Source organism: Salvia splendens, chromosome 6, assembly GCF_004379255.2.
Source record: "Salvia splendens isolate huo1 chromosome 6, SspV2, whole genome shotgun sequence".
Taxonomy (NCBI): Eukaryota; Viridiplantae; Streptophyta; class Magnoliopsida; order Lamiales; family Lamiaceae; genus Salvia; species Salvia splendens.
The window spans coordinates 14,734,493-14,806,581 of record NC_056037.1 but is presented as its reverse complement, the minus strand read 5'-3'; the positions used below and the strand labels follow the sequence as shown (position 1 = coordinate 14,806,581).

The following is a 72,089-nucleotide window of genomic DNA, read 5'->3' as shown; positions in this document are numbered from 1 at the left end:
CTTTTGATTCCAACTGGGTGACGCTTCAATTGTATCGACAAACTGGACTTCAGCTGGTGGTTCTGACTGCGCACCCTCATGGTACCCGTCTCCATCTCCGTGTAGTGCATCTAGTTCTACTTCAACCGGATCCACTCCCATTTCCCCTCGAACATAATTATGCAGGAGGAAGCAACACATAATCAGACGGGTTTGAGTTTCGATTGGGTAGAAACTAGCGTTGCGCAATATACCCCATCGCATCTTCAGAATTGCAAACGCACGCTCGATGACATTACGGGCCATTGTATGTCGCATGTTGAACACTTCCTTGGGTGAGGCTGGTCTCTGATTGTTAGGGCCCCATTCCTTGAGATGGTAGCGCACGCCTTTAAAAGGTGTTAGGAAACCTTCGCTGTTGGCATACCCATTGTCACACAAATAGTACGAACCTTATGCAAAATGCAAGTTAGCTACAATCTGAGGTATATAAAACAATCGAAGCCACTTAAATCCAATTAAAATGTAATCAAGTTCAATCCAATCGATGCCAGTCAAAGTTTATACCTTTAGGAACTTTGAGACCATTGGGTCGAGTAACAGCATCCCTCAGAACCCTTGAATCTGCAACGGACCCCTCCCATCCCGATAGAATGTACACAAACCGAAGAAACCTGTCGCACACGGCTAGTGTGTTCGTTGCGATTTCATCCTTCCTAGACCTATACCGAGAAGCATCTGTTGTACTAACACGGACATTAATGTACGTCCCGTCTAGTGCACCTAGGCAGCCCTGTGAAACGTACAAGTTAATAAGCATAAACATGCCAACGAAGTCATGTGTTTGGATAACGATTTGTTTACCTTAAACCATTTCCATCTTGGATCGTCACAACTGTCATCGACCGGAGACGGTTGCACGAATAGGGTTCGGTGCAGATGAATAACCCCGCGCATAACCTCATGGATGTAGCGACTCACAGTATGTTTTGACCGAAGAAATTGGAACCCAACCACACGATTTTTTGTGTGATGAGCCAGAGTGCTAAGGAACATTGCAACCTGCTCATCCACGCGAACATACCTTTGATCAACTAATCCACACCTATCACGAAGAATGCGACATAGGCGCCCAAATGCATTGCGGTCCATACGCAGATTGTTGATGCAGTCCACGTCAGTCACCCCAGTAAGCCGGTTCATATGTGAGACTTGAGCTGGAATTTTTTCTGACATGCTGTAAGACCCACGTGTTTCCTCATCTCGGGCTTTGTTCGAATTGTATAACAAGCTGCTAACCATATTTAAAATGGTCAAGTAGTTCTGTTGATGGTCACGGATAATGTCCTCAATCATGACTATCGCGGCCTCCACCTCCTTTCGCTTTCTCTGCCTTGGGTCTTCCATTCTGAAAATTGACAATCAGGAGTTAATATCCAAGGGTTTATACCATGCAATCAGGAGCATGCTCGACTACAACAAGAACCAAATAAAGAGAGCTCTATCACAAAGAGACTAGGTTGCTGGAACGAGGGACGTTAGTATAGATGTAATCTTAAATAACCGAATAACAACCACTGGAATCAATCCAGAAATAGTCCATTCACACCTCCAAATTCGAACTAGTTGGTTACTTAGGAACAACAACATAGAAACACAAATAAATTAGAGTAGGTGCACAAGATCTCCTCTCATTTGAGTGACATTTTTTAAGGCTGTACCAAATCAATTATTCAAGACAAAGTAAAAAACATATGCAATTTTACAAACTTTGCTCAAAGAACAGAAGCAAGGAAATACGGCAATAACATATTCCAAATCTTAAACAACCAGACCGATAACATATTCTAATCTTAATCAAACAGATCGCAATCCACAAAAGCTCAAATTTGAACTAATACGGCAGCACGAAACGACAACTTAGAAGCACGTCCTAGCTTTTCGTAGATGCTCAAAAAGCTATCCTAAAAAATGATTCAATTAATGGAGGATGCAGGACGAAATAAACTCTGCAACCCAGACTGATCGAAGACAAATTCGCAAAATTGGCACAAATCCATAAAGAATGCAACATCACAACCAGACACAAGTTGCATATTCAAAACATAAACCTACAGATCGACCTTGAAAACAATGCAGTTCTACCGTTTGGTAGTTTTATAGCTACAGATGCAGAGACAAATTTGTTCAAATCAAACCCAAATTCAAACATCAACACCAAATTCATATTCACTGCCAACAGATCGAACCCCAAAACTCGATAAATCGATATACCCAGACAAAGGTAATGCGAACGAACCGGAATTGAAAAGAGTCCGACACCGGCGAATGTCGATTCGCACACCGACGACCAAATTTCAGCTGCGAACGGTGCACAAAACAAAAGGAATTAACGACTTCAAAGGGCAAATTGGTACAAATGTAAACTTTTCAGCCTAATCGACGGAAGTCGAAAACTAATACCACACCCTCACCTTGATAGAGTTGACACAAATGCGCCGATAGTAGTATGTGAAAGCCTGAAACCCGGCTGCTGTTTTCCGGGTCGGCCGATTGGTGTGAGGCGTACCAAATGGTGGATTAGGCGTGATGGAAGTTGGGTTTCACAGCAAATGAGGGCTACCAGACGAGCCCTAATACCCCCATCATTAATTCCACCTCCATCCACTACACCGACTCCCTCCAATCCCCAAGCATCTAGAAACACAAAATCAATATCTTAAAATCGGCGGCCGGTGAGATTTCACATCTGTGGATGAGTCAAAAATCTTGGGTTGTACATACTCTCATCGGAAATCTTGGTGGACATAGTCCACCAGCGTTTTGTGGGTTGTAGAATCGAAGTGAAGATCCGGTCGCCTTTGCCGTTGTGTGGAAGTTGAATCCAATTGCACCTGCACCGTCGACCGCATAGAACCCATGGCTGAGCAATCGCACCTGCACCTAATCCCCCACAATCGCGTTTCGATTACCTGTCGGATTTAACTTCAGGCAAAGATCTTCCTTTGATTTGCTTTCGTCCGGTGCGCAGGTTGCAGCGTCTTCACAAGGGGGTAAATTTGGGGATGAAGTATGTATTTGTGGAGAAGTTGAAATTGGGGGCGCGAACGAAATTTGGTTTCAGCGCCAAATAGGGTTTACGAGGACATTTCGGGAATTATGAAAAAATTATGAGGCTATTTTTGTCAATAGAATTTTGTATCTACCGTTTTGATGTGTCAAACCAAATAGATGTATGGCAAACATACGATACGTATATTGACAAACAAACGGCTGAAGGATATTAGTAGGCAAAAATGAAAACATAAAAATAGTGTTGAATATATGCTAACATATGTTAGACCACCCTAGCAAACAAACGTGCCCTTGGATGAAATGGTATCATACAAATGAAATACATTTTCCGACCATCTCGTAGTCTAAAACATAAAAAGGAGTAGACAAATAACCCAAATCATTTTTGCAAATTTTGTGAATAAAAATGAATAGACAAATCTTTTTTAAGTTTAAATTTAAATAATTGAAGATTATTCGACACGTATATCATTTACAATAATATGAATATGAATATGACATTGACTTTGACATTGACATTGACATTAATAAATAGAGATTAGTACACAAATTTCAATTATATGTATAGAATGAATGTTGTAAAGTATAAATGTAAAGTATAAATGAAAGTATTCTCTTCTTTTTAAAATTCTCACGAAAGTCCAAATAATTTAGATTCTTTTTGAGGAATTACAGAAAAATTACTAGAATAAATAATACTAGAACTAGTTATGAAATTGTGTCATTTATACAAATTTTGCAGATAACGAATTTAATGTACTATACATAATTTTGTGTTTATCCCAGTATATTGCAATCCTCGCATTAATTTTTGAAGTGTAACTGATTGTCGTAGATATAAAGTACTATCCCGTCTACGAACATAGTCTCATTTTTCTATTTTGTTCCGTATATAAATAAGAGTCTCAATTCATAATTACCTTAATGGTAAAAAAAACTTCATATTCGACTAACTCATTCCAATCACATATAATAATATCATTGGAAACTAATACTCCCTCCGTCCCACTTTAGGAGTCCTGGTTAAGTCGGGCACATGTTTTAAGAAAGTGTTTGAGTGTGTAATAAATAAATGTTGTATTGGATGTTGGAACCCACTTTTAATTGAGTGTGTAATAAATAAATGTTGTAATGGATGTTGGGACCCACTTTTAACACTTTTTTACTTACTTTGTAGACATTTTTTATTAGTTTATTTCAACCGGGACTCATAAAGCGGGAGGGAGTATAAACTTTCTCGTTCATTTTCCTTTTTAGTACTCCCTCCGTCCCACAAAAGATGTCGTACTTGCAGGACGACACATGAGTTTATGAGGTTTTGTTTGGTGAGTTAAGTAGAGAGAGAAAATATAATATTTATATAAATGTGAGAGAGAACTTTGTCCAAAAAATTAAATATACTCCCTGTTAGGATTGGTATACTGAAAAGCATATTTCGAGCATGTTGCACGAATAGAATTGCTTGTATACAGTAAACTCTACAATCCACTTTTAACCCAAAGCGAGAAGAAGAAATTTTATCGCATTGGTGTTTGCTTATACATTTATAAGATGTTTCTCAAATATTTAAATGTATAAGAAACAAACAAGTCTAATTCTTAGCATGATAGACTGGTCGTGAACGACGTTCACAGAAGATGACGCAGTCGGTCCTTTGTAGAAGAGAAATAGAATTTCACAACCTAGATAGGCTTTGGCTACCTATCGTGAAAGGTTGCAGTGTCAGTCCGCATGTTTCCTTATCTTAGGAAATAAACGACAGTGGTGTGGTATAGCACTGAAAGATCTAACAGTTGAGATAAGTCTTTCTTGCTATTTACTGAAAGACGAGGTCTCGGTGATTGTTATTTCTTAATCATTGTTGACATAGCATTGAGCCTACGATATTGATTATGCACTACTTTGATTTATCAAATGGTGCGGATTTTTCGCAATCCAAGAATTCTGATATCACTACTAGAAAAATAGGCTATCCTTACATTTATCTTATCACACTTTGTAAAAGATGACATCACAGATAATTTATCACTACACCATCCTTTGGTCATTCAATACTAATACTACATAACTAAATAAATGTCAGAATAAGACTTCTTTACTTACACTGTCAACTTTCTTACTATTCTATTATTAAAAAAAATTTCATGCGTAATTCTTAAAACTAATCTAATTAAAAAATTATGCGAGTAAGATAAATTTGGTATTTGAACATAAAATATAATTAACTTCAAAAATAATATTTACGGAAACGGCATTGGACATTGGTACCTTTTATTTATAACTTTATTTAAAACAAATGATCATTCTCATATAATTATACAACAAGAGAATTTATTTCTATATCATAGAAATAACTCAGTAATGATAAAATATATTCTTAGAAAAATTTGAATAACTTAAGAAAATCATCAGAAATTATTTTTTTAAAATAATTGTTAATTTTTATAAAATATATATGTATGAGTAATAAACTAATGATATCTTTACAATTAAGTTAAATTTTAATAACTCTTGCTTTAGAAATTGAAAAATAAACGACAAATGAATAAAGAAACTAGCTCCAAACCTAATTGAAATAAAACTGCCGCCCACTCCTCTACAGCTATCGGCAAATTCAATTCTAATTCTCTTACCCTAGAAACCTCCGTTCACAAGTCAAGAAGGAAAAGAAATTTTGACAGAAGTCCTCAGATTGCTCACAAGTCGTCATTCAACATCCTCTAATTTAATTCGATTACAAGGTGAACGTTCCTTATGAAATTTGGACAGAGAAATATTTGCAGTTGTAATTTTTATATACATTTTGGAATTGTAGCGTAACTGAACCTAGCCCCCAAATCTTCTTCCTTGCAAATGTATGAATATGCAGTGCCAATTTTGATCACTGATTATATCTTCCCTGCTTTGCCAAATGCCAATATTTACAGAGAATCAACGGCTTCACGGCTATCAAATTAAAGGGATTTCCTTATTATTTACCGTTAATCTTGTGATAATCTAATTTATTAGTATTGATTTGGTATTGTTTCATTTTTGGACTTCTTTTAGATTTATGGCATAGATATTCTTACATATGATGGTCGAGGTAGGGGTGGAGCTTGAGGAATAGCTGCTGGAAACAAAAGGTTAGTCTTTAGTTCTTAGTACTACGGAGTACTATTTTTTTTTCGTTTTTACTTAAGGTTTAATGAACTTAATATATTTCTCTAGCCATGTGTATGGTCACTAGTCATCTGCATACAGTTTAGAATTCTTAGTGATTGAAGCTATCAAAAGCCTTGATAGTACCTAAAACTACCACTTTAATTGAAGCTTGTAGTTGGATAGATACCAATAGGTGATGCTTTGTTTCTAACTTATTAAATAGTATATGATTTTGTGGAAGATTGTTGGAAGACATACATGCAACTGCAAGCTAGTTTTAGTTTCTTTACATGTCCTCGTATTGCTTGTTCTCATTTTTTTTTATCTTGGTTATGACATTCTCTATATTTTAACTTTCGGATATAACTATGAAAGTCATTGGTCATTGTCTAAATCTTGAGGAAACTTATTTACTATATAAAGCTATGAGAATCATGTGTACTTTTTCTTATTATTATATAGTTGAAGCCTTGCCAAAAGTGGTCAAGTCACTTTCATCCTAAACTTTATGACTGAACATAGAATCAATTTGGCGATTACTTTTTTATTAGAATCTAAATTGATTTAGCTTCAGCATAAATATTTTCAATAGGAAATTTTATACTTTACCATCAATTGAAAAAGGAGAGGTGATTGCTCTACTTGACATCAAAAAATGTTTGTATGAGGCTATGCTCATTTGGAGAGGGCAGCTCAGAAGGGAAAGGTGATTGCACTATGAACTTCGATAGTGAATATTTATACCTTTCATGTCCACCATAATCTTTGACAACTCAAATTAGGTAATATCTTCACTTGGCAATTACTTATTTTTTTCCATTGCATAATCTTGACCATAGCAAGATATTATAGACCAAAATGTTATTGATTTTTGAGGGTTATGACTTCTTGACCAAATATTTTATGGTAATGATACAAAAAGATTGATTGTAGCAGTTCTCGATTTGCTTTACATAACTCATGTTGCCATAGATAGACACAAAAGGTCAATCTGAACCGTGCACTCATAAGTTAATTAGATATTAAATTTCTAATATGTGTGTTTCTTTCTTGTTTTCTACATAATAGCATAAGATATTCTATAAATTTCAGTTGTTATTTACTTTATTTTTTCCAGTTTTATTCTGTGGTAGTTGATGACTTGATGACTTTTCTGGTTTATCTTTCTTCTTATTTATAGCAGGAGTAGACACGAAGGCGAGACCGCAGAGTTCAGTTTCGTGAACGGCGGAATCAAATTCCATATTCATTATGTTGACATAATGATTACGGACTGATTTTTGATGTCTTATGTGAATATGATTTGAATTAACAATTTTATTCTGGTTGATGATATCAAATTTGATGGAGCCGTGGAGAATAATTTGCATATACCTGAATTTGGATTCCTCTTTTTTTGTGCGATCCAAATATGACCGCAAATTTCGTTGCGTCAGTTGCAATAATTTCGCGTGAACATGTAATCAATTCGCGTCGTGGAGAATTGCACCGCGATGTTCACGGGGACGGCCTTAACAGCCAGGGGAGGTGCAACTGTGAATTGGAGCAAGCTGTAGCGGTGCGGGGAAGGTTGCTACAGCAGCAGCATTCCGATCAGCGACGTTGAACTCTCCAATGTGAAGTAACTGGCAGCAGCAGCCTCCAAGCAGCCAAGCCCGACAGATTGGGCAGTTCGACGGTGCAGCGGCAAAGGGCTGGCTGCAAGACGTTGAGCAGCTCACGACAGGTGGCTGGGCGACCTCGTGCAGCAGCGTACGCAGCTCAACGGCGGTGTGCCTGCGGCAGAAACGGGGCAGCAGCGGCTGTAGTCCGAGAGGGAGCTCGTTGGTGGCGTTTCCGAGCTCGTCTGGAAGCGCAACTTTCCAAATTAGTTAGGGTTTCCCAAATCCTAGGAACTAATTTGGAGAAAATTTTGAAATTAGTTAGGTTTCCTACACCCCACGACCTAATTTTGGATAGATTCAAGATTAATTGGGAATAAGAATTGAGTATATCTAAAATTTAATCTTAATAAAATAATAGATTAATTGGATATTTATTCTTATTTTATCGATTTAGATTCTATGTAAATAAATCCTAATAGACTAGATAAATTAATTAAGTTTGGATTATATCCTTATTTTATGGATTTGGATAGATTTGATTCTATCTAGATAAATCCTAGATAAATTTGGATAATAATTAATTTTATTTTATCTTATGGATTTATATAGGTTTAATTCTATGTAAATAAATCCTAGATGGATAAGATAAATATTTAATTAAGTTTATCCATATCTTGTAGATATTGATAGATTTATATCTATCTAGAAAAAATATCTTAGTAGATTTGGATAATTAAATCCATGTTTATCTTTTGGATATTTATAGATTTAATTCTATTTAGAAAGTATCCTAGTAGATTTAGATAATTAATTTTATCTCTATCTTATAGATATTAATAAATTTATATCTATCTATAATATATCTTACAAGATTTAGATAATTATTAATCCAATATTGTAATTATCTTTTGGATTTAAGATAGATTTTTCTATCCAGTTAAATTCTAGTTGAATTAGTTAATATTAATTCTAGATTATCCTAATTTTATGGATATAAATAGATTTATTTCTATTTAGAAAATATTCTAGATAAATTTGGATAAAGATAATAAAAGATAATCCTTATCTAATTGGATTTTGATAAAATTAATTTTATCTAGGATAAATCCTAATAGATATGATATATTCTAGTTACTAATTCTAAATAATCTAAGATTTGTTTAAATCTTGGAATAATTAGATTTTATCGTATCTTATGGATTTGGATAGATATGTCTCCATCCTGAAATATCATGGTTTGATTTAGATAATGATAATCCAAGGTTATTTTTATCTTGAATATTAGGATTTGATTTGATTTATATAAAATCTAGAATATCCTAATTGGATTTCGATAGATTAAATTCTACCTAGGTAAATCCTAAATTAATTTGGATAACCATTATCCAAGATAAACTTATCAAATATGAAATTTCTATAAAGAATTAGTTATTTAATTAAATCTCCATAGATTTATTAAATAATTTCAATAATTATCCAGTGTGATTAATCACCATGAATTAACTGGATTTATCTGTTTATTTGGTGTTAATCTGTTTTAAGTGGATTATCTGCCTTATCTGCTTATGTGATAATTAAGCAAAAACCATGTTTAAAATGACTAAGCGATAATTACAACAGTGCGTTGTATATGGTCTCCATAAATTGATCTATATATGAAGTAGTTTCTAACATTATCTCGAGTACGAAATAGAAAGTTCATAAGATTAGACTTCTTAATAGTAAATTATTTAAACAAGAAGCATGTTTATAATATTATCGCGACCCACCCTAGTGGGAGCCATAATCCTGTGAAATTGCATGTTCATATGTTTAAACATGTTTATAAGATAGCTATGGAATTTTGTTAGTGGCATACGACCTTCCCTAGGAGTATCAAAACAGAAACGAAATCCCTTGTAACACCCCTTACCGGGTAGGTAAACCCACCGAATAAGTGATGTCACGTTTCAGTATCGAAAACTCGTACTGAAGTTTTCCTTTTTCTTTTTCGCTTAAAAGAACAATTAAAATCTATTACATTTAAAAAAACTTAATATTTATCCAGCAGAAAATTAAAGATTTAACTATTACACAACATGCCACGACTACTAAACCAAGTTGACCACCAGTGACCCGTCAAAGAAGTGCAAAGCTGCTCAACACCTCTGACTTAATATCAACTCTAACCCGCAGGGGAAAAAGGAGGGGGGGTGAGCTCGAAAGCCCAGTAGCAATATCCAAACTACAGAATCCAACCCTCTCAGCTAAGACAATAGTAACTATAATAACTATATTATTTCATTTTTAATCTTTTACTTGTTTTTATTTCAATTTCACAGATTTCCAAAATTTCTTACAATCTCATTATATCAAACTTATCTGTACTTTCGTCATACAACTTTTTCATATTTCTTACTTATATATATATATATATAGAGTTGTGATCAATGTCGAACCAATTTTAAAGATCGAACTAGAGACCAAATCTGGGCCATTAGATCTAGTTTTTTTGATGAGATGTGCTGCTGTGTAAATTTTTCGGTCTTCATTACAAGCCCATTTTACTTCATTGTATAGGTTTATTACTTCATTCCGTACGTAATACCTTGAAACTACAACATGTTTTTACTTTCTTCTAGTAGGTTTTGAAATGATTCAACATATGTTTCATTTGAATTCATTGACCTGAGTTTTTGCTTTATTTACATTAAAAATGAAATTTATTGAAGTGCGTTTATTACTTCATTTAGAAACGTTATTACTTCATTGGATAAGGTTTTTACTTCATTCCAGTAGGACTTCAAATGCTTCTACACATACTTCATTCCAATAATTTATTACATCATTACATGTGTTTATTACACCATATCAGCATTGTGGCAGTGGTGATAGATATTGTAGAGAGAAAGAACGGCACGCGACGGCGAAACCGTATTTACGTACTGGAATGAAGTAATAATCTACTCGAATGAAGTAAAAACCTACTGGAATGAAGTTAAATCTTCGTAACATGTTAGTATGACTTATTTACCTTCGGATGAATTAAAATAGGCTCGTGATGAAGGTGAAAATAATTGATAAATTTGTGCCTCTCATCCATAAAAAACTAGATCTAAAAACCCTAATTTGGTATGGTTCGGTGGTTCGGTCTTTAAGAGTGGATTTGTGAATAATGAGACTCTCTCTCTGTCTCTATATATATATATATATATATATATTCTAAATTCCCATAATTTTCACGCCAGAACATACTTGTTCAGATACCCACACATATTCATCATATCTTTCTTGTCATATTTGTCTTATGGTCTCCTGATAACAGACTCACTTATTTCTTCCTACACTACCACATTTTCATTGTATCTTATAGTTCTGGTTTACTCAAGATTTCGCATATCATCATATATCATTTTTCACTAATCACATGTCACAGATCGTAGATCATTATTCACAATTCGTCAGATATTATTTTATATATCTCATATCACCGATCCTTATTCCTAAGTCATCAGATACTATTATATATATATATATATATATATATATATAGGGATGTATTCATTTCCTTTTCCTATATTTCCTCCTTTTTCCTTCTTAATATCAGCCATTAGATTAGAGAAATGGACGGTCAAGATCAACATTGGGTAATTAATCCCGTGTTGCATTATTTGTCCTATTTTGTGCATTATGAGGGTACAATAGTAATCTAATAATGGCTGGAAACCGCTACGAATAATGCACCACATGGTCACGAGTAATGCATATAATTGCCTATATAATGCACAATATGTGAACTGCAATGCATACGAACAAGATGTGTTGTGTTATGATGTTTGACACACGTTTCTTGTTTCCCCTAAGGGTTTAATAAGCTTAGGGGCTAGGGTATAGTACGTAGACACGTATGTAATCTTCACATGGTAACGAGTAATGGATATAATTGACTATATAATGCACAATTTGTGAACTGCAATGCATACGAACAAGATGTGCTGTGTTATGATGTTTGACACACGTTTCTTGTTTCCCCTAAGGGTTTAATAAGCTTAGGGGCTAGGGTATAGTACGTACGCATTAATAACAAATTATAAAACGATACGAATAATTCACCAAATTGTCACGAGTAATGGATGTTATTAACTATATAATGCACAGTATGTGAACTGCAATGCATACGAATAAGATGTACCATGTTATGATGTTTGACACACGTTTCTTGTTTCCCCTAAGGGTTTAATAAGCTTAGGGGCTAGGGTATAGTACGTAGACATTACTAAATGCACGTATGTAATCTTCAATCCGTTGATTAACCCATATACACAATACCTCTAATAATGCATAATATACTGAGATAATGACAATTAACAGCTACATATTGCACTACCTAAACCAAATAATGCACATACGTATATTCCAATAACAACAATTTGTTAGTAATGTCTACGTACTATACCCTAGCCCCTAAGCTTATTAAACTTTTAGGGGAAACAAGAAACGTGTGTCAAACATCATAACATGGTACATCTTATTCGTATGCATTGCAGTTCACATATTGTGCATTATATAGTTAATAACATCCATTACTCGTGACAATTTGGTAAATTATTCGTATCGTTTTATAATTTGTTATTAATGCGTACGTACTATACCCTAGCCCCTAAGCTTATTAAACCCTTAGGAGAAACAAGAAACGTGTGTCAAACATCATAACACAGCACATCTTGTTCGTATGCATTGCAGTTCACAAATTGTGCATTATATAGTCAATTATATCCATTACCCGTTACCATGTGAAGATTACATACGTGTCTACGTACTATACCCTAGCCCCTAAGCTTATTAAACCATTAGGGGAAACAAGAAACGTGTGTCCAAACATCATAACATGGTACATCTTATTCGTATGCATTGCAGTTCACATATTGTGCATTATATAGTCAATTATATGCATTACTCGTGACCATGTGGTGCATTATTCGCAGATACCAAAATGTGGCAGTTACTTTTCCGTCAAATGTCAATAATAACCCTGTAATGCATACAACCACCTTCTATAATGCAACACGGAACCAGTTTTATAGAATCAATCTGATCCGTTGATGCCTTAGATCTAACGCGTAATATTAAGAAGGAAAAAGGATCTAAGATGTGAAAAGGAGAATAACGCTCCCCTATATATATATATATATATATATATATAATAACCAAATAACTAGAGAACAAATAATAGCCACAAGATCAAAAAAATCAATGGCTAATATTAGTTTCCTCTCTCACAAATTTACTCCACAATAACCAAGCGGGGTATAATGGTCATTGACAATCCTCTTCCTCTCTTCTCCTCTTCCCTCTTCTCCAAAAGCAATTAGTATCGCACAAAATGGTGGTGAATTGCTGCTGCAGCTCTTCCTTCGCCGCCGCCACCACCGCCATTTACGCCGCTGCCGGAGCTGGAGCTCCATCTTTCTGTCTCTTACGACGGCGATCTGTTGGTTTTTGTGGAGGAGGAGAGTATTTTCAGTTATACGGACTGTTGAAACAGAATCTTGTATAACAATGGCAAACATTTCACCTACACAGAGCAATTAGTTTCAAGAATATGGATTACAAGAAAGAATTACTATTATCTAAAAGGAGGTCATTGATTTCACAAACAATCATTCCGCGTGAAACATTAAATGCAGTTTAATTACGAAATGTGTTTCAATAATGGAGTATCGTAATTCATTAGTAGCCCTTAACCTCCAAAAAGAAAAAAAAATCGGCACATATTTATCCCACACGTACTTGAAATTAAATTGAAACTTTTTTAGATTTCACCTGATGAGGATCAAGGTATTACCTTAAATGACAAAGCTAAGGTAACCAAAGATCTGTAATTATTTTCATTTTAGAATTTTAGTGATTAAAACAACTTATAACCAAAGTAATGATTAAGCTGTCCCTGAGATGAAAAATCAAAATAAGAGTGATGTGTTTTGTGAACAAGAGTGAAGTAAAATCAGAATAAGAGTGATGTGTTTTGTGAACAAGAGTGAAGTAAAATCTGAATAAGAGTGATGTGTTTTGTGAACAAGAGTGAAGTAAAATCAGAATAAGAGTGATGTGTTTTGTGAACAAGAGTGAAGTAAAATCATGTTAAGAGTGATTTGTTTTGTAAACAACAGTGGAGTAAAATCATGTTAAGAGTGATTTGTTTTGTAAACAACAGTGAAGTAAAATCATAATAAGAGTGATGTGTTTTGTAAATCAATAAAAAAATATAATAAAATAAAGGAAAAATCTGCCATCAACATCATTGATCTCAGAAAGTCCGATTTTCATGAAATTACAAGGAAATTTCCTACTCGAATAATATAAAGCCACCAATTTTGTCTTGTAACATGATTCATAATAATTTCAATAATAAACATAGTCTGTATATATTAGTGTTGTGTGTACAAGCATTAATTTATAAAGATGGGTTTGGCGGTGGTGGTTCTGCCGCTAACGAAGCTCGGCGGGGCAGCTCTGCTTCTAATGGTGTCTTTGCTTTGGCCATTCGCGGTGAAGTTTGGCTTCAGCTACGGGCCGCTCCGGGAGATCTGCTGGGACATGGCCGACGCACTGCGGCTGTTGATGTTTCAGGTGAGACCGGCTATATGTTACCCCGCCGTCATCGCCGTGAACTGCCCGGCGGAGGACACCTTCAGGTGAAGAACTGGCGCATGTGCGGCGGCGGCGGAGAGGCCGGCCATGGCGGTGGCTGGAGACAATTCAGATTCAGATTGTACAAATTGCGGAGAAGACAATTCACATTGATACATTTGAGATTTTGAATTCCAAAAATGCCCTTTGACTATTATTTTTTATAAAAATCTGCAAGATTATTTAAGCCATAAGATTAATTTGGAGTATTAAAATGTGTGGATGAGATTTGTTCTCTAGTTATACACTTAAAATTAGTTATATCTTGATCACTAACATATATATATATATATATTGTCCCATTATTCACAAATCCACTCTTAAAGACCGAACCACCGAACCATACCAAATTAGGGTTTTTAGATCTAGTTTTTTATGGATGAGAGACACAAATTTATCAATTATTTTCGCCTTCATCACGAGCCTATTTTAATTCATCCGAAGGTAAATAAGTCATACTAACATGTTACGAAGATTTAACTTCATTCCAGTAGGTTTTTACTTCATTCCAGTAGGATTATTATTTCATTCCAGTACGTAAATGTGGTTTCGCCGTCGCGTGCTTTTCTTTCTCTCTACAATATCTATCACCACCGCCACAATGCTGATATGGTGTAATAAACACATGGAATGATGTAATAAATTATTGGAATGAAGTATGTGTAGAAGCATTTGAAGTCCTACTGGAATGGAGTAAAAATCTTATCCAATGAAGTAATAACGTTTCTGAATGAAGTAATAAACGCACTTGAATAAATTACATTTTTTAATGTAAATAAAGTAAAAACTCAGGTCAATGAATTCAAATGAAACATATGTTGAATCATTTCAAAACCTACTAGAAAAAAGTAAAAACATGTTGTAGTTTCAAGGTATTACGTACGGAATGAAGTAATAAACCTATACAATGAAGTAAAATGGGCTTGTAATGAAGACCGAAAAATTTACACAGCAGCACATCTCATCAAAAAAACTAGATCTAAGGGCACAGATTTGGTCTCTAGTTCGGTCTTTAAAATTGGTTCGACATTGATCACAACTCTATATATATATATATATATATATATATATATATATATATATATATATATATATATATATATATATATATATATCAGATATTATTTTATCTCATCTTATCATATAGCACAGATCACAGATTACAGATTCTTTATTCAGAAGTCATCAGATATTATTTTATCTCATCTTATCATATAGCCCCAATATCTGCTTGGTTTCAGGCAGGGTACACGGACTAGATCAGAAACAGAATCAGATGCAGACGCGGATTTTGTCCTCGAGAGGACTCCGCACAGACCACCCATATGGTGCATATCAGATAATCAGACCACCCATGAGGGTGCATATCAGACAGATTAGATAGGGGCCCATCAGATAACAGACGATCCTCGCTTCGGTTATCCAGAAGACGAGTGATCACAGATAATGCAGCGCTGCTGTCCTATGGCATGCCAATTGTACCCAACACATATGACCAAGCAAACGGGACGTTTTATTTCATATTCTTCTTTCAAATCTCCTTTTCACATTTATTCCATTTCCAAATATCACTTCAGATAATCATTCTTATCGAATTCACGAACATTCTTTTAGTATATACTTTTATAACCTTTACATATTATTCTCTTGTGTTCATTTTATTCAGGCTCTACCTATCAGATCACTTCTTTTTCATATACATTCTGATATCTTTTCATAATCCATTCAGACATATTTCACATTATTTAGATCTTCATAATTTATTACATTTCATTGCATATCATATCCATTGTCTTTTATTCATATTCGTACCATTATTTCTGCAGATCATTCATATTAAAATTATTAAGTATCATAACAATCCACATATTAAATTATAAGCATATTTAGGTACATTATTTAATTAACATCGCACAAATAATCACATTATACCACACATCATCTCAACCATAGGAATCGAAAACCATATAGAGGATACGCTACCTCGCAGGCTTATGAACATAAGCCTATTTCACCTTTCGACCCTTAGCTATCTTCTAGGTCCCTTCATTTTTGCACGACTCGTGTTACAAGCTTCTATGCCTTATACTATAAATATCGTAAATATTAGTAACATATACTTATTTTCATCAACTTCAGCTCATTAAGTCTTCCAAATAAAATCACTATGTATTCTGTCACTATTCACGGAATACTATTCATAGAAAGTATATAATCATATAATTAATGTATTAAAATTGCCAACCTCAATTAGAAAGTTTCCAAAATTTACATTAACACTCATATTCATTCTAAATCACAATTTCATGATCAAACATCTTAAATGAATTCATTTGCTCTATTATCTTAATATCCCACTTATACATTAACTTTCTAATATAACAACTGCACTGGACTGATTCGTCATAAAACTTCTATATTCATTCGGAAGGATTTAGAGGTTTGACCTAATATTTTTAAATACCCAGAGACGTCCAGTTTATAATCCAACAAGATTTATTCAAAAATTCCTAATGGTTTAAGAGATATCACCATTTCTCCACAGACTATCAAAATCAGACAATTTCTGGCAGTATTTCCTAAACAATTTTTATAAATGGTGTTTGTACTCTTTAATTTATCATAAACTTCCCAGAACACCTGGACACTATATAGATAATATAAACATTATTTATTCGATTTTAACTCTAGTTACAGTACCCAGAATAATTCAAATAAAACATAAAAAAATAAGGCAGTTTACCAGAATTTCGACAGTTTATAGTCATATGGTTCAAACAATTTATACACATAGTAAACGAACTCCTACATTCTCCATAAAAATCAGGGATCCTCTAGACTCATCATAGTTATTATAGAAATTGTTAAACCAAAGTTTTCACCATTCTACTCATGCCAAACAATTCGGAACTGGTCACTGAAAAACAGGGGATTAAACCTTGTTGATCAAATTCTATTTCAATTCATGTTAAATCAACTCTTTAATCATTTATTTCATCTATCATGAACATCTAACCACCAAACCATAACCCTAAAGTATGTTTTCAGTCTCAACATCAAGCTCATACCATGGAAATTTAACTTTAAAATTACCCATCAAAACGTGGCATACGACGTCCATACACTACGTATTCAACAATTAATCGAACATAAAACCATATATTTCATAAAGTTTACTCGATTGGATCAATATTTCGACTAAAAATCGAAACATAGGATTGCCATGAGAACTCACGGTTCTCTCTTCTCCCATGGCTTCTGATTTTCATCCTCTTTACCCCAATAAAAAAGAAGTCAAGCTTAATAGATAATAATAGGTGACAACTTTTCTAGAAATTTCTTTTAATTTCTAGTTATTTAATTAGTTAAATTAATTTCATTTCCTGTGCTAATTTATTTCCATATCATATGATTCCACATTTACGAATTCTATATACCTTCTGGTAGCACATTAATTCTAGTTTAATCTAAAATTACTCCCGTCCGAAACCTCAAATGTTTCGACGATCGATTTTGTGAAAAACCGAAATAATCGGCAATAAAAATTCCAATTACCCTCAAATGGCCCAAAATAATTCCTCACATTATTTACAATTATTCTAGGACATGATTTATAATTTATAAAATTATTATCCCTTAGCTTCGATTTATAATTTTACACGGACAAAAGAAATTGCCGAAAATTGACTAATCGGCATTTCGTATCAAATTTATACCTTACGGTTTAACTTAACTACTATTCCTCACCACATATCCAAACCTTTCATCGAGCCCTATAATTCGGGATGTTACATCCCTAGTTGCTAATATTATGGTAAAAGCTTAGGCAATATTTGGCGGTCATGCCACCTTAGTGGTTTCTGGACTATTCGTCGGTATTGTGACCAGGAAATTGTTGGAATCCGAATGTGTATGACCTCCCTAGAGGCGTACTTATTTTGGTTTTGACAGTTGCGAGATACATAAATTGTTTGGTGGTTGTTTGCGATTATGTGTCAAGCATAGTATGTGATAAATATTTTTATTTCTTCTCAGCCAAATTCTTAATAATGTCTGCAAACCCTAATGAAATCAACCTCGAAGGCCAAAATTATGTAGACTGGAAATGTTAAATGGATAAGATTCTCATTGCTGAAAACTTAAAGTTTGTACTCACCGAATCATGTCCTCCATTTCCTCAACAAGATTCAACAAAGAAAGTTTGAGAATGCATTTTATGCATGTACTTGACAAGTTCTTTGAGGAAGAAGGCCAAACTACTTTTTTTTAAGTAGTAAGACAAGTCTTGGTTTATAACGATGATAAATGGATATCCAATGAGGACCTTGTCCAGATTCTATTGGAACATCCAAAAGAGATAGATTATTTTGAGGAATCTTTAGATTCAGTTACTCAAATAGGTTCTACACTCAGTTCATCGTCAAATGTGATAGGAAGTTATTATATGAAGGTTGTTACTAAAAAGTTGGAAACCTTCTGCATTATATTCGCTTAATTACTATTGGAGGAAGATAACATGATAGTTGACGAATTCATTAAGGCTGCATCTTTCCTATGTATTAGTTTAATCGAATAGAAGACTAGCAATGGAAAGAGGGAATAGCTGAATTGTCATTAATGCCTGCTGAAAGCAAGAAAGACAAGAAAAATTTGATGAAAAAGCAAAGAGAAGATGCATTATAAGTCGGATTGACCTTTTCAATAGAAGGATAATAGCTTAGATAACAATGCAACTTCTAAAAGAGAGATCTAGATCCAGTTGGGTTATGCGAATCAAATTGTACATTTTTATTTCCCTAACTTTACATGATTTATATAGATTGATGCTTGCAAAAGTATGTTTTATAGTGTAGGAAGAGGGATGAATGGTCAAACGAAACAAGGAATGAAGCTCGGATGGTGAAAAAGTTGTGCTAAATTCCTCGGACTGCCCAGAAAGCTCTCAAAATGAGGCACTCGGTCTGGTGTGTTTTTGGCCTACTAATTCCACCCGGCCGGGTGACTTTTTTAACGAAGGCGGAGTCCAGAGCAAATCACCCGACCGGGTGAAAACTTTAAAGCATAAAGAGTCCAGAGGCATTCACCCGATCGGGTGATATTTTCAGTTGCAAATATCCACTCGGCCAGGTGGATCAATTTAAACTGCAATTTTGCAGTTTCGTGACGGTTTTGGGGGAAATTAGAGGTGAATATTGCGAGGAAAAAGGGGGAAATTAGAGGAGATTACGGGACAGATACGAAATTGGGGAGAAAAATCAGAGGAAAAGAAGGAAGAAGAAGAAGGGAGGAGGACCCCGGAATCCAATCTTCATCACCTCGGAGACGGACTACCATCGACTACCGGAGAACACCATTAATCTTTCAGTTTTTCTTCTTTAGCATGAGTGGCTAGTTTGTCTTCATTGCTCCTAACACTAGTAGGATGAATTGATTGTAGAGATTCTATATTTAATCATTCGCTTTGGTTTTCGTCTATGGTTCGGATTTTATTTATGCTATGTTTTGATGCATCAAATGTAGTATATTAATTGCCTCTTTCCAATGTCTCTTTAACTTGGAAATTGGATGAAAACTTAGATGAAAAACTTGTTAATTTTATCTTGTTCAGAGATAAATGTACAAGTGAATATTGATGTAAAAAAGTCTTCAAAGTTGAATTAATACTTACTATGCATCCGTAGGAGTTTAGTTTGATGAGAAGATGTTTATGTGTTAAGTGTTCAGCTAACCATAATATTTGTTAGTCTTGAGAAGTTAGTCTGGTATTTACCGCGCTTCCGCAGGAATATTAGTCTAATGAGTATGTACTTTTGGCTATGTGTTCAGCTAGCACTAGTACTATAATTCTTAAAATATGTTTAGTACTTTTTAGAGTGTAAAATTGATACATCGTTCTCAATGGCTTATAAACTTGAATATAGAATCAATACAATAGTGATTCATCTGAATGTTGTTAGGAGCAATCGTTCTTTATCTCTTGAGTAACTCTATTTTCGTACTTTAGTTTTTAAATTTAGTTTATTAATCTTGTCAACTCAAATTAAATAACCTACGCCTCCTTGTGGTTCGACACTCGAAGTACTACATTCGACGCTGTATTCTTGCAGTATCGTTGTAATATTAGAGTTATTTTTATTAAACTTGTGTGATCTTGCACTTGATATTTGAACTCGAAAAATACACATCGCAGTTGTTGCAGTGAAAAGAAACATTCTCCTACGGCAGAACGGAAGGCATACAAATGAAGTTCATATTCTATTAACTTTCTTCCACCTACTGTTTTTAATATTTTTTAAAATACATGCCGAAAAGAAATCAGACTTCTTATGCGGATATATGTCTTTTTGATAGAGGCAAACCCAAAATATAAAAAGAGCAACAGGTATCAGATAATTGGAAAAAGCCCACATTTATAAAGGGCCATAAAAAAGATAAAACTCAGATAAATGAAACAAAAAGCCCACTATAGAAAGACATAAAACGCAGGAAACCCTAAAACATTAAGCGGCGCTTGCTTCTTCTTCTTCTTCCTCTCCTCTTCTTGTTTCATGTTGTGGACAGCAGTGGCTCAGAAGAAAGAATGAGGGTTTGGACGGAGAAACTGGGAATTTGTTCCAAGGGTGGTTGCCCTTCTCCGTGAACCCGATGATTTCTGTCAAAAATAAACCCCAACCGCCCTTGTTGATCGGAAATGAGAGCATGTACTACTATTATTATTATTATTATTATTACTCCCTCCATCCCACTAAGTAAAACGCACTCTGCTATGTTGCCAATAATCTATCTATCTATCTCTCTCTCACATATGCTATCGTAGCCGAAGCAATATTAAAGAGGCGGTGATGATTCTGGATTCTTCTGAGCTTGTGAATCGGGCAAGGGGCGACCCGTATCTTGGCGAGGCGACCCGGAAGGTATCTGTTCAATCAGATGCAACCGATGGTTCTGCAGCCATGGCGGTGCTCTCCTCTTCTGCCCGATCTCTGCAACTACACAGATCTGAGCCTACAATTTAATAAACCATCTCATTTTCATCAATTTCTTCAACTTAATTTCAACTATTTGCCAATTCATTTGGCCAATTGTTTTGGATTCTGTATCATTTTTTAACATGGTGATCGACAATCGACTTGTACTAATTTTATAAATTATTCGTTTGGAAACAATCCGGATAGGTAAATTGAATGTAATCAATTGAAAATGAATAAATTTATATTTGTAAATTATTTGCAATCGCACCACAAAATAATTAACCTTTTTAATTTTAGCTGGAGAAAGCAAGTCATTATTATTTTTTATATAAATAAATCTACAAGAAGATGCAAATAAGTATACTCCTACTAGTGGAACTGAACATTTGGCTTGTGATGAAATGTGGATCCGTAAGCTCACATCTACTGAAAAAGTATAAATTCATATATTCCGAAATTGAACTAGAAAAAATTGTTTCATTATTGTTATAGTGTATTTATCGAGCAAATAAAATTGTTTGCTTTCAGAAAATCAGAATGAATGAATGAATGCACTAAATTGCAAAGTTGGTTCAGTTCCCGGGGACTGGGCGTAAGAGCATCTCCAATGGCGGTGAGCGGACAGACTAGTCGATTCCCGGCGTTGGCCGGTCCGCTCGCCGAACATTGGAACCGGCGAGCGCCATTTTGGCAAAAAAATCGGCGGCACGACGCCGATTTTCGGGCGCTGGCCGATGCGCTCGCCGGTCGGCTGGCCGCCATTGCAGGCTCCCGATCGGCGAGCGATCGGCCAGCTCAATTTTTTTTAATTTTTCGAAACATTATGTATACGCGATTTGCACGTCATTTTCATTCGCACCGCTTGTTTTAACTAGTTTTCTCTCTCACTTAATTTCTGTACAAGAGCAATAAAGCAAAATGGAGAACAACAACAAGTCTTCTCCAGTGACGAGCGGGTCTCAAACTCCCACGGTACCCATGGGAGGTGGATGGGGTTCGATGGCTGGGTACTACAACATGTACCCTTGGCAGCAGATGATGCCCGGGATGGCAGCCGGGGGTAGTATGCCGGGATGGCAGGGGATGCAGGGCGGGCAGGGGGTACTTGGGATGCAACCCGGGATGCAGATGATGTCGGGGTAGCAGCCGGGGATGCAACCCGGGATGCAGGGGACGCCCGGGGGGGGGGACAATGTCTATCGCCCCAGTCTTGATTTTTTTACTACTTCTTCGCACACATCGACCCCATCAGAGATGCAGTTCACTGGGTGTTATACTTTCTCCTTAGAGGAGTTGAGGATAGATCTCGAGGATGCGGACACTCCCGTTCAAATGGGGGGAGTAGGGCAGGGTCGGGGCGCACCAAAGAAGAAGAAGGGCAAGGGGAAGGGCAAAAGAGTGGTCAGCGAGTCGTTGCAGCCAGCTGATGACGACAGCCCGGCACGGAGGAAGTGGACGGGTGAGGATAACGTCGCGCTGTCCAAAGCTTGGGTGAGTGTTTGCGATGATCCCCTCCATTCGAACAATCAGAGGATCGTCAACTTGTGGGCTAAAATATCAGCAGCCTACAAGGCATTTTGCCCGGAGGGGAGGCCACACAGCGGGGAGGAGTGCCGAAAGGAGTGGGACCGAATCAGGGCTGCGGTCTCCCGATTTTCGGGCTTGTACACCAACGCCCTCCGCATGCAGACAAGTGGCCAAACTGACGAGGACTGTAGGAGGATAGCGGAGAAAGCTTTCCCCGTGCCCGGGCTTTATAAGGAGTTCACCTACTGGAACTGCTATGAGGTGCTGATGGACTCCGAGAAGTTTCTGGCAGGTGTCGATGCTGGCTAGCCGAAGAAGCAGCGACTGAACTATGTCGATGATTACAGCGGCAGCAGCGGCGGTTCCCACGACCTCCCCGAGGATGTTCAGGAGTTCCCATCCCCTTCATCGTTTACTCGCCGCACTCGCCCGATTGGTCAAAGGCGGGCGCAACGGGTAGTGGGGGTGTCGCCCAGGGGTCCCAGGAGGTCCAGTCGACATCCCCCTATTGGCACGTCGCCAACCGAGCTCTCCTTCTTCGCACATCAACAAACGCGGACTCAGATGCACAAGATCTTAGCTGAATGGAGGGCGGCAACTGACCCCGTGGAGAAGATATTTTTTCACTTAATGCTCTAGAGTATGCGGGTCGATTTGGATGCCGCCTCGGCACAGTTGGGGGCTCAGACGCGGGCTCAAATGCCGCAGATTTGGGGGTCCCGGATAGCGGCGACAACGGCGGCGACGACGGCGACGGCCACGAGGAGTGAGGCGGAGGTGGGGGCTCGTGTGTGGAAGAAGGTTTTTTTTTTAATTTATGTAATTTTTTTTAATTAATGTACTTTTTTTAAATTTAAATATTATTATTGAATTTTCTCGTATCTGTGTTGTAAATTTAATTTCGTATTTTGTGTGATTGTTAATTGTTTATTTTTTATAATTTTATTTATTGTGGCTAGCCTATTGCTTGTCCTGGTGATGTGGCAGGAAGAGTTTTTAGTGCTGATGATGTGGCTGGAGGAGTTTATGGCTAGGCTATGGCTAGCCTAAACCATTGGAGATGCTCAACGGACAAAACCGGGGGCAAAAAAAGGATAAAAATTGTATATTTGAGGGCGATACGGAACCAGATTCATAGAGAGAGAGAAGAATGAAGAGAGGTTATTGAAATGGGAATTCTAAAGGGTGGTTGCTCCTCCGTCTAACTTCTCCTAAGATTTCTTCCATACCCTACCTAGCTTTATATCAGAATTATATTAGGATTATATCCGAGAAAGCTACTCACACTCATGCAAGACCATGCAAGCTCCCATACAGTCGACCATACGCGAACATCTTCTCATGCAGCTGGAGTTAGTTAGTTGGTTTAGTTGGTTGTGACAGCTGGAGTTAGTTACTTTCGGTTATGTAGTTAGTTGAGTAGTTAGTCGGCTAGTTTAGTATATAAGATGTACTTTGTATGCTTTCATAATCAATCAATAAGATCCAATCTTTTCTCTCCAAAATATCTTTCTTCTCTCATTCATTTCAATCGAGTCAGCTTTATCCTCTTGTTATGGTATCAGTGACAAAAATGCTTCCGTCTCCTTTCCTTCATATCTTCAAATCTTCATATCTTCAAATCTTCAAATTTCCGATCCTTTTCTTCTCTGATCTACTCAATCTCATATCTCTCTCTGGTTTTTTCAATGACTAATCGAAATCGTGTAGCTCAACTTCCAACCGAGGACACATCCAGTCCTTACTTCATTCATCCGAGTGACAATCCTGGAATTAATCTCGTTCCTCAACAGCTCACTGGATCAAACTATGCTACGTGGAGCAGATCGTTCACCACTGTTTTCCTTGCTAAATACAAGCTCGTTTTTGTTGATGGATCCATCCTTCGTCCTGCTCGTGATGATCTCCTATATCAACCATGGATTCGATGCAATAGTATGGTGATCTCATGGCTACACAACTCGTTATCTCCACAAATTTCTTCGAGCATCATGTATCTGGACGATGCATATGCTATCTGGTTCGATTTGAAGGAACGATTCTCCATAGGAGATTCAGCTCGAATCTACCATCTCAAACAACAACTCATGTCTCTATCTCAAGGATCATCGGATGTCAATACATACTTCACCAATCTACGAATAGTTTGGGATGAATTCAAGAGCTCGCAACCGATTTCAAGGTGTACCTGCACCCGATGCACCTGTGATAGTGCTTCGAAGTGGAATCAGTTTCAGGAGAACGATTGCACAATGCAGTTTCTCATTGGACTGAATCCTTCATTCTCTCAGATAAGATCTCATATACTCTCAATGATTCCTCTTCCTTCATTATCAAAAGCGTTTTCTCTGGTAATTCAGGAAGAAAGATAGAGACTCATTAATGGAAATACTCTATCTACTAACTCTTCTCCAATTCCAACCGCTAGTGAATTACCTTATGCTAATGCAGCCTCTTCATTTGGCAGAGGATTGAACAAATTCTTATGTTTTCACTGTGGAAAAACAAATCATCCGGTTGAAAAATGCTTTATTCTCCATGGCTTTCCACCAGGTTTTGGCCGATGCAGAGGCAAACCTCCACAACTTGCTGGTTTTCCTTCACATGCTTCTGGTTTTGCTAGAAATCCAAACTCTCATCAGCAGAGGTCTATTAATCATGTTGAAGACACTGCTAATTTGCCAAGTTTTGATCATTATCAACAGCTTATCAGTCTCTTGCAAAGTTAGAAACTCCACAATCTCTCCACACCAGCAAATACCTCAGCCAATGACCTCTCTGCTCAACCCTTACCTCTAGCTTCATCATCCAGCAACTTCTCTAGTACTGTTTCCTTTACTCCTTTCATAAATTCTATCCCTTCTTCATGTTCCAGTTCACATACTTGGATTCTAGATACAGGTGCTACTCACCATGTATGCTATGATCAATCTCTCTTCACTTCTGCCGCACCTATTTCAAATGCTTCAGTCAATCTCCCAAATGGTAATACTGCTCTAGTTACCCATCTAGGTACTATACAACTCACTCCTCTCATTACTCTCACTTCAGTTCTTCATGTAAGTGCTCTCACTCAAACATCAACTTGCACTGTCATCTTTACTGCTAAAGCCTTCCAAATTCAGGAAGCTTCACTGGGGACAGTGATTGGGAGGGGTAATCGAGTTGGGAACCTATACATCTTTGATATTTCAAAAGCATCTCAGCCTTGTTCAAGTTCAAATGTAACACATTCTTTCAATTCTGCTTCTGTACATTCAGCTGTAAGCCTTGACCTATGGCATCAACGTTTAGGTCATCCCTCATTCAATAAATTGAAACTTTTATCCACCATACTGTCTCCCTCAAACTCTCAGTTCACTACTTGTCAAATATGCCCAATTGCCAAACAAAAGAAGCTTCAATTTCCTGCCTCGACATACACTTCTTCTGAAATTTTTGATATGATCCACTGTAATATATGGGGCCCCTTTTCCACACCTACACATGATGGTTTTAAGTATTTCTTAACCATAGTGGATGACTTCTCACGATTTGTTTGGACCTTTCTTCTCATCCACAAATCTGAAGTACAATCAGTTCTCACTCATTTTTTTGCCACTGTCAATACTCAATTTTTCAAGAAAATAAAAGTCATGAGGAGTGACAATGCCCCTGAATTCATTCTCCATTCTCTCCTCTCATCATATGGGACTATTGCTCAGCATTCTTGTGTGGAAACTCCACAACAAAATGCACGGGTTGAAAGGAAACATCAACATCTCCTTAATGTAGCCCGCAGCCTTCTCTTTCAATCCCACTTATCTATTTCATTTTGGGGGGAATGCAGCATCTTTTCTTATCAACAGAACACCATCTTCTGTCCTTCCAGAAAACACAACCCCTTTCCAAGCTTTATTCAAGAAAGCTCCATCCTACTCAAATCTGAAAACCTTTGGATGTCTTTGTTTTGCATCCACCTTGGATAAGAGCAAAAACAAGTTCTCTCCTAGAGCCATCAAGTGCATCTTTATTAGATATCCATCAGGCTATAAAGGATATAAAGTCATGGACCTAGATACTCATGAAATTTTTATCAGCAGAAATGTATCTTTCCATGAGACTGAATTTCCTTTCTCTTCTCAATCTCAGTCTGTTTTCCCATCTTCACTCCATACTCCCACTGACTCTATCATTTCTCAGATTCCTTCACCTCCTGACACTTCTTCTGATCCTCTCATACCTCAGCAAGCTCTCATGTCTACTACTTCAAAATCTGGCAGACACCTTAAACCTCCATCCCATCTTGCTGATTACATCTGTAATTCAGTCACCATATCTTCCAAATACCCCATCTCATCTTATTTCTCCCTATCAAAATTATCTCAGCCTTACCAAAAATTCATCATTCTACTCTCCACACTCTCTGAGCCTTCATCATATAAGAAAGCCTCTCGAAGCCAAGAGTGGATTTCGGCTATGCAAGAAGAGCTGCAAGCTTTGATCAGAAATAACACTTGGCTTATCACTTATCTACCCCCGGGTAAAGTCCCCATCTCTTGCAAGTGGGTATATAACATCAAATTTAAGGCCGGTGCCACTGTGGAGAGGTTTAAAGCACGTTTGGTTGCCAAAGGATTCACTCAACAAGCTGGTGTTGATTATCATGATACTTTTTCACCGGTTGCTAAGCCCACAACAGTTAAATTGATGCTATCTCTTGCTGCTATAAATGGTTGGACTTTAGCTCATTTGGATATCAACAATGCATTCTTATATGGAGATTTAGAAGAAGAAATTTACATGACATTGCCTCCTGGTTTGCTCATCACTGACCCCCCCTCCCGGCTCTGGACAGCTTGTTTGCAGACTGAAAAAGTCCCTTTACGGCCTCAAGCAAGCCTCCAGACAATGGTACTTGAAGTTCTCTCAAGTTCTCTCTGCCTTCGGCTTAACTCAGTCAGCTTCAGACCATTCTCTATTCTACAAGTATTCATCATCTGGTAGCTACTTTGGTGTTGTCATTTACGTAGATGACATACTTGTGGCTAGTAGTGATGACAACATGATCTCTGAGTTTAAGATTTCTTGCTGAGCACTTCAAATTCAAGGACTTGGGCTATCCAAAATATTTCCTTGGCATTGAAATTGCTATCAGCACAAATATGCATTAGATCTGGTCTCTGATGTTGGATTACTCGGTTGCAAGCCTGCCTCTACTCCTATGGATTCTATCAAGCAATTACAAGTTGATGCAGGACCTCCACTCGAAGACCCAACAATTTATAGAAGACTAGTTGGAAGACTTGCATATCTCTGCATCACACGCCCAGACATCACATTTGTTGTTAACAAGCTAAGCCAATTTCTCTCTAAACCTTGCTCAGATCACCTTGTTGCTGCTGAGAGAGTTCTCAAATATCTCAAAGGCACAGTAGGGCATGGCCTATTCTACTCAGCCCAAGCTGATCTCTCACTGAGCATCTTTTCTGATGCAGATTGGGCTGGATGCCCGGACACCAGACGCTCTATATCTGGTTTCTGCCTATTTCTTGGTACTTCACTGCTCTCTTGGAGATCCAAGAAGCAGCACACAGTATCTAGATCCTCTGCTGAAGCTGAGTACAGATCTTTGGCACTTGCTTGTTGTGCAGTAGTGTGGATCATTGCCTTGCTGAAAGATTTTGGAATAAAGATAAAGAAACCGGTCCCTTTGTATTGTGATAGCCAAGCTGCGGTTTACATCAGCTCTAACCCTGTTTTTCATGAGCGTACAAAACACATTGAAATCGATTGCCACACGGTTCGTGATAAGATGCTTGAAGGAGTGATCACAACAGTCCATGTACACAACAATATTCAACTAGCCGACATCTTCACCAAGTCTTTGGCCGCAGCCCCTTTTTCACAATTTACTTATCAAGATGGACTTCAAGAGTCTATATAGTCCATCTTGAGGGGGCTATCAGAATTATATCAGGATTATATCCGAGAAAGCTACTCACACTCATGCAAGACCATGCAAGCTCCCATACAGTCGACCATAAGCGAACATCTTCTCATGCAGCTGGAGTTAATTAGTTGGTTTAGTTGGTTGTAACAGCTGGAGTTAGTTACTTTCGGTTATGTAGTTAGTTGAGTAGTTAGTCGGCTAACTTAGTATATAACATGTACTTTGTATGCTTTCATAATCAATCAATAAGATCCAATCTTTTCTCTCCAAAATATCTTTCTTCTCTCATTCATTTCAATCGAGTTAGCTTTATCCTCTTGTTACTTTACACACCCAATTTGATTTACCCATCAGCTGTTAACATGAATATCCATACAATTGGAGGATAATTCTTCCATTTCTCTCGGGTAAATACACATTCCCACCCGTATCTTGGCCTCCGATTTTGGGAGGAACACTATTTCTTCCAATTCGCAGCCATGGCTTGACGCCTGTCTATTTGGCTTTTACCAACTAACAGATCTGAGCCTCAATTTTTTTTCTTTTTACTTTTATTTTCCTTTTTCTTTGTTGTCTCTTCATTTGATTCTTTTCTCAACATACTAATTCACACTTCAATTGCCCAACTATTTTAACAATTAACCTTGGATTATTAATGTTTGAATTTATTCGAATAAAAAAGCTTACATATAAAACTGAATACAGCTAAAAACACGAAAGAGATGAATCAAAACTTTTGCAAGTGAAGTAGGAGCATTTAATGGTGAAATTGCAAATGAATGGGGAGAAGCCTTGATTTGGTGATGTGAATTTAGTTGTGATTAATTTTTTCTTGTAAGCACAAGTCTTGGGAAAAATTGTATAATGAAATATTCCTATATTGTGCAAATTAAAGGTTCACATCAGCACCATATGAAAGTGAATGAAGGAGATATGAGACAGCATGGTAGGTCTGGGTCTGGGTCTGGGTCTGGGTCTGGGTCTGGGCCTGGGTCTGGGCCTGGGCCTGGCCCTGGCCCATGGCAGAACTCAGCCAAACTGCGCCTGCCCATTTGACAACACTATTCAGGCCCAAAGTGGTGTAACTTTCATCTATTAGCTCTCACATACATAGAATGTAAATAAATCAACATAAGTACGCTGATTAGAGCTATAAAAAAGAACACCAGTGTCGCAATGTAATATAACCACTGCCAATCTGCCAACATGATGCAACCTTTCCCAATGTGGTAACAGAGAAATAGGAGGAACAACAAAAAAAGATTTCAACCTCACAACACTACACAAGTATATAAACACTGCCAAACTTCACATTCATCAATTCATCAACACAATTTAGCTTTATGAGCATTTACAATACAGTACAGCATTGATTGGTCTTCTTCGCCTGCTTGTAAAACATCTGTTTCAGAAAATCCCAGAAGAAGTTACATCAGAATGATCAGACAAGCACTCAGGAATCAACTGCAGTGATCAATAATTAGTAGAAGAAATGAACTTCTAACTAAATTAAGCATATCATGAAGGAAACCCACAATTGTCAGTTCTACTTAAACATCTACAGCATGTATATAACTCAACTGATTACAAAATCCAAATTTTGGAAAAAAAAAGACTCAGTTGACTAATTAAGTTAGACTGAAATTTATAACTGCTGCAAAATTAAAGCCAGAGGAGCAAAATGAGCTTAATTTCATTTGGGCTTTTAAACAGTATCATGCTTTCTGTTCATCACCAGTAACCATGATGAAACCATCTTGGAAACAATTCAACCACTGCTAAACTCATTCGAGATTTGACACAGTGCAACCAATAGAATTTTAAATTTCATTTGAGACCAAAGAGCCAGGTAGGGATGGCAATAAGGGCATATTAAAAACAAAACCCTGAGAAAAGGCCCAACTAGAGGCAGCAGGTCACAAGTGTCAACCCAGTCAGATAGGTCCCTAGATGGGTATGAACTACTGTTACAAAAGGCCCAACCATCAATGCAGGCAAATTTATTTCTTGATTTCTAATTATATTTGTTTACTGCATTCTTGTAAAAGCACATCTGCAAGTTCTGTAATCAAACTTGAATTTGGCATGCAAGGAAGAACCATATTTAAAATATTTGAAAAACTAAAGGACACGATAAACCAGGGGTGGGGCAGGCTAGACATGATGGGTTATCATGGCAGGGCAGAGACAGACAGGAGCTGACAAGTTGGCGCACATATTTCTTTGGCTGGGGGATCGTGGGGCAACCCAATCCCTTCCCGGACCTCCCCATTGCCATCAGTACAGCCAGGATACAGTGATAGATCGTGCAATCATTCATTAATAAAATAGAAGTATATTCTATAGATATCGATTTTGGTCAACCTGAAAGACAAATGTCTCTACTTTTTTCATCTTATTATAACATTTATAAAGAAATCATATAAGGATGAGAGGGTGCTCAGTATGATTGTGTTGAAACATAGAACAAACATAATAGGTTTATGGTTCCTAATTCAAGTTATGTCAGGGAAATATGAGACGATCCAACAAGAAACAAACCTGAGAAGCTGCACTGAGATCTGAACTCTTCTCTACCAAGCTATCAGGCTTCTCACCTCGTTCTAGCACACTGTCAATAGTTTTGTGCTGAGACAAAAGCCAAATACAATTATATAATTATAACAAGGTTAAAAGAAAGGACCAGGTGACGAATATATTGCAATGGGATTAGTGTATTAACTTCGATGCACAAGTAATTCAACAGCATCTAGCATCACGTAAATTCTAAGCACATTGTTTACAGCAATTCTTTTAGTCACATGCTAGGGTAGCCCGTGCAATGTACTCCCCACACAGATTTTCAGTAACCACATACAATCTAAGAGTCAATATAACACACGAAATGTGGAATATGAATGATGTGGAGCATAGTTAACAAATCAAGTGAAAGAAAAAACATACGCACATAGTAAGAATTTTGAAAAGTTAATAAACTTAAAAGTGATTGATGAAGAAGCACAACTCGGTTGGTAAGACACTTCCCCTCCAACTAGTGAGTGTGTGGTTCGATTTACTTAGTGAGCATGAGTGTGTTGTGTGTGAGTTGTAACTCAAAATAAAAAGTTAAAAAAGATTACTTACAAGAATAATTTTAGTTTCATCCAACTCCCGCTGGATTCGTAACTGCTTGTCAGCCTCAGCAGGATCCTGAACAGTTACAGGGTAGTATATTAGTAAACTAGTACAGTACAATACATAGAGAGAAAAAGTAACAATGCTCACTGCGAAAAATTTAACACTGTTTATTTCCATCAAAGACTAGCACACCTGAAATTTGGCAAGTGCCTCACTAAGATAAGGCCATTGTTGGCTGTTATCAGCTTGAGCAGTTTTCCATGAATCGCCAAAGTTCTTTAGACCTGCCAAATTATCAAAAGTTCATTCGACTTCAAACTACTCAAAAGGTCTTTTGCCATGAAATTTCAAAACATTTCACTATAGCATGAGCTAAGTAGAGCCTGCATAACTGGTTGAGCAGTGAAAATGCACTTCGGACAGGATAATGATCATCCATGAACCCCAATATACACAAGCCATTTCGATTATAGGAATGAACCTTGTACTCTGATAAATAACAACCAACAAAGATGTTATATTTTCTTGGCTATTAAGTATACATAGACCACCTTTCAGTTGAACAAACAAGCAACTAAATGTTATGCACACTGCATATTCATCAAACTAATTTATCAGTAATGAAAAATAAACATAGGCAAAAAACATAAAGTAGCCAAAGCACAATCCCCAATACATAAAGAGATCCATCTCCGGAAATTCTTTCCAGATCACCCCTCCCCTATATCAACAACAGTTAACATGTCACTTGCCTCAAATTCCTTCTCCCTCTCCCCCTCTATTTATATTTGGAATCTCAATTTCAAGGGAGATAAACCAAAAATTCTATCTTCCTAACCTTTCCAAATATGAAATAGATCAACGAGTCATCATCGAAGCTAATATTTTACAACAGCAGAGCAACTCTTAAAAGTTACTCCTATTAGAGGAACAGATAGAAAAAAGAACAAAATTCACAATTCGGACAAAAACCAATAATAAAACCAGCGGAAATAATACACACCAAAGCCCTAAAAGATATAAATCGAAACACAACACACAAAGCACCTCATATCACCGAAATCCGCACAATCCCTAGACTACCCAAACCAAAAAATAATCAAGCCAACCAATTGATGAGAAAAGGTGAAAGAATCGGATGAGACGAACCTTCATGCTGCACCGATTGGCGTTTAGCTACGGTCCGACCGACAAAAAGAATGAACTCCTTAACGCTGGGAAAAATCCGAAGCTGCTTAGATCCGTGGCGTTCACCAAATCACCGGATCCGCACCCTCCGGGATGCATTTCAGTACCATCAGCGCCGTGATCTTCACCATATTCTCTCTCTGTGCGACAAACAAGGAGAATTTTCAAAATTCAATCTCTGCGTTAATCGTTAAAGAAGGCGAGAAACCACATTTTTCCGGTTTGAAATGGGTACGTGCTGATGATGGATCTGAACGCGGTGCCGTCGCCGTTCCTATGCCGTTCCGGAGGAACGGTTTCGCGGCGGCACGCGTTGCAGCGAGCGTTCCGTCGCCATTCCGTGCCGCCACCGTTCCCATGCCGTGCCGCGTTTCGTTCCTCCGGAACGCGGAACGAAACGTTCCGCCACGCGCCGAGGCGACGTGGCGGACTCCCATTCGACGCGTGAAGCCCACTCGCTGCCCCGCGAGTGGGCTTCGTCCCGATGACGCAATAATTCATTTTTTTTAAAAAAAATTTCGAATTTAATAAAAAAAAAATAAAAATTTTTTTTATTAACGGTAATGAGACGGTTAATTTTATAGCCGTTTGGTTTTTTTTTTAATTATTTATTTATTTACTCTATAAATACTCCTATTTCATACTCATTTCAATCACAAACACACATCTATTTCTCTCTATTTCCACCCCAATTTTCATCTCAAATCAACTCTATTTTCCTTCTCCCAAATTTAATCAAACTAATGGATCCTTATGTACAAATGCGTCAAATATTGGAACAATCACTTGAAGAAGATCGACGACGGGAGGCGGAAGAAGCCGCTCCGCCCCAACGTCGCTCCCGTACGTACATCCATCGTAACCGGGAGGAAGCCGCCGCAAGGTTAGTACGCGACTACTTCTGCGATAACCCGGTTTGGGGAGATACGTACTTCCGTCGCCGTTTCCGCATGGGGAAACCGTTATTTCTCCACATCGCGAATACTTTGGCAGCCCGGGAAGAGTTCTTCCAGGAAGGGTTCGACGCGGTCGGACGTCCCAGCCACACGACGCTGCAGAAATGTACTGCAGCAATCCGCCAGCTTGCGACTGGACAAACGGCCGACATGTTCGACGAATACCTCCACATCGGAGATAGCACTGGGCGAATGTGCTTGCTCAAATTCTGCAAAGGCGTCCGGGCAGCCTTCACCGACGAATTTCTCCGGAGGCCAAGCACGGCCGATTGTCAGTTCCTTCTCGACCTTCACGAAACAGTGCACGGATTCCCAGGGATGCTCGGCAGCGTCGATTGCATGCACTGGCAATGGAAGAATTGCCCGGTGGCGTGGAAGGGGTCCTACACGAGCGGCCACAAAGGTACCCACCCAACCTTATACTCGAGGCCGTTGCCGACTACCGCCTTTGGATCTGGCACGCGTACTTCGGGGTCCCCGGGTCGAACAACGACGTAAACGTGCTCAACCAGTCCGACCTCTTGACCGAAGTTTTGGATGGTAAAGCGCCGGCCATCAACTTCGTCGCCAACAATCGGCTTTATAAAATGGGGTACTATCTCGCCGATGGCATCTACCCGAAGTGGCCTACCTTCGTGAAGACGTGCAGTGGGTCTGCGAACCCAAAGCAGGCTCTTTTTGCGCAGAAGCAGGAGGCTGCTCGCAAGGATGTGGAGAGGGCGTTCGGGGTTCTCCAAGCGCGCTTCAACATCATCAAAGCCCCGGCTCGTACGTGGTTCATGGAGAACATGGTCGACATCATGTATACGTGCATAATCTTGCACAACATGATTGTCCAAGACGAAGGACCCGAGGCGGGAAATTGGTTCGACCCCGAATCCCCCGGAAGCTCAACCGCAAGTAGTCCGCCTCGAAGTGGAGCGCATCCGTCTATACAAGAACGGTTATCTATTCGTGCAAGGACACGCGACTCTAGCGCCCACACCCAACTCCAACATGATCTAATTGAGCACATTTGGGCAAACTTTGGCGGATGAAATTATTAAAATTGTGTACTTTTATTTTTTTATGATTTTAATTGTGTGCTTTTTATTTTTTTAAGTTTAAGTTGTAACTTTGTTTTAATGTTGTGTGTTTTTTAATAAAATGTGTTTGTTTTTTTAATTGAATTGAGTTGAAATTAAAAAAAAATGAAAGTGAATGAATAGTAATTTAAGGAACGGTTAAGGAACGGTTAAGGAACGAGGGTTGCAGGTTCCGTTCCTTAGTTAAGGAATGGAGTAAAAAAGTACAGTGGGGCCCTCAAATAGTGGTTTAAGGAACGGTTTAGGAACGGTATAGGAACAGCGTTGTGGATGGCCTTACCTCTACATTCATCCATATCGTTTCTACTTATATACTCCTAATATTTTACATTTAAATTTTAATCATGCCAATTTTTAAAAACTGGAGTGGCAAACCTCTGCATTGTATGGTTTGGTTTGTTTGATCAATTTATTTATCAGTTTGATTTTTAAAATCCATGAAAATTATAAATAAACTAAATTTTGATAGACATAACAAAAGATAAAATTATATAATTTCTGGAATTAAAATAACATTCTACTACCCATGATTTGATTTTGGTAGAATTATGCTGAATGATGTATGAATAATTAACGACATTCCTATGTGTCGTAGTAGGTCGAAGGGGTTGGATTCTTTTTGGGAAACTCAAAGACGAATAAAACTGGGGTTAATTGGTCGTACCATATTTGACTATTTGTATATTTGGTATATTAGACTATCTCTAAGAGCATCCACAACCGTGCTCTTGCCAGCGGCACGGTTATGGGCCCGGACGGTACTATTCATGTCTGCTCTCTGGCAAGAGCACAACACCCACAACTGTGCTCTTCCGCAAGGACGAGCACAATTAATTTAATATTCAATTAAACATAAACATTTCCATAATACTAAAATTCATTAAAAAATCACAATAAATATTACAAAATACAAATAAAATAAAAAAGACATAATTAAAATCCTAAAAATTAAAAATTACATAATTAAAATACTAAAAATTAAAAATTACATAATTAAACTCCTAAAAATAAAAAATTACATAATTAAACTCCTAAAATTTGAGATTGAGAGAGTTGTTTGGTATAGTGTCATTTTTTTGTGTTTGAAATGAGAGTATTTATAGATGAAAGTATGAATTTTGGGGTAAAAATAATGAAAAAAAATAAATTAAAAGTGTGGAAAAAATGGATATATTTTATTAGGAAGTGGGAAAATATTTTTTTTTATTAATTTTGAATTTTTCAGATTTTTTCAAATTTTTAAAAAAAATAATAAAAAATGATAAATCAACTGGCCAATCAGAGCATGCCACGTCGAAGCCTCGTGCTCTTGCCGCTGGCACGGACATGCTCTATGCATAGAGCAGCGCCCTGCCAGCGGCAAGAGCGCAATGGTGGCGGAGCTCGTCCTTGCCAGCGGCAAGGACGGACGGAGAGCTGTTGCTCACCGTTGAGAATGCTCTAAGAGCATCCACAATAGCGCCTAGCGCACCGCCTAGCCGAGCGCCGGCGCTAGGCGATCTATTGCAACCGCCTAGCGGATTTCGCGACAAAATACCGCCTAGCGCTCGGCGGTTCCGCGGCGCTAGGCGGTGCGCTAGGCGATCCGTTAGGCGCTATTGCAGCGTCCGGATCGCCTAGCGCACCGCCTAGCGCGAATTTTTATTTTTATTTATTTTTATTCCGAAACACTATATATACCCGACTTGCCTGTCATTTTCATTCGCACCACTTGTATTAACGAGTACTCTCTCTATCTAAATTTCTGTACAAGATCAACAACGGTAAATGGATCTCAACAACGAGCCTACTTCAGGGAGTAGCGGATCTCAAACTCCCCCAATCCCCGTGGGAGGTGGATGGAGTCAGATGCACCCGAGTCAGATGCACCCATACTACAACATGAACCTGTGGCAGCAGATGATGCCCGGGATACCAGCGGGGGGGAGTCCGCCGGGGGCGTTTCCGGCGATGTCGGGGTGGGCACCCAGTGTCCAGATGCCGGGGTGGGCACCCGGAATGCAGATGATGCCCGGGGGGGTACCGGCGACGCAGGGGACGCCGGGGGACGTCTATCGCCCCAGTGTTGATTTTTCGACTGGTTCGTCGCACACATCGACGCCAACGGAGGCAGCGCCTCCGACCCAGTTTGACACTTTCTCCTTCGATGACTTGGGGATAGATCTTTCCAGTATTCCGGATACTCCCGTTCAAACGGGGGGCGCAGGGCGGGGTCGGGGCGCCCCAAAGAAGAAAGGCAAGGGGAAAAGGGTCGGCGAGTCCTCGCAGCCGGGTGAGGACGACAATGCGGTACAGAGGAGGTGGACGGACGCGGAGAACGTCGCGCTGTCCAAGGCGTGGGTGAGTGTTTGCAACGATCCTCTCGTTTCGAACAACCAGAGGATCGTCAACTTGTGGGGCAAGATAGCAGCAGCCTACCAGAGGTTTTGCCCGGAGGGGAGTCCACGCAATGGGGAGGATTGCCAGAAGGCGTGGGACCGAATCAGGGTTGCAGTCTCCCGATTTTCTGGCTTGTACACCAACGCCCTCTGCATGATGAGCAGTGGGCAAACTGAGGACGACTGCAGGAGGATAGCGGAGAAAGTCTTCCCCCTGAAGGGGGTGTACAAGGACTTCACCTACTGGAACTGCTATCTTGTGCTGAACGACTCCGAGAAGTTCCGAGTAGGTGTCGACTCTGGCTGGTCGAAGAAGCAACGGCTGAACTATTCCGGTGATTTCAGCGGCAGTAGCGGTGGTTCCCACGACCTCCCTGAGACGGCCCAGGAGGTCCCGACCCCTCGTTCGTTTGCTCGCCGTACTCGCCCGGTTGGGCACAGGCGGGCTCAACGGGAGGCGATGGGGGTCGCCGGGGGTTCACAGGAGGTCCAGTCGGCATCCCCCCTTGGCCAATCCACAACGGATCTCAAATTCTTCGCGCGTCAACAAACGCGCGCTCAGATGGTCAAGACAATGGCCGAATGGCGGGCGGCGGTGGACCCCGTGGAGAAGAGCTTGCTTCAAACATTGCTCCTGAGCATGCAGGAGGATTTGGAGGCGGCACGGAGGGAAGCTGCCGGGAGTAGAGGCAGCGGCGACGGAGGCGGAAGCGATGGTGGCGACAGCGACGGAGGAGACGACGACGGCGACGAGGAGTGAATTATTGTACTTTTTAAAAATTATTGTACTTTTTTTATTTATTGTAATATTTTTAAATTATTGTACTTTTTAAATTTTTAATAGTATTATTAATGTTTCCCGTATATGTCTCGTAAATTAAATTCCGTATATTGTGTGATTGTTAATTATTTCATTTTATATAATTGTTATTAGTGATGTGGCTATTGATGTGGCTGGGATATTTATGATGTGGCTAGGCTATGGCTGGGCTATTTATGATGTGGCAGGAGGATTTTTAGTGCTGATGATGTGGCAGTGGCTAGGCTATGGCTGGGCTATTGCTGGGCTATTCCTATTGTGGATGGCCTAATGGGGAAGGACATCCAGTAGCCCTCACATAGCCTTTCCACTGCCACATCATCAGCACTAAAATCATCATGCCACATCATCTGGACATGCAACTAGACATTCAATAGCCCTCACATAGCCTTCCCATAGCCTATCCACATCACTAATAACAATTATATAATTTAATTTACAATCGTAGCAACATACGGAATTTAATTTACGAGACAAATATGGAAAAATTGAATAATACTATTAAAATTTTAAAAAGTACATTAATTTATTAAAAAGTACAAAAAATAAAAAGTACAATAAAAAAATTACATAAAAAATCACTCCTCGCCGCCGTCGTCGCCCAGCCCTTCGTCGTCGTCGCCGCCGCCTCCGTCGCCACCAACGCCGCGGCTACTCCCGCTGGTATCCCTCTGAAACCCCTCCAATTCTTCACGCATGCTCCGGAGCAATACGCGAAGATAAGCCTTCTCCTCGGGGTCCACCGCCGTCCGGAAGTCGGCTAACGTCTTCACCATTTGAGCGCGCGTTTGTTGACGCGCGAAGAATTTGAGCTCCTCGGTGGACCTGCCGAGGGGGGATTCCGACTGGACCTCCTGGGAACTCGGGGTGCCCCCCTCGCATCCCGTTGCGCCCGCCTTTGGCCAACCGGGCGAGGTCGGCGACCGAACGAACGAGGGGTCGGGACCTCCTGGGCCGTCTCGGAGAGGTCGTGGGAACCACCGCTGCTGCCGCTATACTCACCGGTATAGTTCAGTTTCTGCTTCTTCGGCCAGCCAGCATCGACACCTGCCCAGAACTTCTCCGACTCGTTGAGCACAAGGTAGCAGTTCCAGTAGGTGAACTCAAAGTACTTCCCCTGCGGATCGGGGTAGGCTCTCTCCGCAATCCTCATGCAGTCTTCCTCTGTTTGGCCACTGGTCTGCATGCGGAGGACGTTGGCGTACAAACCCGAAAATCGAGAGACGCCAGACCTGATGCGGTCCCAGCACATCCTGCACTCCTCCCCGGTGCGCGGTCTCCCTTCAGGGCAAAATGCCCTGTAGGCTGCGGCTATCTTGGCCCACAAGTTGACAATCCTCTGGTTGTTCGAAACGAGAGGATCATTGCATACACTCACCCACGCCTTGGCCAGCGCAACGTTCTCCGCGTCCGTCCACTTCCTCCGGACCCGGCTATCCTCATCCGGCTGCGGCGACTCGCCGACCTTCTTGGCCTTGCCCTTCTTCTTAGGGGCGCTCCGACCCCGCCCTACTCCCCGGCTTTGAATGGGAGTTTCCGGAACCTCGTTAATATCAAAACCCAACTCCTCTAAGGAGAAGGTCTGATACTGCGTGTACTGTGCATCCGTTGGGGTCGATGTGTGCGAAGAACCGGTGGAAAAATCAAAAGACGCCCGATAGACGTTTTCCAAACAGGGCGTCCCCTGCGGCGGTTGCATCCCGGGTGCCCACCCCGGCATCATCTGCATAGGGGCTTGCATCGGCGGTACCCCCTGCCAAGCCGGCACACTTCCCCCGGCGGCCATCGGTGGCATCATCTGCTGCCATGGGTACATGTTGTAGTACCCGGTCATAGGAGGCCAACCACCTACCACGGGAGCCGGGGGAGTCTGAGACACTCCCCCGGGAGTCGGGGGAGTCTGAGACCCGGTCGTCACTGGAGTACCTTCGTAGTTGTTCTCCATTTCTCGTTGTTGATCTTGTACAGAAATTAAGATAGAGAGAGTACTCGTTAAAACAAGCGGTGCGAATGAAAATGACGTCCAAAGCGCGTATATATAGTGTTTCGGAAAATTTAAAAAAAAATTAAAAATCTGACCCCGGTCTGACGCCGATCCGGGGCCCACAATGGCGCCGTGAGGATCTGCCTGAGAATCGGCAACAGCCCAAGAATCGGCGTGGGCACGCCGATTTTGACGCCGATTTCGACGACCCCGCTCACAATGGTTCGGCGTCAGCACCGGCGTCCGCAAAAAATCGACGTGCCGGTGCCGACGCCGCCATTGGAGATGCTCTTACTGGAATTGTTTACTTCTAATAATTATTTTAATTAATCAAAACATTATCAATTAATTGCTTCATCTATTCACGGTTAAATATTTTTAACTTTTAAGCCGTTCATTATCAATATTTTAATACTTCGCAAAAATTAGTAAAGTGAGATAAGGTATTGAAAAAAATTATTGAAATGTCTATAACAAACAAAATTCTGAATGCATTTGGTCAGTGGTGGAACATTTATTCATAAATTCTAAACTCAAGAAAATCCAAGTTTCTCAATGCTTAATATAACTGGGGACTTAACAAGAGGAAAACTATGACAGAAGGGCTAAAATCAAGCTTGCTAAAATGGACAAGAGAAACGATAGTAATTGTAAATATAGATAGTCTTGAGTGGAAAGCTTCTATTTCACGCTGGCACTTGATGAAGAAGGCTCGCGTGCTACATACCTGCTCCAAACGAGTAATTCTCAAACGCAAACTCACCATTTTCATCTTGTTCCTACAAATCGACAAAACATGATACGGAGCATATGTTAATAACATATAGTACATATATAATAGTAAATGTGATTAAAAAATATTAAGCAAAATTTTCAAGATAGAGTCGAATGATTGTCTACCCGCTTGATCATAGCATTCACCAGTTCGTCCAGCGAATCATAACCTTGAGGAGCCAATCCTGATGGTAACTTTGGTTGCTCGAAGAGGAAGTCCTCGTTAGACCTTGGTATGGATTCTGTCACAAGTTTTCCATTCTGCTGCACAAGGGCCGAACCACCACTACTCGATCTCCCACCAGTATACATATCCATCTTCTGGTTCACGATTCCGCTACCCTGTCTTTGTTCTGACCAACTTTGGGCCATATTCTGCACATCGCCCATCGGCCCTACCTGGCACTGCATTTCTCTTGAATCTTCGAAAGGTGGTAAGGCCAAGCCAGAAGAAAGATCGATTGGGTTGTTCTGTAAATAAGTTCCGTTTGAAGAGTTATTATCTCTCAAACCGTTAAGAGGCAACTGGCTGTGAAAAGGCTCAGCAGAGAGCAGGGTGTTTGGGTGGATTTTAGATGCATCGACTCTATTCTGCCAGTTCTCATTGGTGGGATCAGAAACACCATTGTTGAAGGATTCTGAGGTAAAGGGAGCCGACTGATTACCAAACCGGCCACCACTAAGAGGTTGTTGTGTGTTTCCATGCAGCAACAGTGGATTACTCATGGGACTATTAAACAAGCTGTTCGAGCTGCCTAGAGCTGCTCCAGCACTGCCAGTTCTGAAAATTCTGGAGTTGTTGATACTAGTAAAATTTGCAGTGCCCTTATTGTGTTGCAACTGATCCATTTCCAGAGACGGCTGAATTCCTTGAAACAAACTTGGAGTTTGATTGGAAGTTGGAAGGACAAGATTCATTTTCCCAAGTGAATTGATGGAGCTGCTCAAGTTTTGAGCTAGAGTCGGCTGAACTAGAGAGGATGGAGTAAGGTTGCGCATATTCACATTACCAGGACTGTTTAGTCGACCAAGCATGACACCCGGGTAAGATGATAATGCAACATTACCTAGTCTTGTTCCACTAAAAGTCCGAAAATCTCCAAACCCATCCAATGAGCCCATATGCATGAAACCGGAATCCTTAACCCCAAGTGCAGCAGCCATGTTTGCTTGCTGGGTTGCAACCGTACTAATTCTTTTCAGGTAAAGCCTATACTTCTGCAGGGCAGCCCAAAAAGAGTAAGAAAAATTGCAAGAATTACTATTAAAAAAGAAGATAATTTTCTTTGCATCCATCAATGCTCATAATTTCTCGAAACTCCAAAATGCTACATGTAGAGCAAATGAATGGTCTTGAATAGGAAGCTATTACATTAGGTCTGTTAACGACATGCTTTGAGTTATATCATTGAAGTCTTATTCACATAGTTGATTTTCACAGGAAATGGAAAAAACATAGGTCGAGAAGGATTATTGCCTGGAGATGGCTCGCCACATTCTCCCGGGTAAGGCCTTCGACGTTCATCATGTCCAGAATTCTCTTAGGAACGGCCTCTGCATGAGAAACATAATAAAAAGAAATTGGACATTAGAAAGTACAATATCAAAACAAAAAACTTGTATGGATATCAAAAGGTAATGAGTTAGAAGATCTCACTTTCAATTCCCAACTGATTAACTGCTTGCACAAACTTCCTGTGAAGCTCGATAGTCCAGACAACCCGGGGTTTCTTCTGTGTACCATTGTCTTCATATTCATTATCGTTATCTTCAGTCTCATCGTCATCTTCCTTCCTCTTTCTATTAAATTTTCCATTCTGGTCAGTATTTCCTGCCAAGGGAGACCCATGACCTTCTCCACTTGCCGGATGAGCTTTGGTTTGATTACTCGATCTATTCTGGTTCTTAGAATCAACCTTTTTTCTCCTTATTACATGCTGCCAAATGTTCCTCAGCTCTTCAATCCGAATAGGTTTCACCAAATAGTCGCAAGCACCATGAGTAACCCCTTTCATTACAAGCTTGGGATCACTGTTCGCTGACAGCACTGCACCAGAATAGCATCAATAGCAGATCAAACGACAGTGTACGCAACAAATTCTTGAAAGAGTAAATTTATACAACCGGGAAACCATTAAAGATTTAGCGTGTGGATTAGTTTGTCCTGGTGAACTTACTGATAACAGGTAGATCCATTTCAAGACCAACAAGCTCCAGAAGCTTAAAGCCATCCATGTCAGGCATGTGCACATCACTAATCACCAAGTCGAATCTGTCTTTCTTTTCCCTAATCATCTTCAACGCAACCCTTGCTTGGTTCGTTGTAGTGACTGTGGAAAACAATAAATGTCTTTCATGAAAACAGTGGATTCAGAAGTTCAAAAAATTTATAAAAGCAGTTCACATGAACCAAATGATTCAAATCCTGGATTCACTTAGAAAATAAAATTATCAGACGTGAATTTTTTTAAACAAGATAAACCAAACTGTACACTAAAATCTTTCAGATTCTATAAAGCAGCAATTTTTCTATTTCCTATGTAGTGATAAATTAAGGAAAAAGATAGCTGGTTTATGAGTATGTAGTGATAAATTAAGGAAAAAGATAGCTGGTTTATGAGTATATGAGAGTCACAATATATAGTCCCTGACAAATCACCTTAACAGAATAAAAAGGCACAATAGTTAGATGATACTACAAATCATTTTATTTCTTTTGTCTACCTATGGAAAATATATCATTGGATATCCAACTGGAGCAAATTGGTCACATAATTGAAAATCTATTATCCGAGCAAAAAGTTCACAACATGCTTATCAAGAAAAAAAAACATAACTCAACATTAATTGAATTGAATAACAGTTCCTAAGAAAAGAAAACAATTTAAAGCGCATATCTTTAGCCAATCAAGAAAATTAAACTCAAAAATCTAAATTTTGAAGAGGAAAACCAAACCATTGTAGTGGCATTTTCTGAGCAAAGTCTCCAATAACTTCAAGCAAGTTGGGTCATCATCAACAGCAAGAACACGCATCCCAACCGGAAAATTCTCAGCATCCCCTCTAATTCCTTCCACAACCATTTTTTCACAACTCAAATATTCAATCCACAGACTATTTCAAGAACCCAAGTCGTCAAAAATCCAACTAACACTGAAACCAGAGGCTAAAAATCAAATCTTTAAAACTCCCACAAAAAACCCAGATGCAAAAAAGAGCTTCTTTTGGTATCCAATATTGAAGCATTGACCGAAGAAGATGGTACGATAGGGAGAGATCAGAAACAGAAACACAAGTAAGAGCGTGTGCGTGTGTAGAAAGAGAGAGAGGGAGAGAGAGGGAAAGAGGGGGTTAATTGAAGTAGATAATAGCTGTAGGAGTGGACAATGATGGAGATGGCCAGTGCACTGTGATTGCTTTCAACCCAACACAAACACCAAATCGTATCTCCCTCTCTCAGCAGTGATTTGTGAGAAAGGGTGTGAATATTTTATAGAATATCGATACAGATGATTGTGTGCGGTGTATGTGAATAATGGAGCTTTGTTTTATAATCTAATCTGCTGCTTTCAACTTTTTCTACCTCTCTCTCTCTCTCTCTAGCACGCAATTTTTATTTGGTGGTGGAGTGGAAGACTTTTTGGATTTAATCGGGTGTTGATCATGCCTACCATCACTTCAGTAGATCGTAGTTAAATTGGGGATCTTGGCCGTTGGATTTGCATCGACCAATAAATTTTGCACGTGTTTTTTTGATATTTAAATTAGGGGAAGTTTGCTGTTTTTGGAAATTTTAAGGTTTTCTACGGTAATGATGTATTTATGGGAGTTCCTTGCCTGTCCCTAAATTTATGACATTGATATGGCATTTGGTTGAGGTTTTTTTTATGTAATTCATCATAAATTACGGTGGTTATATCAAGTCAAGCAGAATCTTTACTTGAATGCTAATGATATTCTCATTTTTCCTTTTGGGGAAATCATTTGCAACTTTGAGCATTGCAAAATTTCCGTATTTTGAAAAGGAAAAGGTTACTACTATGAATGAAATCTATATAACCGAATTCAGTCGCTATCTTCTTCTCTTCATCTTTATAAATATTCTAGTTGGAGCCTGGAGGGGTATGAATCAAGACTCACTAATATTGTTTCTACTAATTGGATTTCATACACATGAAGGTACAAAATCTCTAACATATATATGAATATTGGGATTTTCTTATCACTAAATAAATATCGCTAGCATATGGCCATAATGGTGAAAGGGAGACAATAAAGTCTTGTTTGATAGTATACATTGTGACAATCTATGATTTGGAACTTTCCAATAACTTAATCATCTTTAAAACGCCTGAAAATTAATAAGTATCTTCTACGACTATATTCCAAAACTCGAAATTTCTTTTTTATATACACGATTATCTCTGTTCAAGATTAAGTTAGTCTTTTGGATTTTTTTTTCTTTTTATTCCCAGGCCATTGATATATATAGATGTCATTCGGTTGATATGATTAGTTATCATATTATTCATTTAGAATTAAGTTGTACGATTATTTTAATTAGAGATGGTGGCTATGACCCGTTATCATATAGTTATCTATCTATGATTAAGTTATGAAATGCAATCTCATAAATCAAATATGGAGTAATATATATTCCTTTGAAATAGAACACACCTATAGTTTGCTTCTTTCTATTTGTTTCATATTTTTGGTAGCTTTATGGTTTTCATCATTCATCATGACCCAGAGTTCAGTTGAGGATCTTGGCCGTTGGATTTTAAATCCACCAAAATTTTTTAATCTTAATCAGTTAAACATATTTCTCGGGTGTATGGTTTAAATTACCGTGATAAATTAGAATCTGAGAAATTATTTCCAATTTGAATGCTTTTACTTAATCCTTTTTTTGGAAAATTTTTCTTTGATATACAGATGAAGTGTACAGGATCAATGTAAAATCAGAGGACATTGCATATAGAAACACACGTTTTTATTTATTTTTTTGAGGAAAAATTATGCTAGTAGCTGAGATAAATAGAGGGAAATAAACCAACAAGAATCTCCGCCTGCGAGGAGCATGCAATAATCTCAAAAATCAATCAATAAAGGTTAAAACAGTAAGAGCCAATATGTAGAATAAACAATGAGGAAAAGCATGAAAGAATTGTATAGAGCCTCAGCAGGTGTGTATGCACAAGAGTTCACATAAATGTTAGAACATCATCACGACCACGTTCTCACGAGCAGAGGCACTACACAAGAATGAACAACGGTGCATTGTAAACAATCTATTACTACACTAACTCTTGCAGCTAAACAAAGGAATTCTAGTAGTATACACTAGGTGATGATAAGTCGAGTTTTCTGGAAATATAAGCATCACAGACAGCAAATCAATTTTACCTTGATGGATCGCGAAAAGCTGTTGCCTAGATTGGATCATCTTCAATCTTGATATGCATCTTCATCCCCTATACTGTTCCGCATCTGAATTGCATGTTCTTGCTTAGCAATTAATGATTCGAACCCTTTACACAAAGCACACGAGTTGAGTAACTGGTTTTGCGGAGGTGAACTTCTATGAGTAGAGCTGCTATTTTTTTGTAAACATCAAGCATTTGTTGGTTTTTAATTCTCCCGAGGCTTGGCTAGGATCAGTTTGCACCTTGTCTCTTTTGGAGAAGGAAAGTTTTTCCATTGCATTTACGAATTTCCTCAAATGTTTGATGTACTCAGGAAATGTTTCTATATTGCAGTGGCCTGCACCTTTCACCCACAACGGATCGTATTTCTCTCTGGCAAGCTCCCATAGTCGCTTGCCATGTGAGAAGTCAACAATCTCATCATTTGTACCCTAGAAGCAAAATCCCATATTTAGATGCAAAAAATAAGAGTTTGTCACCAAAAAGAATGGAAAAATAACACTATCTGCAGCAGTAGGCATTGATTGCATCCTACATTATCAGAAACCTTAAGTGGCAAATAAGCAAATTCTGGTACCAAATAATCGGAGATAATTTTGAAGATAAGTATCAGGCTAAAGGAAGATCCACACTTGTTACAAACGTAGTCCAACAGCTAGGCTTAAGTTTCACCTATTAGTACTAAAACCACGAAAGATAATAGCTATAAAAGAGATGAAAGCCATTCTTAATTCATCCTAAAGTATTCAATATAATGCTTTCTATTCCCTCTTTTGAGAGCCAAATTGAGAGACTGGAGACACTACTGATCACCATCAATAAAGAAACAACACTCCTTTTACTACACTCTAGTATATGAAGCATCACATATAGAAGATTCTTTCTTTCTTTCTTTTTTTCAAAGTGGTAAAAAGCCTATGCCAAGAATTAATTATGTAGTTCTGTCATAGTTGAGGAAAATCAGGACGTTGTATTCCTCTGTGTTGCTTTTATGCTACATCTTAACAGATACTTAATGTTCGACAACTACAGCTGTCAATGTTCAATTAATATCCCTAAAGGAAATTTTGTAAGCAATCCAAATACTTGAATCAGAGTTTTGAAGCGATCCAATACATGTATGGTCTATTCTTGGTTTCTGTACAAGATGAAGTTGACGAGTCCAATTCCTACCTACTTGGTAAAAGGTTCATTAAGAGTGAGCATCACAGACAGCATTAATTTAGCCAGCCAGCCCCCCACCACACTAGTAAAGCTGGCTTTGAGATTCAGCTCAACCGACAAAGAAATTGACATGGATGAGGATTATAAGGTCATTGTCATAGCTGGACAGAAAACATCAAAGTACTTAATATACCTTATTGTAATTAGAAGAAGAAACATTTATTATCATGTGGCATTTTCTAGAAATTTAATGGCCACAATTCCTGAGCCAGAACAAAAATAAATGTTTCCTTAAGTTATTGAATCAGAATCTCCCTTCTAAACCTCACAGTCCTCACCCTTCATGATTTTGCCAGAACAATATTAAATCAAATCCTGAACTGAAATATCACTGCATTAAGTATGGCATGTCCTAGAATTTTAATGTTGTTTGTCGAGGACCTCAGGTGCCTTGTGGATCAGCTTACAGTTCTGGACAGATTTTGGTAAGAGTTTGACGCAGCGTATAATAAGAGGCACCAAAACAGTGAGAAAAGTTGCAGATTACTTACATGTATTACTAGAACAGGGCAGTTTACATTCCTTATCTTGTCTATGTTCTGCACACAGATTTTCAGTTAGACACCATCAGCAATAGTAGCAGAAGATATCTGTCGAAAGGTTGAGAGCTTACTTTGAAAATGTCGAACCAGAATGTGACCTTTACATTATAAAGAACTCGTATGCCCGAAAGAATAGCACTGTGGAGAACTACACCTCTCAACATAGGAAAGCGAGATGCAAGATGTAATGTGGGACCACTCCCAACAGATTGGCCATATAGAATGACATCCTCTTGCTTGATCCCATACTCGTTCTTCAAACATTCATACACAGCCTCAATGTCGTAGTATGTGTTTAATTCGGATGGCTGCAGCAATTGTAAAATTAGTTTACTAAACCAAGTGGTCAATACTCAAAATTATAAAGAGTTGTGTATCTTTTTACAAATTATAATTCCACCCTTTACAAGGTAAGTTTGAAGCATAGATCACTTTATGATGGATAATAAACATTAATCATTAAACAGTACTGTAAAAGGAATTTTGACATTAGTGCAATCAAAATATTCTCACCTTACCAGAGGATGCTCCATATCCAGAATAATCATAGCTGCAACGAGATGACGAAAGTAAACGTCATTAAGAGTGAGGTAACGCACGAGCATATATTAGCACAACACAAAACACTATCCAGTCCAACTAACACAGATCCCTTGCCAAAAAAGGGCATAAAACAGAAATGCTTGCAAGAACTCTTATCTGTTTGTGTTCATAATCAAATCCCAGGATTGAAATTTTATCCATACAAAGATAGAATAAAACCATAGACTCACAATCAAATTGAAGCAAACGACAAAGAATGACAGATGCTAGAATGCAAAACACTAACATTAATCACCAATTCAATCAAAATTCAAAACCCCGATTCCCAAACATCCAAACTCTAATCACCAATTCCCCACACAATCTCACCCACATATCCAATTTTTGGATCAAAACCACCTATTTTTGCCATTTCTGGGAAAGGCCAAACAGCCCATCACAGATTCACAGAGCACCTCAACCAACCCTAGAAAAAAGAAACCAAAAAATCCAAAGCCCACAACACCCAGAAATTCAAGAATCACGAAGCCCGCACACGCACCTCATGATGTTGACACGCAGATGCGCTCTGAGCTCGAGAAAGAGCTCCAGCATCTGCCCCAAATCGGCGGCGTTCCCGTGAGAATAGAGCAGCGTGAACCTCCCCGCCGGGTGCCTCCAAAACGTAGCTACAATTTTATTCCCGCCCTTGGTGTCCAATAAATGCACGTCGACGTTCTTCTCCGGCGACAGCCCGCTCATCACCAGCTTCCCCTCCACCTCATCGCTGTACACGTCGTACGTCGGCGGCTCCGGCGGGAAAAAGGCGAACTTTGCAGCCACGTTCGATGTCACATTTCCCATTTGCTCTATTCAATCAAATGCCCACCAAGATTCCGCCTTTCAACCGGGACTCGGACCATCAACAGCCCTGTTTAATTTTCTTTTTTTTCTCGGGTTGTCAAAATATCGGATTTTTCTCCACCCCCTTTTTTTTCTCCTCGTGTTATTTATTAATCTGCCTTCTCCCTATTTCTCCACCTTCTAACTTTTTTTTAATTTTCTGGAAATTTGGGCGGATTGTGTGTTGACGACGATAGAGAGATGGGAAGATCCGATCTAAGCGGGAGAAGGAGACAGGAGAATTGAAAGAAGCGAAAGAGAGAAGGGAATTGGATATGTATCTGTGTGTATGTATTTGTGTGTTGCATGTTTGTTTGTTAGTATTTTTTATTGGTTTCTGTATCTTTTCAAATATGCAAATATTTTTATTTTTATTTTTATTTTTATTTTTATTTTTATTTTTATTTTTATTTTTATTTTTATTTTTATTTTTATTTTTATTTTTATTTTTATTTTTATTTTTTGGTTATGGACTGCCACCAAGCTTCACCAATTGTCGGTTTTGCCCTACATTTCCTATATATATTCTTCATGTAAATTTTACATTAATTCATATTATGGAGTGTTAAAACTTTGACAATTGGCATGACAATACACAATTTTTTAATAGATTATGGATACTAATTTTATTCTTAAAAATCTTAAATTTTATGTAACGTATTAATATCATCCTATATATTTATTGGGTAGTTGCATGTACTAGTATTATAAATGATAAATGAGGTGGTAATATAATCAATTTACAATTGGAATGAGTAGCTGGAAATCTAGAATAAATCACAAGTAATTCGATTTTTAATTGGATCCAGATTTAACCAAGTCCAATCAAAATTCATTTGAGCCATAGAGGTGATCGTGTATACTCATCAATCAATATTCACGCTATAATAAGTTTGCAATTAGTAAACTAAAATGAGATAATAAACTACAATTTCATTGGATAACTAATGCAATTAGTAATTTATGTAGCCGGCACGAGTGATATGGGTGCACTAATATTTTAGTTGTTTTTTTGAATGGCTTGGACAAATGTTAATGGAAATTATAACATAAGTGAAAGAAAGTGGATTGATTAAATGGTTGCAATTAAGTTTCTATATAGCTATAATTATCAAGAAAGAGTTTAGAGGCAATGATTAAATACAAGATTTAGTTAAGTTATGATTATCCATCGGAGAAAAGTATCCCATCAGTCTCTTCTTAATGCTATGTTCATTGTGCTAGAATTATAAGTACCATAATTGCTTTGTTATTTATATCTTCAAAATATGTTTCATCCGTCCGGCGTCCACCTTTAACTATCTTTATTTGATTTTTACACAAATTTTATGAAAATGCCAGTATTAATTATAAGGGCATTAGCAATGGGGCGCCCTATGGCGCGCCACGTCAGCAGTTTTATCCTCCTACCTCCCCACCTGCAGTGGGGAGCCCTAAGGCGCGCCCTATAGCGCGCCACGTCATCATTTTTTTAATATTTACAAAATCCATACGAATTTTAAAAAAAAATAATACATTAAAATACGAATTTCATAAACTTCATTTCATTTAATAAAAATTAATACATTACAATGTGAATTAAAAAAAAAACACAAACTCAGCGACGGCGGTTACGAGCCCACACTTCTTCAATCATAGCATGCCGCCATGGCCTCTTCAACGGCTGCATCTAATGCTTCGTCAAGCGAACCACCGGATTCAGACGAACTAGAACTATTGGTGTCGTCGCCGAGATTCATTTTGGTTGGATGTAGAGAGAGAATATGTAAAGAGATAGTCGATATGTTCGTATGCACAACTGAATGAGAAACGAGATTTAAATAGAAAATCAAAACCGCGTGCCATCGTCCGAGTCGATCGTCCGCGACCTCCACAATGGGGCGGACGATGACCATTGTCCGCGACAGCCGCAATGGGGCGGATGATGGCGCGGACGATGGTCATCTTCCGCGCTATCCTCCGCAACCGAAGTATAGGGCGCGACTATCGTCCGCGCCCTATGGCACGCACCCGCAATGGGTGCGGACGATGGATGGCGCGGACGATGCGCGCCATCGGGCGTGCCATCGTCCGCCCATTGCGGATGCTCTAAGAGTTGTGATAATTAACAACCATTGTACATACAAAGTTGGGGTATATTTGTCAATTTCTATCATTTACAATGAATAAGGAAGTTACCTATATTAATCGTATACTAATTTTATATTGTAACCCTTCATGTTTGATTACATATTGATTATAATACTTTCAACTAAATATTAAAAAGATACTTAGATTTTTTTTCAAAAAAAATATTTTATTTTAAAAAATTAAAGTAAATATTTTACATCATGTTTTTTATTATTTGAAAAAAGTATGAAAATGAGTTAAAAGAAAAAGAACAAAATAATAAATGATAGTGAAAATAATATAATTAAATTAATAAAATTAAATACAAATTAATTTTGAAAATAATATAATAATATATTATATTATAAAATTATTTAAAGATAGATTTGCTAGTATATTATATTTTCCACTTTCATTCTATACTTAACGTTTTTATTTATAAAACAATTCTTAAAAACTTATTTTTACAATAACTTATTTAAATTTTTATTTTATTCGAAAACTAATTTATAAATTTTTGTAATTTGGAACTCGTATTCATTATTTTTTATTTTATTTTTTAATTATTTTAATATTTGTGAATTGCAATATCAATTGAAGCTTGTGTTGTAAATATTTTCTGCATAGTATATAGCACACGGAGAAATATGCAAAAAATGTCAATATATGATCATTTAGTAGTATTGTCAAAATTACATAACTGAAAATTTAATTATCTAGTATGGAGTATATATTTTGAATACATAACTAATAATTCACTTGAAGAATGTGTCACAAGTATAGGTGGACATCAAGTGCAATGACCTTCCATAATCGAATTAACTCTATTATGTTATCATTTAATGCAATATAGAATATAACAAAATATTAATCAAAAAAATACTACTGTAATATAATATGAGTTCAAAAATTTTATTAAAATACTATGAATGATTATTTTACCTAAAATTTTATTGTGAATTTTGAACAACGGTGGATATTTTCAAGAGTAAAATCAGTTACATATTTTCTAAAACAAAATGATTAATGAAAAATTGTAATAGCATACTTTTCTCCTATAGTTGCAAATAGGGTTAAATTAGTCATAGAAGTATACAATTAATGAAGCTACCAATTCAAACTAATTTGATCTTATCCTATTCAAATTTGATGGGCATTTTGTATATACAACTGTTGTTAATTTATCTTTATTCTGATTGTAAATTCATGAGTAGAGATGGTTAATTGAGTGCAATATAGTTATTTTAGTAATTGAATGTTTGATAATTTATCTAAAATTGAATGATTGATAATTTATCTAAAATTGAATGAACACACATCCATTTTAGACAATTTAAATTTTACTATTAATGGATGATGAAATTGAGTGACACGTCGGTGTATAGCGATCTTGAAATTCTTGATAGACGTCTAAAGGCTGCTATAAATATTCTAACAGACTTGCAAATTGGATGTCATATTGACTTTGTCAGAAATAAGACAGTCCTCCCCTTGTACTTTTCGCCCAACTATTCAAGTTATGTATATGTACAAATTTAACGCCTACAAATTTTAGTCGTGACTTCCATTTTTTCTAAAAATATTAAGATAAAAGCATATTAATCAATTTATTGACAGAATAGAGATGAAAATACACAAATTATAAATTATTATATATGTACATAAATTTTTTAAATATAATTTATATTACAAATTAGTTTTGTTATTACTATATTACAATATTATAATAGAAGTAATATGACAAATTTATGACAATTTTTCATATAATTTTGAGCTTGATTCAAAATAATTATACAATATTCAATAAATATAATATGTGCAATGCGTGCCATATGTGTAGCATGTGTAGTGTGTAGTATTGCAATGCATGTAGTGTGTGTAGTGTGTAGCCAGTGTGACATTCCGTTTATGTGTGTGTGCAATGTGTGTATAGTGTGTGTAGTATGTGTAGTGTGTCAAGTGTGTGTATTTTGTATATAATGTGTGTAGCGTGTCAAGTGCATGTGTGTATTTTATATATAATGTGTGTGTAGTGTATACAGGGGCGGACACACGTTGACAGAGGGTAGGGCTGAAGCCCTTACCCAATTTTTTTAATTTTATTTTCTACTTTCAAATTTTTCACAATTTTTAAAAGTTATGTTAAGCCCTTACTAAATAATGCTATTGAAGAATAAATTATTTTGAGATGAATAATTGTAAGGGGCTGAAAATTAAAGAGAGAAGAAGTAAGAATCCGTAGAGAAAACTGTAACAATGTCGTTGGAAGGAAGCATAAGGAAGAAGATGAGTTTAAATGAATTAATTAATATAAAAGTAAGTCAAATGGACCCCACTTTCTTTGACTTGTTTTAAAAAGAGAACGTATTTTTAAAAAGTGCTACTTGTCACTTTTTAAAGTGGACACGTTTTTTTTTATTAAAATTTAAGTAAAAGAAGTGTAAATTTTAGTGGCACCCGTTTATATGATTTTAAAAAATTAAAGAAGAAAAACAGTAGGGTTTTCTTTCTGGAGTTTACAGAGGCTGCGCGCGGCGATACAGGAACGGACAACGGTGCTACTTCGTAAAAGGAGGGTTTGAGTCTTTGATACTTTAGAGAAATTAATATTCAAATTCTACACAAATGGTGAGGTAAGGAGTTTATTAAAGTTGTTAATTTTATATTCTATTTCTTGTTTTTGCAAAATTTTGATAGAATCTTATGGAGTTATAGATATAAACTAATATTGTACTTCAATCATTATTGCTTAGGTTGACCGTAGAGGATGGAACGCTTCTTTTTAAAAAAGCGTCGGGATGAATTTTCTTCTCAAAGTGAACCCATTGTTGAAGCAATGGAAAATCAGCCCCGAAGAGAAGTCGAGTTGAATTTGAATGATATTGGTGGTGATCCGAGAAAACGCAAGCCAATTGAAGAGTTCGATGTTTCAATTCGTGATAGAGTACGAAGAGAGTACTTGAATAAGGGCTCTTGTCAACCAATTAGACATACGTATGAAAAAAAGAAATATGGTATTCAAGAAAGAAGTTTTCAAGATATTTGGTTTAAAAGGTATATATGGCTAGAGTATGGTGTATCGAATGATGCAACTTTTTACTTTTGGTGCTACCTTTTCAAGAAATCAGACAAAGGAGGTCGACAATCAGATTATGCTTTTACAAAGACAGGTTGTAGCAACTGGAAAAATGCATTAGAAAGATTCAATTATCATGTTGGAGGCGTGAATAGTGTCATAATAATGCTAGAATTCAGTTCGAAGCTTTTCAAGATCAAAGGAACAATGTGGCAAGTATATTACGGTCAAATACCCATGAGATGGAAGTTGCATATCGCATTCGGTTGACAGTCTCATTGAATGTGACTCGATTTCTCTTAAAGCAAGGATTATCTTTTCATGGACATGATGAGTCAAGTAGTTCTTCAAATCGAGGTAATTTTCTTGAGTTGCTTCTATGGTTTAGTGAACTTAACGATGTTGTATCCAAAACTTTGTTTGCAAATGCTCCTACTAACAATCAAATGAATTCACCACGAATTCAAAAGGAATTAGCAAATGCTTGTGCTTCTGAGGTCACACTTGCCATAGTTAATGATATTGGAAATAAAGTTTTCACTCTTTTGGTTGATTAGGCTCGAGACTTTTCAATGAAGGAGCAGATGAGAGTTGTTTTAAGATATGTGAATAACGAAGGATATGTGATTGAGTGATTTATCGGGATCATGCATGTAACTGGCACTTCCTCTCATACTTTGAAATGTGCTATTGATGATTTATTGGTGAAGCATAATTTATCTCTATCTAAAGTAAGAGGGCAAGGATACGATGGAGCTTCTAATATGAAGGGTGAGTTTAATGGATTGAAATCCTTAATATTATAAGAAAATCCATATGCCATGTATATTCATTATTTCTCTAATCAACTCCAATTAATTATTGTTGCGGTTGCCAAGGGTATTAGAGTTGTGAAGGATGTTTTTAGCTATGTCTCCATGGTTGTGAATATGGTCGGGGCATCTTGTAAGAGAAAAGACCAACTTAGGCAGTTGCAACATAACAGATTAGCTGAACAACTTAATGATGGAAAAGTCATAAGTGGAAGATGTAAAAATCAAGAAACTAGTTTGGTAAGGCCTTGAGACACTCGTTGGGGCTCACATTACTTTACATTGCTTCGTCTATGCTCTATGTGGTCTTCGGTTGAGAAAGTGTTGGAAGTTGTACGTGACGATACTACTCTCCGTGATAACAGAAGTACCACTGAAGGATTGATTGAAAGGATGGATAATTATGAGTTTGTTTTCACTTTGCATTTGATGAAACGTTTATTGGGAATAACCAATGAATTGTCCATTGCCTTGCAAAAGAAAGATCAAAATATTATTCAAGCCATATCTTTGATCCAAAGTGTGAAACATCAGTTGCAAAGTTTTAGAGAGAATGGATGGGCAACAAAGTTTTGTGAATTGCATAATATTTCACAAGTTGATATGGATGAAATCATACCACGCTGTGGTTATATGAAGTATGGAGCAGAGTTGTTCACGAATTTGCATCATTATCGTGTAGAGATTTTTAATCAGGTACTCTAATATTCCCATTCATGTCTTCTACACACACACACACACACACACACACACACACACACACACACACACACACACATATATATATATATATATATATATATATATATATATATGGAGGGTTGTATTATATACCAAACTAGTTTTAAGTACTAAACGTCAAACACATCATTATATAATAATGCGGAGTTCATTACAACTTTATTTGTAGTTCATTATAGGGAATTCTAAGATTTAAAAACAATGACATCATCATGCATAATTTAGAAATCTGAAGTTCATTATATGTTTGTTATTAGTTCATTATAATGAACTCCATGTTATCATATAATGATGTTGTTCGGCGTTTAAGGTTTAAGAGTGGTTCGGTATTGATCACAATCCTATATATATATATATATATATATATATATATAGGGTTTTGATCTATGCAAAACCATTCTTAATACAAAAATGCGAACCAAGCATACAAAAGTCATTTTTTGGTCATTGTAAGTTTATTTTTACGTCATTATAGTAAGGATGACATGAAATGATCTTAACATGACCTCAAACCCAAAGTTTATAATATGACCTAAAACTGCTTTACAATGACCCTCCGTGTTTTTGTTTAATTATTGACCATTGGATTGTCAAATCTCATGGTCAGGATTTGGTCTGGATTTTGTATTGAGATCAAGTTTTGTATTGATCATTTTCCTATATATATATATATATATATATATATATAGGGAGATGATCAAAATAAGTATGTGTTTAAATCCAGAAATGCAGACCAAATCTCAGCCCTAGGATTAGATGATCTAATGGTCAATAATTAACCAAAAACACGGAAGGTCATAATTAAGCAATTTTAGGTCATATTATAATATTTGGATTTAATGTCATACTAAGATCGTTTTAGGTCATGCTTTGTTAGCATGACCTACAAATTACCTAATTATGACCTAAAAGTGCCCTAATTATGATATTGTTCTGCGTTTCTGTATTTAAATCCAGTTTTGCATAGATCAAAACCCTATATATATATATATATATATATATATATATATATATATATATAATAATAATTTATGTTATTGTGGTCGCAATGTCAAGGTTGTTGATTTAGCTATACGAGAGATGGATAATCGATTTTCTGAAGCTAGCACCGAGTTGCTAGGATGCATAGCATGTCTTGATCCAAGAAATTCTTTCTCTCGATTCAATGATGATCAAGTAATCCGTCTTGCTACTTTATATCACGAGGACTTCTCTGCAAATGATTGTTCACGTCTTCCACTTCAACTTAGTAATTTTATTGCTAATGTACGATGTGATCCTCAATTTGTTGCCTTAAGAAACTTAGGAGACGTTGCTACGGAAACGGTCAAAAGTGGTAAGCATTTGTTTTTTCCGTTGGTTTATCGGATTATTGAGTTGGCATTGGTTTTACCTGTTGCTACTGCTTCTGTTGAGAGAGCATTTTCTGCAATGAAGACTATCAAGACTGACTTGCGAAATCGGATGGGAGATGAGTGGATGAATGATAGTTTAATTGTGTACATTGAGAAGGACCTGTTTTCAACGATTGATAATGAAAAAATCTTGCAACGTTTTCAATCGATGAGAACACGTAGAATTCAGTTGCCACCGCTTTAGATGTAAAACCGCAGCTATGACATGTTCTTTTTATTAGATATATTTTGGACTACTTATTAAATATATATGCATTTTACAGTTTTTGTGGTTTTATATTATATAATTTTATATATATTATGTTTAACTGTGAAAAAATATATAGTGAAGTCCAGCCCTGAGTGTATATATTTTATGTGCAGGGTGTATTTTGTGTATGATGTTAGTGTATGTATTTTGTGTCAGTTGTGGCACAAAATAAAGAAAACAGATGAATTTTGGCAAACAAAAATTTCGTAAATCTTAAGTTAGATTCTTGAGGTATTACTGGGTATTGCTATTATTTGTGATTACTTAGATTGAATCGATTGGTGCGGACTGTGGAGTAGTCTTATCCAATTTAATATTTGGACATGGTGAGTCTCCTACAAGTTTTATTCGAAGAAGAATAGGGTTTAAGTTTAGCAAAGTAATACTGATGTTAAAAAACAATACTATACTAAATTTTTTTAGAAGTTGATGATAAGAAAAAAACCCATCCAAGTTTCTATCATTTATGACGATACAGTTAAAACCATTGAGTTGGACCACTAATTATGCGAACTCATTTTCTCATGAGAATTAATAAAATGTTGTGTTTTTAGGAAGGAACAAGAAATTTAATTAGGTAGGGCAAAAGGTGGGGTTAACTAAACACGAGACACTTGCAGTGAGGGCGGACCACAACAAGTCCAACAACTTTAGAACGTGCCCTACCATTCACTTACCTCTGAATTAGAACACCAAAATAATACCTCCAATTACAATACTATCGGCCTATTTGATTCCCATGTTAGGAAAAGTCTTTGTTAGTTAGTAATTTGGTTTGTCTATTTTGTGGTGTGTGTTTAACATGACAGTTTGGAGAAAATATTTAGTGGTCATGACATAGCAATGTGGAAATGTGATTTGGTATGTCCTATCAATATATCATTGACAAGTGGAAATAAATAGAATTCCACTTCGACTACATATATTAATTATAGAAGCATAGTTATTTTTTTATTAAAAGAAGCATTAATATAGTTAAATACGGAAACTATACCAAAATATTATTGGAAATTACATCTTATACATAATATAATTAACATGAAATAAAAAATAATCATAACTTTAATTTAGTTAAATTTAAACTAAATTTACAATATGAATGATTATATAGTGTAATTCTTATTTTATTACATAATTCACTTTAATTATATAAATTTATTATTAATATCTATAGCTATATTTTACTAACATACTAAAATATATATATACGATAATGTGCATTTATAAAATAAAATAAGAATTACGCTATATAATCATTCGTATAGAATATTTAATTTAAATTAAAAAAAATCTAAGATATGATCATATTTTTTTGCGTGTAGTTTATATTATAAGAAAAAAAAAGCAACCCCATCAAATTTGAATGTATAACACAGTATGATCATTTTTTTTATTCACGTGCATATATATACCCTTAACATAATATATAATCATATATATGATGAATTTGCAATTATAAAATAAAATAAGAATTACACTATGTAATTATTCATATAGTAAATTTAATTTAAATTTAACAAAATTTTAGTTGTGGTCATATTTTTTTGTTTATGTAGATTATGAGTTGTGATCAATGTCGAATTAATTTTAAAGACCGAACTAGAGAACAAATTTGGGCCATTAGATCTAGTTTTTGAGACGTGTATATTATTTCGGTCTTCATTACAAGCTCGTTTTACTTCATTGTATTAGGTTCATTACTTCATTCTGGTACGTAGTACCTTGAAACTACAATATGTTTTTACTTACTTTCAGTAGTTTTAAAATGATTCAACACATGTTTCGTTCGAATTCATTGAACTGAATTTTTTACTTTATTCATTTTAAAAAATACAAGTAGGTTTATTATTTCATTCATAATCGTTATTACAGTAGGACTTCAAATGTTTCTACACACACTTCATTCAAATAGTTTATTACATCATTTCATGTGCTTATTACACTATTCAATTAGACTATCATTCCATTTTGTTGTCAGTGCCGTGGCGGCGGCGATAGGCATTGAAGAGAGAAAGAACGGTACGCAGTGGCGAAACCGCATGTACGTACTGGAATGAATTAATAATTCTATTGGAATGAAGTAATATATAGTATTATGGAATAAAGTTAAATCATCCTAATATGTTATGACTTATTTGCCCGGGGCTGAAGTAAAACAGGCTCGTGATGATGGCGAAACAAAATTTATACATTTGCACATCTCATCTATAAAAAACTAGATCTAAAAACCCTAATTTGATGTAGTTATGAGGTTTAGTAATAATAATTGGATTTGCGTATAATGAAATTATGTAGATTATATTATTGTAGTATTTATTAGGAAAAAAAAGCAACCCATTAAATTTGAAATGTGTAACGTAATATGATCACTTTATTTATTATTCACGTGTATGCATGTATGTATTATTTATATATGTAATTTCCAATATTTTGGTATAGTTTCTGTATTTAACTATAATGCTTCTTTTAAGAAAAAATAACTATGTTACTATAATTAATATATCTAGTTGGAAGTGCAATTCTATTTATTTCCACTTGTCAATAATGTATTGGTAGGACATATCAAATCACATTTTCACATTGGTATGCCATGCCCATTGAATATTTTCTCGACTGATTGGCGTTTAAAAATTTACAGTAGATGCAGAAGCTTCTCAAATTGCTATAATAAAAATAAAATAAAATAAAATATTATAGCTAAGAGTAGATTTTATGTTATTATTATTCCATTAGTCTTACTAAGTGTGAAGCATTTGCCTTTTAGAGCATCCACTATGGCTTTCGCCTAGCAATAGCTCAGCCATAGCCCAACCACAAACTCCTCCTGCCACATCATCAGCACTAAAAATTCTCCTGTCACATCATCAGGACAAGCAAATAGCCCAGCAATAGCCTAGCCACATCACTCCTAATTATATAAAACAAATAATTGACAATCACACAAAATACGGAATTAAATTTACGACACAGATACGCGAAAATTCAATAATATTATTTAAATTAAAAAGTACATTAAAAAAAATACATTAATTTAAAAAAGTACATTAAAAAAATACATTAATTTTAAAAAATACATTATTTAAAAAAAAACCTGACCTCCGCCTCACTCCTCGTCTCCGTCGCCCCCGTCGCCTCCGTCACCGCCGGTACCCCCCCGGTCTTCAAATCGTCACGCATGCTCACGAGCAATGTGTGAATAAAGCTCTTCTCCTCGGGGTCCTCTGCCGCCTTCCAATTGGCTAAGATCTTGACCATCTGAGCACGTGTTTGTTGACGCGCGAAGAATTTGAGATCCTCTATCGACTGGCCAAGGGGGGATGCCGACTGGACCTCCTGGGACCCCCCGACGCCCCCCTCGCCTCCCGTTGCGCCCGCCTTTGACCAACCGGGTGAGTTCGGCGAGCGAACGATGGAGGGGACGGGAGCTCCTGAGCACCCTCGGGGAGGTCGTGGGAACCACCGCTGCTGCCGCTGTAATCACCGGTATAGTTCAGTCGTTGTTTCTTCGGCCAGCCAGCGTCGGCACCTGGGCGGAACTTCTCGGAGTCGTTCAGCACCTCATAGCAGTTCCAGTAGACTCCTTATACAACCCGGGTTAGGGGAAGGCTTTCTCCGCTATCCTCCTGTAGTCATCCTACGTTTGGCCACTACTTTGCATGCGGAGGGCGTTGGCGTACAAGACCGAAAATCGGGAGACCCCAGCCCTGATTCGGTCCCACGCCTTCCGACGCTCATCCCCATTGAGCGGCCTCCCCTCCGGGCAAAATGCCTTGTAGGCTGCTGCTATTTTGGCCCACATGTTGATGATCCTCTGATTGTTCGAAGTGAGGGGATCATCGCAAACACTCACCCACGCCTTGGATAGCGCGACGTTCTCCGCATCGGTCCACCTCCTCCGTACCTAGCAGTCGTCCTCAATCGGCTGCGACGACTTGCCGACCCTCTTACCCTTCCCCTTTGGGGGGGCCCGACCCCGCCCTACACCCCCCGTTTGAACGGGAGTTTTTGGAACACCGAGAAGATCAAACCCCAACTCCTATAAGGAGAAAGTCTCATATTGCGTGAACTGCGCCTCCACTGGGATCGATGTGTGCGAAGAAGCAGTCGAAAAATCAAAACTGGGGCGATAGACGTTCCCCCCCCGCGTCCCCTGCGTCGCCGGTACCCCTCCCGGCATCATCTGCATACTGGGTGCCCACCCCGGCATCGCCGGTAACCCCCCCGGCATACTCCCCCCCGGCGATCTCCCATTGGCTGCCATCTTGGGCATCATCTGCTGCCACGGGTACATGTTGTAGTACCCGGGCATCGGACCCCATACACCTCCCACGGGTACCGGGGGAGTTTGAGACCCGGTCGTCATTGGAGTACCTTCGTTGTTGTTCTCCATTTCACGTTGTTGATCTTGTACAGAAATTAAGATAGAGAGAGTACTCGTTAAAACAAGTGGTGCGAATGAAAATGACGTGCAAAGCGCGTATATATAGTGTTTCGAAAATAAAATAAAAAGGAAAAAGAAAATTTTGCTCGCCGATCGCTCGCCGATCCGGAGCCTGCAATGGCGGCGAGCGGACCGGCGAGCGCATCGCCCAGCGCTCGCGAATCGGCGTGCGCTCGCCGATTTTTTCACTGAAATGGCGCTCTCCGGTTACAATGGTTCGGTGAGCGAACTGGCGAGCGCCGGAGATCGGCTAGCCGGTCCGCTCGCCGCCATTGTGGATGCTCTTAGCATGATTTTTATATATTATTATTATTATTATTATTATTATTTTATTAATCTAAATAGGAAGAAAATATAATAAAATTGATACTTATTTTTATTGAGAAAAAAAGTCACTTTAACTGAGAAATTAAAAAAACAAAAATATTTCACATCAACGGAGAGGAGAAACTAATGGAGCACCCTTTGATTATAGATAAATAATGTAGACTTGACACTTTAACAAATAGTAACAAGCATTTGGAGGACACAACTTCAAATCCCACCACCCCTACTGGGAGACTTTGGTCTTAATCTGTAACCTCGGTTGAGCAGAATTAATTTCGGTATACTTGTGGTTAAATAAAACAAGAAAAAATAACTAGCATTTGCGAGAATGGTTGGTCTACCAAAAAGTAGCCATCATTATTATTCAAATTAATTCATCTCTTAAGTGTTACTAAAAAACAATGCAAAACTATTACGTGGGGCTATACTTAAGTGCCATTGACGAAGCCATCATAGAGCCTGAGGGGTCATGGGCCCCTCAACAATTCGTAATTTTATACTACTAGTAGTATTTGTTAGACATTATTATATGATGGAGTCTCAGTTAAGTTGGTTAAAGAGTTTATCTCATAGCGTTGAGGTCTATAGTTCCAAAAATATCGAAGATGAACCCCTCAACGTAAAATCCATGGCTTCATCAGTGCAGTTAGTGCTATCATACTATATCTAGGGGCAATTCGATATGAAAGGGCAAGCCATAGTGAGAACATTTTCATAATTTAAAAATGATATACGATAAAGTAATAAATCTAAATTGATATACTAATCTCGTTTATACTATTAATGTGGGTCCATATCTACAAAATTGGACTTCTTCCTTCCTGATTTATGGATACACTCAAGTTGCGAAAAAGCCAAGGTAGCATGGAAGTTGATGCACCAATAAAAGAAATGCCTTGAACTTGAAAATGAAGCAAAAAGGGCTACCCACAGGCCTAAATGTTTCGTAAATAAAGGAGTCAAACACATCAATAATATGATTCGTTAAATTTGTTGCAGCTGCAGACCCCCCTTGCTTCTCTTTTTTCGACATTATTAACTACTTTTGACTAGTTTCTATGAATTCGCTCTTCTATCTTTTTCAGAGAATTAATAATGGCAGACAACTTTGTACATTAACAACACAACAAAACCAAAGCTCCTGTTTTAATACCACAAATCACATAAACTGAACAATGTCATAGATGATAGAATAGAGATCTACAGTTTGATATAGTGTCACAAGATATCTCTCTCGGTACCTACAGCCTCGCCCCTTTGCTAAGCAATACCAGCTCCTCCTCTACTCTGATCTCATCTCCGATCACTGAAACCCAAGTTTCGGTGATTTTCTCCAAGTTCCCGTCCGATATGTCAGCAACAGTGAAGGCTCGTAGAGTGCCTAATGCAACGCCTTGCTCATTGCTGCTAATTGTTTTAACCCTTGGAACAACGGCTCCATTGAGGTACACGATGTTGTCATCCTCAACCACTATCATTTTTCGAAGACCATTTCCAGAGGCCAGCGCTTTATGCATGTGACCAAACACTACCAGCTTGATTGACAATTTGGTGGTCTCTTTTAGTTGGGATATTGCATGCGCCAAATCTATTTTTGTCATCACAGACTAATTCAGCGTGGGAATATCATACGTGTAGGGAATATGACAGCGGGGAGTTAAGAATGCGAGAAACAAACATAAAAACACAAGTAGTAGAGAATCAGAATTACCAGGGTCACCATGATCACCACCTCCAGGTATCCAATCTTTTCCGCATATATCATCCATATTGGAACCTAAGCCTGCGTGAATTACCTGCGAGTTTAATATAAAGCAACTCTTTGGCACCATGTGAAAAAAAGATTTTGCCCATAAATTTACTACACCTGTTGGCCCATTATGAGCAAGGAATATAACTGAATGATCGGCAGGAGTTCCTACAGCAGCTTGATTAATCCTCTCTGCGCTTCCATCCATATCATGGATGCCATATCTAGGGATACAATTGCAATGTGGATAGAAGGAATTAGGTAAGGTCAAGATGAGAGAATGGCATGCTAAATATGCCTATAGGTTACAATTTACATATATTTAATCTAATAATTAATTAATTAGCAAAGTAATTAGACCAAATAAAAGGTAGTTATTGCCTGCACTACAGAGATCACATAGCTTCCTATTCATCAATTGATTCTATATGCATAACATTATAAGAGAGAAGAAAATATTCCTGACTAGAATAAATTCAATAAATTTCATCAATTGATTCTATAAAAGGATGATGCGAATTGCATAGGTGAAGAATAAATTTGAGAAGTAGCACATACGGACTACTGACCTAGCAGTAAGAAGTTTTTTCCGGAACAACTGTCGACCACCACAAGAAAACGGCCGTCCACCAACTATACTCAGCTTCAGATTTGAAAAATCCATACGTCGGTAGCCAACATGCTCATCACCAAGGCTGGTTCACAAATATTTTATACACAAATTGTTGAAAGTGCGGCAATTTCATCATCTTGATTAATATGGGAAAAGAAAATATGTGGAAAATGTAATTCTACAAATTATGACTTATAAGACTTACCATTCAAGCTGCAGTTGAACAGCATCTTTTTCCCTGCATTAAGAATTGATGCATTTAGAAAAGGTAAATAATTTATACAGGATGATACAATGATGAAGGTAAATATTCACCACAGATATCAGACACATTTGCAATTTACACGTATTCACCTAATGATAGTGAGCAAACATAGCAAGTGCGAAGATTTCAAAGAGATAGCGGAAATCAAGCAGAGCAGATACGTGATGTATGGAGCAGGCTAATCATGTTTCTAAGCCATAAGACTACATTAGAATTACTTGCTCTTTTCAGAAACAATATGCTACACACTTCCAAGTTGTAGTTTTAGAAGTTGAATCCTGTGTAAACTCATCTTGTTTCCCCATAAAAAAAATGAAATATTCTTTCTAATTACAGCATATATGTGTTGAGTATCTGTCCAATTTATTACCATCTTAGAATCACAAGCATTTCATCCAGGCATCCTTAGGAAGAACATAAAACAATTTTATAGAGGATGAAGGGGTATTAATCTTATTTCAGAGAACAGAAAATAACAAAACTGAATCATACAGAATCTAATCTAAAGTATCCACTAGCTGAGTCCAATGGTTGTGAGACGCACAAACTCCATGATATTAACAAGTCCCTGCGGAGCTCTGCTCAATATAGAGGCCAGATCTTTTAGAAATATACGAGTATACTAATTGATAAACATGCACTTTCGAATGAATTAGCACCTAAGTGTCATGGTTTTCCTACAACAAAAGATAGAAAAGGAAAAGAGTACCAAAAAAGTGGCAATATTTAAGAAATACGCCCAAGGGATAGTCCTGCAGTAAGTGCTCAGGTATCTCATCAGGACATCACTAGGATAGTTCTCAGTCAAGGTAAATGTTCAACTGGGGGGGGGAGGGGGGATCCAAATGCCACAAGTCGGTATCAATACTGGTCTCTATATGATAATATGTTTTAGCTAGACACCTTCTTAGTATTTTACACTCCAGTCCAGAAAAAAGACAGATTCTCAACATTAACAAGGTAGAAGCACATGTTCTTGAACCATCCAACCACCATGTGGAACCCACCCAGAAAAGACAAATGTAGAATGATTCTGACTTAATAATGGTAAACAAACGCAATAACTCTATTTCAGGGATTTCATACATTTAAGCTAACCTCGCAGAGAACTTCTGGGTGTTCCAGGCATCATGGTTCCCCAAAATGACTGCTTTTGCAAAATCAACATTTGAAATACTTTTAACAAGATCAACATTCTCATTGCCAAAATCACCTGAAGAAAACTCCCACGGCATAAGCGAACCAACGGGATCTAAGGTACCCCTCAAATTAATCTAGATAAATGCAGGATGAGATGACTCAGCTCAGCTGGCATGCCCATCAACAAACAGCCTGACTAGAGAGTGAAGAAGAGAGCACCTGCCTGTAAACAGCACAAGATCCGGCTGCATTCCCCAGAAACACTTATTACTAGAAGAAATCCAGAGAGTATACAAAAACTAAAACAAACTGCGAGTGGTGTAGCCAAGTCACTTTTATTTAATGAGAAAAGAAACTTTGATGATTGTAAGAAAAAAATGTTACTCCATAGGAACAAGGGAAGACACAAAACATAAGAACACTGAGAAGATAAAAGTGTACTATTCCACATCCAGTTGAATCCTCTTCCCATACCTCATAAACAGATTCCTCTGAGTTCTCAAAAGTTATTATTGTTTCCTAAGCATAGGGACCAACAAAGAGTGGGGACTATCACTTCCCACGATAACTGTCCCATTTAACTGAAGAAAGTTCCAAGTTTTGATGAGAGAAAATCATGGAAAGTACCAAGTCAATCAAAATTCAAAACAAACACTTTTTTACTCCTTTTACAGAACTTTTTCTCAATTTAATACTAAATCGCAATTCCAACAAGAATCTGCTGATAACTTTCTCCTGATCAACAAATCACAGAGAATGCAAAATTTGCCTCACTCAAATAAGAAATCATTTCATTTTATCGACAGCTATTCATCAATTACATCACAAAAGAGAGAATTGACCACAGATAAGCTGAATCAAAACAAAGTACCAATAAATTGATCACATAAAGAAGTAATTGAGAGAAAAAAAAACCTTCAACAGTTGCAGAGCTTTGGTATCCTCTTCGAAGCTCCAATCGTCATGCTTGGAGTTCAATAAGAGGGGGAAAAGAGTAAGCATCCGTTTTCAAAAGTAAAAAAAATTCAATCACAGAGAAGTGGAGAGAGATTACGACGTCGCCGACGACGGCGATGCGGCAGGAGGTAGCCATAGGAAGGTTGCAGCAACAGAAGGTAGAGGCCTGCGGAGGGGAGATTCCACAGCGAAACAGTGGCGCGTGTAACCACGTGGAATCGCTGAGCACTAACATGTGTGTATTTTGTCACACCATATTCATACCTCTCTTTACTGTAGAGTGTAGATGCCACATTCGGTAATTCGCATCTTTAGAATTAAATTATTTGTTTATGCCATAATTTCATATGATTAAATATTAATTGTGGTTGTTTATGCCCACATAGTAATTACCAACAGAAACAGAATTATTTTGAGCATATTTCGAAAGTCAAAACACCTTAAAATTTTAAAAAGTAAAGCACGACTATCTACTTGTACCAACATGTTATGGAAATAATAAATAAACAACCACAATTAATTTCCTATTAAGCCCAAATGAATGCAAGATAGCCTGATTTGTGCACTTGAGATCTCCCAGGATCAGAAGCATCAAAATCCCTGTATATGTTGGAAGGAAATAAATAATTGTACCAGTATGAGCTACTAATGAATCATAGTAGTATCATATTCATGTATATATGCCATCAATTAATAAATGTATTAGTACCTCTTAATTATTTTGAAAAGGTGGTTGACCAAGCTTTCCTCCACCAATATTGCCATTATGAGTAGTCACTCCTAAGAAGGCAAATTTAATATTGAGAAGAATTGCAAATGAGATGTTGAAAAATGAAGAGGAAACACCTACTACTAATACCATTACCATTACAATTACCAATATCACGAATATTTTGTCGTTTTGCTACATATTTATCATCGAGTGGCACCGGTGGTTGAAATGAGAACTGCGACAGCTTCATCTTATCATCTACATACCTTGGATTATCTTCCAAGTACCTGCATAGCAAATTTGATTCTATAACAACAATTATAAGAGTCAAGATCCTCGAATTAACTTTATCATATCCAAACACCTTCTTAGTTCAACCATAGAACGTAGCCTCTTGTTTGATGGAGAAACATAATACCTGTGAATAATAGTAGTAATAGATAAATTTTTAAATAAAATCAATTTCCAAAAAAAAAGGGATGCAATGCAACTGACACATCAGCAAACTTGGTGCCGCCTTCAGCCCTAATTCTTAAAATGCGCTGCCACGTGGGAGGAGTCTGAGGAATGTTGGGCTTGTCCATGGCCCACCTGAGGTTGGTGTCATCCTCGTTAACATCGGATTCATGGCGGCAAGAAATGAGGGGGCGCCACTCTCGAGCTCTCTCGCATTCAAACATCTGGTCGCCCAATTGAGCCCTAATCTCTTCGTATTTGTGTTTGGAGGGGATGAGTCTCCACTTGGAACATAAACCGCATCGAACTGTGTACAGCTTCACCGATTCCCACACCTTCTTTGCTTGCACCGCTTCTGTTTCTTCCATTGCACTAATCAAATTATTCATTGCCGGCTACCTAGAGAAAGAAGGGTTTATATGCATGTATTTATGGGGTTAATTTAATTATGTCGTAATATTATTTCCCCAAAAATGGTTGTGTGCTGTGTCGTTACATGTAAAGAATTGAATTCTAATAACTAACGGGATTAATACGCCTTTGATTTCATAGTATTATGGAGATTAATGATATTTGGTGTTTGCCAAAGCAGAACAAAGAAACATGAATGTGAAGAAGAAAATAGCAAATGCATTCGTAGATTTTCTCCACTCAAAATACTAGAGAAAATCAATATAAAAAAATCAATTTGTTTAGTTTAGGACACTAAAAAAAACGAGAATTAGTGACGGCCACTGAAATTTCAAAAATTAATGATGAATAAATGAATGAAAACGTAAGTCACTAATTGGTGACAGAATATTCTGTCACTAATCTGAACTTACCAAGGCAACTGCTTTTCATTTTCCGTCATTATAATTTTAGTGACGGATGAATCCGTCACTAATATTTTTTAGAGACAAGAATTTTAATGACAAGTACGTCTCGCTAGATCCGTCATTAAAATTCTTGTCTCTAAAAAATATTAGTGACGGATTCGTCGGTCACTAAAATTACAATGACGGAAAATGAAAAGCAGCTGCCTTGGTAAGTTTAGATTAGTGACAGAATATTCTGTCACCAATTAGTGACTGGCGTTTGCATTCATTTATCCATCATTAATTCTTGAAATTTCAGTGGCCGTCACTAATTTCCGTCACTAATTCTCATTTTTTTTGTAGTGGGACGGTTATACTAAAATCACAACCACAATTAAAATCACAACATACCACTAATAAAAACCCTTAGATTTAGAAACAAATTCAATCTTAGTCTGCCATGTGGCAGACCTGCTTGACTATATATTGTAGATTGCTTAATTATCTCTGATTTCATATCGCAAATTGCTTGGAACCATATGTCGTTTTGCTTGTCTATGTACCGCAGATTGCTTACCTATGTATCGTAGATTTCTTGCCTATGTTGTCATTTTAATTATGGTGTCACCATAATGCTCTGATTTCGTATCGCAGATTGCTTGCATATGTATTGCAGATTGTTTACCTAAATTGTCATTTTAAATATGGTGTTACCACAGTGCACCCCTGTATCTAAATTTGACAAACAGTGACGGATACAACTAAGAACAAAGGGGTGAATGTACCCCAAGAACCGTAAATAGTCTAGTGGTAAAATGTTCATATTTCATAGTGTTTGACCCCGGGTTCGACTCCTTGAAGTCTTTTGCCTTTATTCTTTGTATATTGTTTAGTTTAAATATTTTAAATTTTCTCCAAACTAAAATCAATTTTTTATACAAAAATTTAAGAATCTCTAATTTTTATAATGAAAATTTTATCTATGTAATAAGTAATAACATTTAAAAAATTATATATGATGAGTATCTAGGAAAAAAACAATTGAGATAATAGGAAAAAAATCGATTGAATTTTAATCCAAGCCAATATATTTATTTTTCGTACCCCAATATGAAATTTTTGGAGCAGTGGCGCCACTGCTGACAAACAAAAGACAAAAACATAACTAATTGTTGTCTAGAAGATTAAGACTACTACCATTAAGGGCCCGTTCACTTTCCCTTTTAGCAAATGCACAGAATTAATTCTGGCCAGATTTCAAATGGTATGGCCCACCTATTTTGAATTATATCCATGCATTTAGTATCCATGAATTAAGATCCATAAATAAAAGTGATATTTTTTTTTTCCGGTAAGAGGACGAAAAAAACCTCCAAATATTTTCATAATTCCGAGCCATACCCTTCAACCTCCAAAAGCTGTGGAAAATCATTTTTCATCTCAAATTTTACAAGCACCACCACCTTCGCTGTAGCTACCGCTACCTCCATATCCACAGCTCCCACCTCTACTTCCACCTTTGTTGTCGCCGCCTCTGCGGGTGCTTCTCTGTACAGATGGGGAAACGAAAATTGAAGGGAGCCCGCTGCCTCTCTCTTGCCCTAATGCTCACCTGGATCGAAGCCCTATGCAGAGGCTGCCCCGCACTTTCAGAGAAATCTGCCGCGGTGGTATCAGAAACCAACGGTGGTGTGGCGGTATGCATCTCCCCTCATCGGATTTCCCATCCCCGCCACTGTCGCCGTGAGAAACTACCCCGCCACTGCCGCCGTAAGGTGTGCACAAATTCTCGATTTGGAGGGGAATCTAAAAATTTGGGGGCAACAATGTCTTTTCGATGTCCAAGTTCCTCAATTCTGGGCTCCCGAGAATTGAAAACCACCCATTTGGTGAGATTTATTTCAGGAGCAATTCTGATGAACAGTTGCGGGCAGAGCCCCATACCTTGGGCCTGCCAGAAATTTAACACACAACCTGAACAACAGAATTTGATCAGATATGGATCCAAATCTGGCCATATCTGATAAACTGAACATGCCCTAAGAGAGCAGAAGAAGTTCCTTTCCGGAGCTTAAGACGCCTGCCTTATAATCCGTGAGCTTAAGACGTCTACCATTAATGTCCAATATCATAGAAGAAACATTGGTTGTTATTTGAGAAAGTTCAAAACGCTTACAATGATACTTTAATACTCCCTCCATTCTATAAGAATATGAATATGCACTCTTTCCTTTTTAGTCCATCCCACAAGAATATACACTTTCCAAATTTAGAAATTCTTTTCACTCTAATGAGGTGAGACACATTCTCCACTAATAATACTTTATTTACATGTTCTCTCTACCTCTCTCTTACTATACCAATTTGGCATTAAAGTCCGTGTCGAACTCAAAGTGCATATTCTTTGG

General features: G+C 37.6%; 5 protein-coding genes and 1 pseudogene across 6 annotated transcripts; 1 reads left to right on the top strand and 5 right to left on the bottom strand.

Moving 5' to 3' along the window:
* Positions 1-30,054: 30,054 nt before the first annotated feature.
* Positions 30,055-33,499, bottom strand: LOC121806766 (annotated as a pseudogene).
* Positions 33,500-40,932: 7,433 nt separating this feature from the next.
* LOC121806485 (two-component response regulator ARR12-like) lies at positions 40,933-44,792 on the bottom strand. Its single transcript, XM_042206543.1, has 6 exons — positions 44,160-44,792; positions 43,381-43,533; positions 42,861-43,250; positions 42,681-42,757; positions 41,330-42,421; positions 40,933-41,208 (listed from the first exon to the last, which is right to left on the bottom strand). The coding sequence occupies exons 1-6, from the start codon at positions 44,284-44,286 to the stop codon at positions 41,149-41,151; spliced, it is 1,899 nt and encodes a 632-aa protein (XP_042062477.1). The 5' UTR covers positions 44,287-44,792; the 3' UTR covers positions 40,933-41,148.
* A 1,558-nt stretch (positions 44,793-46,350) lies between these two features.
* LOC121806943 (alpha/beta hydrolase domain-containing protein 17C-like) lies at positions 46,351-50,119 on the bottom strand. Of its 2 annotated transcripts, XR_006051720.1 has the most exons (6): positions 49,480-50,119; positions 48,909-48,945; positions 48,467-48,703; positions 48,345-48,392; positions 46,610-47,060; positions 46,351-46,458 (listed from the first exon to the last, which is right to left on the bottom strand). XR_006051720.1 is itself a non-coding variant. In XM_042207120.1 (5 exons), the coding sequence occupies exons 1-5, from the start codon at positions 49,779-49,781 to the stop codon at positions 46,800-46,802; spliced, it is 885 nt and encodes a 294-aa protein (XP_042063054.1). In that variant the 5' UTR covers positions 49,782-50,119; the 3' UTR covers positions 46,351-46,799. The 2 variants fall into 2 exon arrangements, 1 of the variants encoding a protein (XP_042063054.1); XM_042207120.1 differs by having other exon boundaries at positions 46,351-47,060.
* Positions 50,120-57,638: 7,519 nt separating this feature from the next.
* LOC121808850 lies at positions 57,639-58,157 on the top strand. Its single transcript, XM_042209422.1, has one exon. It carries the CDS (start codon positions 57,639-57,641, stop codon positions 58,155-58,157), a length of 519 nt encoding a protein of 172 aa, XP_042065356.1.
* A 5,963-nt stretch (positions 58,158-64,120) lies between these two features.
* LOC121807105 lies at positions 64,121-68,027 on the bottom strand. Its single transcript, XM_042207303.1, has 9 exons — positions 67,814-68,027; positions 67,675-67,725; positions 66,983-67,004; positions 66,718-66,832; positions 65,560-65,592; positions 65,311-65,436; positions 64,859-64,965; positions 64,703-64,774; positions 64,121-64,579 (listed from the first exon to the last, which is right to left on the bottom strand). The coding sequence occupies exons 1-9, from the start codon at positions 67,949-67,951 to the stop codon at positions 64,233-64,235; spliced, it is 1,011 nt and encodes a 336-aa protein (XP_042063237.1). The 5' UTR covers positions 67,952-68,027; the 3' UTR covers positions 64,121-64,232.
* A 401-nt stretch (positions 68,028-68,428) lies between these two features.
* LOC121808849 (methyl-CpG-binding domain-containing protein 2-like) lies at positions 68,429-69,252 on the bottom strand. The gene is made up of 4 exons (XM_042209421.1): positions 68,924-69,252; positions 68,793-68,846; positions 68,594-68,715; positions 68,429-68,496 (listed from the first exon to the last, which is right to left on the bottom strand). Exons 1-4 carry the CDS (start codon positions 69,250-69,252, stop codon positions 68,429-68,431), a joined length of 573 nt encoding a protein of 190 aa, XP_042065355.1.
* Positions 69,253-72,089: the final 2,837 nt, after the last annotated feature.

Coding starts and splice junctions, on each gene's coding strand:
- LOC121806485 (XM_042206543.1), bottom strand. CDS start 44,286: ATGGTTGTGGAAGGAATTAGAGGGGATGCTGAGAATTTTCCGGTTGGG. Junction 42,758..42,860: donor TAATCAGTTGGGAATTGAAA/GTGAGATCTTCT, acceptor TTTCTCATGCAG/AGGCCGTTCCTAAGAGAATT. Junction 41,209..41,329: donor TGAATGCTATGATCAAGCGG/GTAGACAATCAT, acceptor GTCGATTTGTAG/GAACAAGATGAAAATGGTGA.
- LOC121806943 (XM_042207120.1), bottom strand. CDS start 49,781: ATGGGAAATGTGACATCGAACGTGGCTGCAAAGTTCGCCTTTTTCCCG. Junction 48,946..49,479: donor CTGCGTGTCAACATCATGAG/GTGCGTGTGCGG, acceptor ATCTCGTTGCAG/CTATGATTATTCTGGATATG. Junction 48,393..48,466: donor TCTGGTTCGACATTTTCAAA/GTAAGCTCTCAA, acceptor ATCTGTGTGCAG/AACATAGACAAGATAAGGAA.
- LOC121808850 (XM_042209422.1), top strand. CDS start 57,639: ATGGATAATCGATTTTCTGAAGCTAGCACCGAGTTGCTAGGATGCATA.
- LOC121808849 (XM_042209421.1), bottom strand. CDS start 69,252: ATGGAAGAAACAGAAGCGGTGCAAGCAAAGAAGGTGTGGGAATCGGTG. Junction 68,716..68,792: donor TCTATGGTTGAACTAAGAAG/GTGTTTGGATAT, acceptor TTTGCTATGCAG/GTACTTGGAAGATAATCCAA. Junction 68,497..68,593: donor ACAAAATATTCGTGATATTG/GTAATTGTAATG, acceptor TTGCCTTCTTAG/GAGTGACTACTCATAATGGC.
- LOC121807105 (XM_042207303.1), bottom strand. CDS start 67,951: ATGTTAGTGCTCAGCGATTCCACGTGGTTACACGCGCCACTGTTTCGC. Junction 67,005..67,674: donor AAGCTCTGCAACTGTTGAAG/GTTTTTTTTTCT, acceptor TGGGGAATGCAG/CCGGATCTTGTGCTGTTTAC. Junction 65,437..65,559: donor GTTCAACTGCAGCTTGAATG/GTAAGTCTTATA, acceptor TTTGTGAACCAG/CCTTGGTGATGAGCATGTTG.